The sequence below is a fragment of the Semicossyphus pulcher genome, unplaced genomic scaffold (assembly GCF_022749685.1).
Source record: "Semicossyphus pulcher isolate SPU_LCO1_2020_fin unplaced genomic scaffold, fSemPul1.0.p SCAF_19, whole genome shotgun sequence".
Classification (NCBI taxonomy): Eukaryota; Metazoa; Chordata; class Actinopteri; order Labriformes; family Labridae; genus Semicossyphus; species Semicossyphus pulcher.
This window is the reverse complement of record NW_027211692.1, coordinates 4,854,899-4,926,782: the sequence shown is the minus strand read 5'-3', so window position 1 is coordinate 4,926,782 and position 71,884 is coordinate 4,854,899. Positions and strand designations below refer to the sequence as shown.

Genomic DNA, 71,884 nt, shown 5'->3' with positions numbered 1-71,884 from the left:
ACGTCGGGAATAGAAGGCGCAGGGGTGCAACTTCTGGTCGGCGGCTGCTCTCTGGGACAAGACGGCCCCCACTCCTAAGTCGGAGGCGTCCACCTCGACCACGAATTGCCGTTCAGGGTCCGGCATTTGGAGGATGGGGGCCGAGGTGAATCGTGTCTTCAGGGCCTGAAAAGAGTCATTAGCGGCCCTGGACCAGAGAAAGGGCACCTTGGAGGATGTGAGAGCTGTGAGGGGGGCCGCCACCGAACTGTAGCCCCTGATGAACCTCCGGTAGAAGTTGGCGAAGCCCAGGAAACGTTGAAGCTGCTTGCGGGAATCAGGGGCGGGCCAAGTGGTGACGGCAGAAACCTTGGCTGAGTCCATTTCCACGGTCCCTCTCCCTACGATGTACCCCAGGAAGGAGACAGACGAGGCGTGAAACTCACACTTTTCGGCCTTGACGAAAAGGGAGTTTTCCAGGAGGCGTTGGAGGACTTTCTGGACGTGATGAACATGTTCCTCTCTGGAGCGGGAGAAGATCAGGATATCATCGAGGTAAACGAAGACGAACCTGTTGAGCATGTCCCTGAGCACGTCATTAACCAGGGCCTGGAAGACAGCAGGAGCGTTGGTGAGGCCGAAGGGCATCACCAGGTACTCGTAGTGACCGGTGGGGGTATTGAACGCCGTCTTCCACTCGTCCCCCTCACGGATCCGGACCAGGTGATAGGCATTGCGCAGGTCAAGCTTGGTGAAGATGGTGGCGCCCTCCAGGAGCTCGAAAGCCGAGGAGATGAGGGGCAGGGGGTACCGGTTCTTGATGGTAATGTCATTTAATCCACGATAGTCAATGCAGGGGCGGAGTGTTTTGTCTTTTTTCTCCACGAAAAAGAAACCGGCTCCAGCCGGAGACGAGGAGGGGCGGATGATGCCCGCCGCTAGACCGTCGCTGATATATGTCTCCATCGCCCCCCTCTCAGGAACGGACAGGGAATACAGGCGTCCTCTGGGCGGCGTGGCACCGGGCTGGAGGTTGATGGCGCAGTCGTAGGGCCGATGTGGGGGAAGGGAGGTTGCCTTGGCCTTACTGAAGACCTCCCTGAAGTCCAGATACTCAGCCGGGACCCCCAGCACATCGGTCGAAGAACTGGTCCCGGCAGAAGGTTGTGGTGCGGCGGCTTGCTTGAGGCAGACCTGGTGACAAGATGAACTCCACCCCAGGATCGCCCCTGTGGTCCAATCCAGGTGCGGATTGTGACGTCGGAGCCATGGGAACCCCAGGAGGAGAGGATGACGAGGAGAGTGCAGGATGTGAAACTGGAGTGTTTCATGGTGGTTCCCGGAAATTAACATCCGTATGGGTGCTGTCAGGTGGGTCACAGTTCCCAGAAGTCGACCATCCAGAGCGTTGGTGGAGACTGGAGCTGGCAGGGGAATCTGACCGACACCCAGCTGCTGAGCTAGATTAAAATCCATAATGTTGGCATCAGAGCCAGAGTCAATGAGGGTGGCGAGGGTCTGGGATCCCTCAGGCAGCAGCAGGCGGACCTGGCACAGGGATCGTGTGCTGGAGGAGGAGCTAGACGTATGACTCACCAGGAACTCCTTCCTTCCTGGTGAGTCCGTCCTTTTAGTGGACACCCGGAAATAAAGTGTCCCGCTTGGCCACAATACAGGCAGAGGTTCCCCTCGCGGCGTCTTTTCCTCTCTTCAGGAGTTAAACTGGCCCGGCCAACCTGCATGGGTTCAGGCTCCCCTGAAGGCCGGCTGCCAGAAAGCATCGATACCCCGGAAGCCGCTGGTGGCGGGGCGGGCTGGCGTCGTCCCGCTAGCCCCTGATGTTTCTCCCGCCGTCTCACTTGAATGCGACGATCGATGCGGGAAGCCAGCTCGATGATGCCGTCGAGAGTGGTGGGAAGATCATACGATATTAGTTCATCCTTGATGTAGTCAGCGAGCCCCATCAGGAATGCGTCGCACTGGGCAGCCTGGTTCCACTCACTGGAGCTAGCCTGGGTGCGGAAGTTGATGGAGTAATCGGCCACTGAATGCGACCCTTGGTTCAGACCCAGAAGCCCTCCAGATGCGTCCGGCCCTCGGGAAGCTTCTCCAAACACTTTACGAAGCTCAGCAGCGAAGGCTTGAAAAGAGGAGCAGGCTGGAGTGCGACGCTCCCACTCGGCTGTTCCCCACAGCCGAGCGCGCCCCGTCAGATGATTCACAGTGAACGCCACCCTGGCGTCCTCCGAAGCGAAGGTATGGGGCTGGAGAGCGAACAGGATCGAACAGTTCGTGAGGAACGGGCGGCAACCCTCCGCGTCCCCGGCGTAGCGTTCAGGAACCCCCACACGAGGCTCCGAAGCGAAGGCAGAGGTAGAGGCGGAGGCAGCCGGGGCTGGTGGAGGCTGGACGGGTTCCGGGGGCAGAGGGACAGCTTGGGCAAAAGCTGCGGCGAGCTGTTGGACCTGCGAGGCTAGCGAGGTAAACGCCTGCTCCTGCTTAGCCACCGCCAGTCGAACATCTGCAGAGTTAGAAAGTAGCAGCGCCTCGTGGTGCTGGAGCATCGCCTCTACCTTCTCCAGGCGATCCATCGCCGTGTGTGCTGGGTCCATGTCTGGCCAGATTGTACTGTAACGGGTATGGTGAGGACCCAAAAGCAGCACAGGCAGACGGGATATCAGTCGGTAATGACCTTTATTATTCACTGCAGTCTTTAACAGTTTATACAATGGCAGGGTGAAAAGTCTTGGCTCACAGTGATCTTCTGCGAGATCTGAGAAGGAGTGAGCCTGGTGTCGCTGCCTGAAGGCAAAGCCAACAACAGGTGGATTACCTAGCTGGCAGACAGGTCCAGTGGTGAGCTGTGTAGCCACAGAGCCGAGTAGGTGTGTAACCAGGAGGGAATAGGCGAAACTCGTGGTCGAAGACCGAAGGCTGAGGTAATATCCAGGGCAGAGACGAGGCAGGCAGGTCGGGGACAGACGAGGTCGGCAACAGGTGATCAGTCCGGGGAAAAACGCTGGAAAGTCAGGCATAATACAAGAACAATCTGGCACTGAAGCAGAGACTGGAGCAGGCTTAAATGCAGCCAGGGCTCTCACAGGTGTGGAGAGTTGGCCTGATGAGGAGGCGTGGCTGACAGGTAGAGTGGAGCAGAGACAGGTGTAGGGAGTTGGTCTGATGAGGAGGTGTGGCAGACTGGCAGAGTGGAGCAGACTGTGACAGTACTATATACTCCATACTACATACTATATACTACATGCTATATACTGCATACTGAGTTCGGAGGTAGTATGTAGTATGGAGGAGCTTTACAAATTCATTTTGCAGTATGCTACGCCAGGCAGAAGTAAACAATAACTGCCGCTTCTTTAGCTATAGCGCCCCCTTCAGCTGGAATGCTGCCACTGTGACGTTCCAGCGCTTTGCATTGTGGGATACAGTAGGTGAGGTAGACTGGTCCGATGCATTTACAGTTTTCTCCGAATCAGTTCGACATCCGGGTATTTTTGTCATACTGCACATTTTGCTTTTGTTTGCATACATACTAGATTTTGACCACATCAGTACGTACTGCTAGTATAGCATGGCATTTCAAACACAGCAACGCTCGTTAGGTTCATTGGTGACTCTAAAATAATTGCCTGTAGGTGTGAGTGTGACCGTGAAAGGTTGTCTGTCTCTATGTGTCAGCCCTGTGATTGACTGGCGACCAGTCCAGGTGTAACCCCGCCTCTCACCCAATGACAGCTGGGATGGGCTCCAGTCCCAATCATGGACATCCAATCATCAGTCAGTATTCAACTTCCTGGATTCTTCTCTCGTGAGGATTAAACAAACGAGATATAAAAGTTAAGAAGTTAGCATTAAAGGTGCTAATATGTGGATTTGTTTTACCTTTGCACAGACTGATTGTTTTCAGTCTTTGTTCTCGGCTAAGTGAACCAGCTCATCTAAATCCTGGCAACAAAGCAAATAACTTTTCCTTTAAAACATGTGTACGGTCCTTCAACTGATCACATTTACATCCCCAAAAGATGTTCCACCATAAATGTATCACCTTTAAGAACCACCTTTATAGATTGTAGTTATTAAGAGGATTGTGTCAAAATGAGTTGTATGTTTTCCCAACACACACACTTGAAGTTAGTGTCAAAGCAGAGTGAGCTGCAGTCACTGCTGCCTTCAGTATGGCTCTATAGAGCTTTATAAAACACAGTATGTAAAACCACTAAATGAAATATTCATTAAGAGAAACCTGTGTTAATGTCACTCTGCTAATCTGATATGATATTCTGACTAAATGAATAAAACCAGAGAAAGTGCAGCCCTGGATTACTGCATGTTCCTCTTGTCCTCAGCTGCCATGAGAGACTCCGGAAAACAAAGAGGCCTATGACAGACCACCTGCTCAGAGAGGATTGTGGGTATGAGCTACTGTACACTAAACAGCTGAACCAGGAGCGGAGTGAGGGTCCCAGAGGGGAGAGCGGGATGTGGGCTGGTCCAGATGAGGCGGTCTGGTGGAATCGGTCTGCAGAGGTCGAGGCTGTTTGTGGCGTATCTGCTCCCCAGATCCTGATGGACAGTGGTCAAGTCTGTGCTCAGTGCATAAATACTCCACGCTACATTAGCTGCCAAAGCCTTTCCATATGTTGTTTGCAGAAAGCCTCTATGGTGCTTAAACCCCAATCCCCATCTGGTTCTTTCCAGGTCAACTCGTCCAGGACTTCACACACGTTCCCTGACATGGACCTGCTTTCTGCTTCACCAGAGGGGAGAGTGCCAGGCCCTGTGTGCTGCTGCGGTTTACATACCCAAGCTAGCATGTCGCAAGCTCCACTCACACCAGCACGCTGTAAAAAGTGACCACACTCAGATCCTGTTAGGCATCACAATGACTGTATGCTACTGAAACAAAGTAAAAGCTTCTGTCAGTGTGGACTCACAGCTCCTGTTCGATCTGCTTTGAGCTCTCTTGTTACCGCCGACTGAGAGTGTAAACAACTTGAAACAAGGAAGAATCAGCAGATCTTTCCACTGGAGTCTCAGGAGAACACTTCATTCAAGTAAAGTGTTTACACAAGTAGATTTTAATTGGGAACAAGTTAAATAATGTCCCGCCAACAGACTGATTTTCTTTTTGTTTTGAGGAAACCAAAACACTAAACATTAGTCTAAAGGATCTGCTTTAATGTAAGTTTTGTGCAGTGAAAGTGGTCATGAAACTCACCCAGTTTGTCTGTGAGAGGAAATTAATCTACCAGCCCAAGATGGCTTGTTTCGCTCAACTATTCAAAGTCTTCTCACTTATAACAAAGCCAAACACAAAGCAGTGCCACAATTAGCATTTATCTGCATATAGCATTTATTTAGCTTTGCACGGGACGTTTTCAGGAGGGGCGCTGTTGTGGTTCCCTGAGCCAATCACAGCTTATAGGTGAGTGTGGGCGTGGTTCAAATTAGGAGCTGGGCCCCATTCAGACCAGCGAACATGGCCAAAGATGTCGGTGTTAGCTCGGCAGGGTGGGCGTGGTCTCGCACGAGAGAGTGAGAGTGAGCTTCTGGTGGCGAAGAGCCAAGGAGGAGGGGCCCAGTTTGAATGTGTTGTTGACAAAATGCAAGAAGAAATCCTACTTGTTACACCTTTAAGAAGTCAATGGATGTCATGATTTGGGAAAAGAGCATAGAGACAAAAAGATTTTTATACAAGACTGTTAACATGTTTATTTCTGTTGTTAAACATTAGGGGCTATGGGGATTGACTCACTTTAGGAACCAGCCTTTAGTGGCCACTCAAGGAATTGCAGCTTTTGTTACGAAACGTAATTTTTCTGCCCCAGAAATTGCCGCTTGTTCTCATGAAACTCAAACACTCAAAGTATATTGCTGTGTGAGGTCCTACCATGCTATTTGTGTCTCATCCAAATGACTTGATTGAATTTTCTGATTATTCTTTCACTTTGTTCCAAGTCTAATAAATCAGCTTCCTGCACTGAACCTTGACTGCACTGCTCAGCGTCACTTAATCATGGCTGCCATTCCAATGGTTTGATACTTTTAACACACAGATTCATCTTTTTTATTTGGTTGTTTGCTGTAACTGTTGTGATTAATGTCCCATGTCGTCTGGTATGTTGTGTTTCTGTTTTTCCCCCTACTGTAAATCAAATCTCCCCTCAGAGAACCATAAAGATTTTATACAGACAGTTTTTAATGTATTTGAAACTCTGGAAACTAAAAGTGAAATAAGCTCCAGCTGACCTAATTTGTCACTTGTAGCACAAATTGATTCTAGTAGCAGACCACTGAACCTAAATATTAGTAGGAAAACAATTTGTGCACGGCTGCAGAGGCTTTCTGTAAATCAGTGTTTTGTGCTTGTGTACTCCTGGGGCTCAGTGGGGGGAGAGAGGCCCCTTCCTGCTGCCCTTGTCCCAAGGCCAGTCAGCTGTGGCTGTGCTCTGCTCTGTGATTCAGGTAGAGGCCCAACAGGGAGCCGTGTGCAGAGGCCAACATGGCGAGGTCTGAGGCTGTGAGATGAGTGAGCCAGCAGGGAAATGGAGGTCATGGAGGAGGGCCTCCGTGCTTTACGAGCACAGCCTTGCTTACCTCCGCTCTGCCTGCCTGGCAGATAAATGATGATAGAGCAGGAAAATACGGTAGGCTGGCTAATATATGTTAGCCTGTCTACCAGAATAGTACAACAGCGTCGCTCCACCTCCTCAATGTGTGGTCCCTGAAACAACTGTCAACTGAAAAAAAGGAGCAGCAGGAGGAGGAGGAGGAAGCCTCCCAGCTGCAGCCAGCTTGAGATGTATGGTGCTCAAATCTGAGGATGGAGGGGCACGGAGGACAGCAAATACGAGGAAGTCAACATTTCTGGAAACAGCAACAAACACTGAGAAAACCTGAGAGAAGCATAAACACAGTGGCTGCACGGCGCTGTGAAAATACAGGAAAGAAAAGAAAATCAGAATCTCATTAGATGCTAAGTGGAAACACACATCCTCACTGTAAGCCAACACAGACTATTTTTCTCATCCAGGGCTTGAATCCTCTGCTGTTAAGCTTTAGTAACACATTCCAGTGCAGGTGGTCCGCTGAAATGAGAGGCTGCTTTGCTTTCAACAATGCCAGTGGTAATGACTGATCTAATCATAGGGCACGCTCACGAAACCCACCTGTTTTGCCAGCTTCGCTCTTACATAAAGTGAAGTGTTGCCAAGTGCTCGCAGTCTGGGCGGGTGGCACATGTTGGGGTGGCAGTAATGTGTTACACAGATCCCCATATAGTCCCAGCTATCTGGGTCTGATTCTGCTCTCTCATCTGCTGCCAAGAAGGAAAAAAGCTGCTCGAGCTCGGCCCGGCCGGATCCGCTCAATGGGGCACTGCACCTGAAAGCTTTTACAGGCCTGAGAGGGTCCAGATAAGATGAAACCTTCCCGTTGTCGCCAGCTCCCCCCACGCAGACCACCAGCCAAAACATTTTGTTTTTCATCAGCTCACATTTTCCAGTCCCCTCGTCTTCTTCCCCCAATTTTTAACTAAAAAAGTCGTAAGCAGCCAGGCAGCAAATCAGGCAGGCAGCCAGCAGATGTGGCAGGCCGGCAGTGCTCCGAGAGGATGTGCTTCACCAGTAAAGAATTTGGTCAGCTCCAACAGAACAGGACTTACTGGTCCCATTAATGACAAATATCACTCCTCCTCTACTTTGTCAGAGCTCGGACATTAAAGCCTGCTCTGCTGCAGCAGCTGCAAGACGGTGGTGTCATGGTTAGCTCAGAGGCCCAGCTGCACGGACATGGGCTCTTATAGTGTGCAAGGAATGAATGCATCAAATAAAAGATTATTGTACTTCTTATTTAATGCTGAATTCAGATGCAAAATAGACTTGAAGCAAATGAAACTAAAACATATCTGTAAAGGCAGGTCAAGGTGCGTAGGTAGAGCTTTCAGCTGTATCCCACTGCCTTCTTCAGCTCATGACAAAGGCCACATGCTAACCGGTGGTTGTGGTTAACCAGGTTATTCTCTTACTTTCAGTGGTAAATAAAAACAGCTGTGTTGGTTTAAAAATATTATATGTGTCTCAATCCACGGGCTGCAGCCTTTAAAGGAGGCGGTCCACGGAGGATGCTCCATTCATAGCCTGAGTAGACCGTTAAAGCCGAAATGAAATGAGACGGTCTGGTCTACCTTTGTGTCATGAAACGCTGCTCCTGTCGCCTAGCAACAGGTAGCTAGCAGGCTAACTAGCTAGCATAACAAACATTGCGTAAGTTAACCTTTTATTTTAAAGATAATTTTTTTCAAGGGCCCTTTCGTTTTCTTAAACGTGTAACACCGGCTATTCGATTGAGTTGAAGCCAAAAACTTGCACTGGCGTTTGTCGGCCACATTTGAAGGAGCCTTCAAATTGGGGCAGCCTTCAATGCGCTTCGATCAGCCTTCGAAGGCTGCAGCCCCTGGATTGGGACACAGTTTATGGCTTCAGATTATGAAGGAAAATGTTTCTAATGGATTTCTTGCAGATATGGATCCAGGGTCACAGGCCAGTGGAGGCAAGATAACAAATATTCAAACTTCCAAAAAGTTAAGAATTTTTTTCCATAATAAAAACAATAAGATAAAAATGTAACTCCTCAGAAACTTGTTAAGTTGCACGTCTGTGTTTTGTGCAGGAAAAGCAGACAGGCTGCTCTTTTACTACCTCACTGCTATAAAGCTCTTTTAACCTCCTAACCATCTCCTGACTGCCTCTCTTCACGTCTTCTCCTCCTGTTGCTGCTCATTTGATAACATTTAGGTCTTGTGTACGTGATCTTAAACCAACTCTTTCCATTGTAATTTACTTTTGGCCGTTTCATCAAAAACATCATTGTGAAATGTGTTTACTACCATGTCAATGTTTTTCTGAAACATCTTTGAACTTCATCTGCCAGTCCACTCTGCCCTCAGAAACCATGTTGTTTTATATCGCGTTTTTATTACATCTGTCTGCCTTCCAGCAGCCTTCTAAATATAGTCCTCCTCCTCCCCTCCAAAGGAGCTGAACACTAAGTCCTTACTAATTAGAGCCTTCTCCTCAGTCTGGGGCTGCCTCCAGTCAGAGCAGCTTTATGGGCTGCTTGCAGGGCAGCTCAGCTTCAGCCTCTTCTGCTGCAGCTCGCAGGCCCGAACATCAGGCAGGCTGTGGGAAACAGAGTTTTTACTGGCAGCCACTAATGATGCTCACTGTTTGTCTCCTCCTAAATCTAGTCTTTCTTCTTTACAACAGAGAAACTTGCATGCACGTCCTACTTCAACAAGCATTTAAGGATTTGGACACAAATGAGTAATGCACATGCATTTTAAGTATCTGTGTGCATTGCCTCTATGGTTTGCACTTGGCTTACTGACAACACAATGCTTTCCAGTGAGTCATAGAAAAACTAATTATGAGCAGGGGACATGAATCAGCTGTGATTTTATTCTGACTGCATGCCGCTCCTAGGGTAAATAATAACTGGCAGGTGTTTGCGCGGGAGCCTCCGACCTCGCCGGCCCTGGTTTTCATTTCACATTGTGAGTGATGGAATTTCTAAAAAGGCTATCTCAACCGGTTTATTCAATAATATATGAAGCGATGGCATCATCCCGACACCCTACACCTTTCACTCGCAGGTCCAGCCATTAGCTCGGTCATGAGTGGAGAGCTGGAGAGACGGGCAGAAAGGAGCAACACTGGGGAGGTGGAAGCGTCGATGAATAATTTAAAGTGAATCCAGTGTACTTTGAAAGAAACCTCGCTGTCAGTCCTGCAGCCTCGCTCAGTCACTCTCGGTGTGAGGAGCAGTGTGGACTGGAGAGAAGCGATCACCTCTGTTATAGGCTTTAAAGAGCCTCCTGACTTTGGATTTTCAGGTGAAGCTTTGTGGCACCGCAGGGAGTCTGAGGATGGCTCCTTATTTCTGCTTGCTCCTCTGCTGGCTGGCTCTTCCTCTGCAAGGTAAACGCTCACTCTGCTTCAGCCTTTAGCTTACTTTAACAACAAAGATGCTGAGGTGGAGACAAGTCGAGGCGAGTCGACTTCTTCTTGATCACAAACTGCTGTTATTATTATATCAAATTGCTGAGAGCAGCCAGAGGCAGGGCCATAAAATCTGATCCATCAAACAGGCCGAGGGCAGATAAATAGTGTGTTTAATTATGTGTTGTTCATCCTCAAGAGCTGACGAAGACCATTCCCAGCAAGCTGTGAGGTCTTGTAAAAGTTCCTGAAGACACTTACTAGTAAACATCTGTCAATACTGAGCGAGTAGAGGCTGTTTGTGTTGACGTGCAGAAAACAACCTTTCCTCTCAGCAACAGTAACCGACTCCGGCTGTCTCGTGTTACAGGTCTGGAGATACTTGATCCCGAGGAGGTGGAGTACATTCGCTCGCACACTACAGCCTCAGTAGGGGGCTCCGTCACCTTGGACTGCGGCTCCTCCATGCCCACCATCTTTATCTGGGGCTTCACCAAACCAGGGACTGATAACAACGTAGCTCTGGCTTATAACTACGGACAGGGCCCGAAGCTGCAGGCTCAGTCGAGCAGCCTGGGTCGCCTGCAGGTGCCTGTAAACTCCTCTGCTTTGGTCATAGAGGAGCTGCAGAGGGAGGCGGAGGGGATGTTTACCTGCCAGGCTCTGTATGACACCGACGACGGGGCCAGGATTACTTTCTACTTCACCCGGCTCGACGTGGACGACGAGTGATTCGAACTGCTGTTTTATGTTTACGTCAATATTACTTTAAAAGTTTGTTGCACTTATGTCTACTTTTACAATTCATGGCCACTGTGTGTGTCTGAGTGTGTTCAAACCATCTGGGCTCTCTCAAACTTATCTGTGGTGGTATGTAGTCATGCATAATGTTTTGGCCTTACTTTCCCGGAACCTGAGATATCTCATCTGAGATTTGTGCCGAAACCACAGAAACAATTAAGGTGAGGGAAAAGTGACCAATGGAAAAGTAGATTTTTAGGACCAGTGTGTGGGATTTTGTGGCATCAAGCTGAAGGTTTGCAGACTGCAAACATCCAATAACAGCTACCTTCAACTTCCCCTTCCAAGTGTGTATAGAACATTGTTGGTTGACGCAAGTTTCAGACCCGGGAAAACCTGCTAATAAATGCTGATTGTCTCTTTTCCTATTGCCAGTGGAGTATACTCCTTTCTGTCTCTTTTCTGTTGCGTCACCTTCTGACGTCACAAACGCGCCTGAAACAGGTAACAATAGTACAAGCGCACAAAGAACTCACATTATATTCAGTGGGAAGCAGCATGGAGGCTAGTGAAGAGGCCGTCTATTTATGAAGCTCGAGCATTCGATGTTCGAGTGCTGCATCAGGGGGAGACCCAGGTTTTGTGTTCCCATCAATGCCGATAGGAGCCGAGACGTTAATTACCCGGGATAGACTGCAGAGTCATTTGACCCGAGTCTGAATGCCGACTGTACCCTTTCCCACTAAGCAAAAAGCCAGGTGTTAGCGGGTTTTGTGACCAGTGGGAAAGGGGCTTTACAGTAGCCATGAAACCAGCATTAAATGCAGCTCAAACCACAGTTTGGTTTGTCCATTTTGGGCTACTGTAGAAACATGGTAATGCAATAAGACGGACTGCCATGAAAGAGGCACCATTACCTTTGTAGATGAAGAGCTCAGCTTTGGTAGAGAAAACACAAGGTTCTTATTTTCAGGTGAAAATACAGGAATGAAAACACACCTATTTATATTATGTTCAATGTCTACCTTACACACTGGTCCTTGCTGGAGATATAACACCAGTTTTACCTGTGCTGTCATCGGTGGATGAGCCAGCTTGTGCATAGAAACTTTTTAGCAAAAAGTCGGTGCTAGTAATCTGATAGATGGGGGTGTTTACAAGCCCAACAAAAAAAGCAGTTGAGCTGCATTATGGGAAGTGTAGTGGATCCATAATTTCTGCATCTTGGCTTATAGAAGGGGCTTTAAACCGAACTAAATTAGCTTCTGCTGCATTTAACCATTTCCTCTTTTTATTCCGTCCCCCAACATCACTGTAAGTCAAACACCAGTTTTGGATTTATATCTTCAGAAAAAAAAGTCCCGCTTACTCTCCTTCCAGCGTAACATCGAGGCTGTTTCTGGATAAACACATCGCTGTATATTGTTGTCTGTAAGTAAATAAAAACCCGCTCAGCTCAAATGTACTGAGGTATGGGCAGCCTTCTCAGAGACATGTATCTCAAAGCGTGGGAATAAAAAACCCAAACTGCTGGCTTAAATACCACAAGAGTTCTGTGGGAGATCATGTTTTTTGTCATTTGCCCGAACAGGCTCTTTAGCACCAGACGGGGCTGTTGGACACACTGAAACACTTTGATCAGCGAGAGACTGAGCTATTGTCTCCTGCGATCTTTGTAGCCATATAAACTTACGGAGCGTGACACCGTGTGGACCTCAGGTTGTGGTTTCCATTTCAAATACTTTTGTGTTGTGTTGGTTATTAAACCCATCTGGACGGCCAGTTCATTAGACCAGACTGTTTTTTGTTAAAATAAATATTCATTACTGTTTCTGCTTAATGCTAATCACCACCCTGCCGTGTTGTTCTTTCTTTAAGAGCATCAGACTGCGCTCGTTATTTAACTGTGTGTTGTCACTTTCAGCAGAGTGAGAGATGTGGCACATCCAGAGCTGGCCGACACATAACGCTCATTCCTGAATCGTTTCTGGGGAACATTTGAGCTCCTTTGAACTGACAGACACCTCGACAGAAACCCACGGACATAAAACAAGTGTTCTCTTAAACAATTCATGCACATAAAATAAACATATCATTGCTCATATCTGTGCACAGAACCTGGACTGGGTGGTGAATAATAATGAATATTTTTCAGCAAGTGTGGCTTTCTGAATTTTTTACTGACTCATGTGAAAACCATGAATGTATCCTGAAAGTGAGCTCATGTCAGCGGGTTCATTTCATGATCCCGAGCAGCTCCATGTCACTGAAATTGTGAAATCTGCTGACTGGGAGAAAATGGGAACTTTAAACGGATGCAGCCGGGAAACGGACAAGAAAGGATTTCCTCCTAATTATGTCCAACAGGTGCAGCTACATGTGTTAGATCAGCGTGTGAGTGTTGGGTGTGCAGCATCTTCATGCATCAAGACTCGAGCTGGATCCTTAAGAGGAACATATAGATTATTATAGTCTTATAACGCACATGAGCTCATCTTTTGCAAGGTCCCACTGGAATGCTGTTGGAGTTCATCCAACCACAACATGCTTCACTTGCGGTTTGTGACATCTCAAGGATGAAACCGCCCGGGGCTGAATCAACGAGTTAACAACACACTGCCCGATTCATAAGAATTGCATTCATTCAGGGTGCGCTGGAGAGGGGAGAGAGAGGAAGAATGGTGGGCGGAGGGGAGAGGGACCGGCGTTAACAGGTCGGCTCTGCAGCAAGGGGGCAGAAATTCCAAGGCGGACAATGAGCTTTCTTGTTCCCATGGGCTCCTTAATGAAGGGGTGTAGCTGCGTGGGTAGAGGGTGCAGGGCAGGGCTGAGGGAGAGTGCCGACTGATAGACGTGGGAGATGGAGAAGCAGCTCATTTAGAGACAACCCTGCCCTTATCTTCTCCTCATCAGCCCAGCCTGCATCTGTCAGCATCCCCTCTCCCTCCCAAGACCATTTCTCTTTCGTTTCCAGCTTCATTTCCTAACCATTGTTTCCCTCCTCTTCCCTCCTCATGGCAGAAAAGAGGGCAACGGGCTCTAAGACGAGCTTCTGCGTTGACATAAAACAAAAGAAGAAAGGAAACGTAAGAAGCCTGTGTAGAGAATTGCAAGATCTTCCAATCATCACGGTCTGAGATTCACTCGTTCTGATGGATTTGCTCCTCGGAAGCAAAATCAAATCATCTAAAACATTTGGAAGTTTCAAGGCTGGAAATCTCAAGGAAGCGATTCCTGGGAAAGTTTAAGTCAAGTCCGTTCTCCACTCTCAATCGACACTAAAAATAACAGCCGGAAGAGGCAGTGCCACGCCTCAGCAGCAGGCGAGTAAATCTGGGTGCCAGGAATATCCCGTATAGCATCAGTGGGAGGAGAGATGCCAGGCGAGCCGGGGCCTGAGGACTGGCAGCCGACTCTGGCAGAAACACAGGCAGACAGGCACCAAGCATGGAAAGCCTGCACCACAGTCATCCTCAGCGAAGCACGGCCAGCCCTGTCATCTGCCCGCTTGCAATCCCATCAACTCCAATCAGCCAGCACAGCACGGAGATTATTTTAAAACTGACGGAGGGTTTTAAGCCTTCCGAAAATGGGTTTGGCTGAAACCTGAGAGGAGCGTATTACATCGGTTTTATGAATGAGTTATCTGCTGTATTCTCACACATCCGGAGCATCACACTGCGACTCACTTCCACTGCTATTTCTGACATACCACCGTCCAATGTGTCCTCAGATCCAGCTGGCAATTCAACCCGCAGTTCCCAGAAATCCTGGATTGTAACGCAATTAAACTGGGACAGATGGCCATTTTTAACAACCACCCCAATTTGTGTGTTGCTCTAAGAGTTTTTTCACCCAAGTAGAATATATTTTACGACTTAACCCTTCTGGTACCAAACAATGGAGATAGTGTTATAAATTAAAGTTTAGATTTGACAGTACAATGGAGGTGATAGTTTGTAGAGCTTAAAAAACTCAAAACTTTTGTTCCTGCCCATAAAAAAACACCACTTTTCATCTTGATAATCCTACATTGTTTTCTGTAAAATAAATTAAACTATCTCCTTTATCAGGGTTAGGTCAAAAGAAATGTTTTTTTTACTAAAGGAGGAAACAGCCACCGTCAGTCAAAGCTGGTGTTCTCTGTAAGCGATAGAAGCAATAATATTTGAAATTGGCTGTGGAGAAAGTTGTACAAACAGCTCGTGGTTTCACCCGTTCTACATTCCTACAACACCCAGCATGCATTGCACCCCTCCTTCTGAAAGGAACGGCCCAGCGAGAGACGCTGGAGTGAGATAGTACCGTTTCGCTGCAGTCAGAGCGGTACAGAATCTGAAATACGACAAGAATATACCGGTGGATCGTCTAAAAAATCTTCAGGTCTGCAGTCGACATTTCAAACCTGACGATTTTGAACGAGACATGACATCAGAGGCGGGCGTCCTAGAATGAGGAAGTGTAGTTTAGTGAGCTTCCTGGCCTCTGCCAGAGGAAGCGTTTTACGTACTCTGGCGGAGGTTTTCCAGGGACCATTGGAGAAGCAGATAGCGTCCTCCAAAGGCACAGAGCAACATTGCATTTATTCCTACCCTAATGGCATTAGATCCCCATAATAGCATGATAGGACTGAGGTTGAAAATGGGTGAACTGGCCCTTTAATTAGGGGAACAGATCCTTGATATCGAGAATACCACATTTTTCTAAGAGGGCCGTTTGCTCAAATGTATGACTCTTCTTCCCGAGGCTGATTTGTACATGACTTCAGAATTTCACCTGGTCAGATAACCTTCATGAGTCTGACTAAATATTTAGACAGGATGGGGAAGTTTTCAGTAACTAGCAGAGCGGTTTCAACATGCTCACATTTTAAAATCCTGCTTTATTATAACTGCTCCTCTTGTCTAACAGATTGGGGCCAGTAGGTCAGCAGAGCTCTCAAAGCAACAGTGCGTTCTACGTAAAGTGATGAGCTATCAAGTATTCACTGAAGCAGAGCGCAGCAGCCTTAATCTGAACAGTGAAGGGAGTGTTCACCCCGTTCAGGGGTCACTGCAGTGGAACAGCCCATCACAGACCGCATCAAAGGCCTGCCAGAAATATCGATGGGTTTGGATCCAGGCCGGGAAATTCACTGTGGCAATCATTCACTGGGCGCTGCACACCAAGGAGGGGAGGAAAGACGTGGAAAATAGTTTGTTGTTTACTCTTCCATATCTTCTCTTTATATTATTACAAAACTTTACACAGACAATTGCTAATCTCCACACTCGGGTGGAACACAGAGGGACAACACAACAAAAAATAAAAAGTATTTCTCATCCAAAAGGCATAAATAATATAAAAGACAAACTTTTTCCTTTAAAACAGATACATTCATATGAAATAATATTTTACTACTACAAAAAATAAATAAGTCATCTAAAGAGTTTTTGATCTTTTGTGAGAGTCTTTCCTCCAGTGGGACACAGTGTCTGTCTCTGAGCAGTGTTTCCTGCTCCATCTGGCTTTGCTCTCTCTTCCCACGTCGCTCGTCTCAGATCAGTCCGTCAAACATTTCGTGTCCTCGTCACCGTAACTTGCAGTGTCTCTGAGCATCCCATCACGCCTTCCTCTGCGATATCTCCACCACTGTCTCTCGTCCAGTCTCTCTTCCTGGTTTGAACTCCTCCACTCTGCAGGAGAGTGCGTGCGTGTGTGTGTGTGTGTGTGTGGGCTGCGTTCAGACCTCCTGCGGGCCGGGCTGGATCAGCTCTCCTGCCAGGCTGCTGCTGGAGATCCACCCAGGCTTTTCGTCACAGTCTAAGTCTGGCAGGCCGAGACTCTCCCAGCACACCACAGGCCCCTCCGTGTCCACGCACTCCAGCTCCTCCTCGGCTGCACACACGGAGAGAGAGGAGAGTCTTTGGTTTGTACTTCATATTAAAAAAGACAGGAACAGATTCTGGAGAGGCCCACTGTGTAATTTGTGGCGACTCTGCATAGTTTGTCTGCATACAACATGATGATTGGTAATGATATAAAAACATACTCGCAAAGCATGACAAAGAAGAAGCAACAGAGTTTGATTTCACAACAGTGTTTAAGCAGGAGAGGAAACTGTTTTCACTTAGTCTCTGGGAATCTGTTCTGCAGCTCTAATGTCTTGAAACAATAGTTTGACTTTTTGGGAAATACGCTAATTTTCTTTTCTTGCCAAGTGTTCGATGAAAAGATTAAATAACAATAGGGTGAATATGATGCTATGGCCTGGAGGAGGTTAGCTTAGCTTAGCAAAGAGTTAGAGAAACTGCCTGGTTCTGTCCAACGATTGCAGCCTTTAAATATCACTAATTATTTTTTCCCTGCATATTTTTCGTCCAAAGTTCGTCCAAAGGTTTTTCTATTATCTACTAATGCTAAAGCACAGGCAGAAAAAAAACTGTTGGGCAAAGAAAAAGACAAGACAAGGAAACATTTTGTTGGTATTTAGAATAAAAATGTGTCTCACCAGTGTTGTCTGCTGGACAGTTTTCATTGTTCCCCACCAGACAGCAGGAATGCTGCGAGGGCGAGGACTCCCTGTGCTCGTCTGCTTGATACCCAGCGTCGGCCCCCTGGTCACCACAGTGCATCTGACTGTCCGGGCCGTGGCACTGCGACGAAACCTGCCCCAGAGGAACCATCTCCAGCCCGTCCTGCTGGCACGGCGCCACGCGGTGCATTAAGGGCAGAGTGCCGCTGGAGAAAGTGCCGTTGGTCTTGTTGTAACATCTGTTTAGAGACACACGAGACGGAAAGAAAGTTACACACTTGTTTATAAAGACGGCCGTATTCTGCTGATGCACACCCACTGACACTGACTGACTCTCAGTGCTGCTACACATACCGCTCTGGTTCTTCCTCTCTGCAGATATTTGTGGTTTATCCACCAGACACAGACACCCTTGTGTTAATACTCCCAACAGTGTGCATAACAATGACAGCTCTAACACAAGCGGAGCTCCCTCGCACAGCTGTAAAAACGGTTTTCAACAGTTGAACCGGAGATTAAAGGTCCGGTCTAAATGCTTTTAAATAACTGTGACACATTGTGGTTTTGTTCTCCGGTGAAGTTCCCAAACTCAGACAGTCGCACGCTGCGCGCTTCGGCACGTTTCCCTGAACTCAGCTTCCCTCTATCTCTGCACGATTGGAGGGTGACCACACCCCCTCTTTTCCCAGCAGCCGGAGGTAAATAAACACAGGGCTCATTAGGTCTGCTGGCTGGGTGCACACTGGGTAAACTGTGATGCTGGGGACCCTTAAGTACATAAACAGGACTAGCAGGAGGGGGGGGCGTGTGTGTGTGTGTGAACTCCTTTGCTCAGCTGTATATCATGAAATATGGGGCTCATCTTTTTCATATTTCTTCGATTTTTACAGGGAAAAAAATATATTTTTTTAACCAGTTTCAACAAGATTCCATGATGCGCCTGACACTTGTTGTGCTTCTCGCTGTGGAAGCACACATATGAATGCAGTCAAACAAAATGAGTCTTAGGTTATAATAGGACACATTGTTTAACTTTAAGAGAGTGTTTGGGTCATTGAGTTTATCTCTGATTACACCCTCCTCTAGTATTTAAAATAAAAACAATACCCAGATTTCTTCAAACACATTTTAAGAGGTGCACAATAAAACAAAAGACATCCAAGAACACAATGCTAAATTAGATTAACACCTTCGCTTACCTGTTATTGTTGCAGAGGTTCTGACAGCTCATACAATCAGACGACTCTGTTTGGGGGAGAGCTGTGTACATGCCTCCTCCCTGTCAAGAACACAAACACCACATTTAGCCAAAACAAACATGAACTGGTGCAAATTCAAACATCACAGTGGGATATCATGGACATAAAAAAAAAGGCGTCTCCAGTTTTGGACTACGTCTTGGAGTCTGCAGCACTCACGTTATGGTGGTGGTGTGGGTGCGAGTGCTCGCAGTCCCGGGTGCTGTGGGGCAGGGTGCCATCATGGCTGTGTGGGTGGCCGGGAGAAAACAGGCTGCCTGAGCCGTTGAGCATCGCCAGGCCGTTGGGGAGTTTGTGGTGGAGGTGATGGCAGCCTTGGGGTAACATGGGGCCGCTGTGCCCGTAGCCCCCGTGGACGCCCCCATTGATGCGGCTCGAGCCGGGCAGCGTGGTGTACTCGAGAACATGGCCGTTCATCTCCGCTGGCTGGTACAGGTAGCCGGGAGGGTCATACTCTACAGGAGAGAGAGGTGGGATAGTAAGGAGAGAGGGATGATCCAGTCTATTTAAAGGAATAATATTAGTTAGTTTGAAGCCTTTTTCTGTCTTTATCATATTTGTAGTAGTTTATTATTTCATCTTTGCAGGTATTTTAGTGTTCTATACAATAGTTATCCTAACTTTTAAACTTTTTTAATGTGGAAACGTTCAGAACTTTGTGTCTTGACGATATTAAACACGGCACGTTGAGAAGTTTGGCTTATTTTAAGCTAGACAGGATTTGTACAAAACTGTGTGAGCTTAACCTAAACCACAAGCAAGTTACAAACAAGTTAATGTATCAGCACTGACTTAAATTCACTCCGATGATGTTTAACACCAGTAAATCACAGAAAGTGAGCACCTGTGACTCAACGCGAGCTTCGTGCCAAAATCTTTAAGCTGCAAAACCTCAAATATTTACAGATCCTACAGGTCTGGTAAAGAGTCCATCCAACAATGGCAAACGCTTTGTGAGCACTGTGGGATCCATATCTGCTCTATGAACGGTTGGAATATTCTGCAGGAGCTGTATCGGCCAACTGTCTTTAAATATGAGACTTAAGTGGAGTTAACTCTTTGTGGGTGTGCAGGTGGTGCAAATTAAGTGGGGGCACTAATTTCACAGCGGAACAAGCAATGACGCTTCTTTACTAGCTTTGTGTTCGTCTCTAAACTCACTGTGCATGTTGTTCTGCTGCCGATTCCTCCACAGACACATGGCGATAAAAGCCAGCAGGATGAGCACCATCACTCCCAAAACGCAGCCCACAATCAGGTACAGCAGTCCTCCAGGTGGGCTGGTAGGCTCCTGTGGGTGGGGGCCTGGTGGGGTGATGGGGTGCTGGCTGGGTGACCCCGGGGACTGACGAGCTGCAGCAGAGAGGGAGGAGGGGACATGAGCTTTTTACCCGCCAGCAACAAGAAAGAAAAATAACACGGTGCCAAACTATAAAATGCAACCATTGTTGTTGGTCTCATAAAACTGTGTGCATTTATGTTGTGTAATTATGGCGATCATACCCGTTATTAAAGTTACAGCCTTCGCAGGAACATGCCCGGACTGCTGATGAAGGTGGAGCTTTGCTTTGTGTGACTCATTTCTTTGTGTTTCCTTACCTCTGGTCTCGCAGATCATGACGTTGCTGTATTCACTCTCTCCCCCGTCATTAAAGCACTGCATCTTGATATCGTAGGAGGTTTCAGGCTGGAGGTGTCCAATCATGTGCCACTGTCTTACACCTGAGGAGGAGGAGGTGGAGGAGGGGAAAGAAGGAAGGCAAAGGTGAGAAATCATTTCCTGGGCTGATGTTGACTCACATTGTGTAGAGTCACAATCAGTATATCCCTCCTTTCTCTCCTTCTCTTTATGTCTCACATTATGGAGGTCATGTTCTCTCATGCTCTCTCTTTCATTAACCCCCACCCTCTCTCTCTTTGCTTCAGCCCTCCCTCCACCCTTCTCTCTTACTCCGTCAGTCCCACGAGGGCCAGACAGTTGCCTTACTCTAGACGAGCTCCATATATGGCAGCTTCATGTTTGTCCTGGCTCGCCTCCAGTATTCACACACACACACACACACACACCAACGCTGCCTCACCACACACAATCACACTACTACGTGCTCTGAAATCACAGATGAGACGACAATCTCCGACAGGGAAATGCTACATTTCCAACAAATGAGGCTGAAACAAGCTGCTGTTGTTGTTGTGCTCTGTTTGATATGAAGTGTAATAAATCAGAGCATGTGTGTTACCTCCGGCCAAAGGTAGATGTTAACTTGTTTGAATGGGAACGATAAAAGAAAGCTGCTCCTGAGGCCTAATCTACTCAGAATCAATACAAAAGCGGAAGTCAGAGTGAAACACAAATAAGCGTGCACTTTTAAACTTTGACATAAGAAGATTATCTGAAGGGAAAGTGACTGCAGCAGGCAGGCAGAGCAGGGGACCTCAGCTGTTACTGAGCACAGATCTTAATGTGACTATAGCATGATAAAACTGGTTTGTTTAGAAGATGACATTGATTAGTTATTTGGTCAGATTATAAGTTACAAAAAGCACAAAAAGAAGGTAATGCAGAAAAACATGTTCATATACAACAAAGTATTTTATTGGCCCTCTAGGAAAGCCCCTTGTTGTAGGAGTTAGCAGATTAATATTATTATCTTGCTACAACATATATCTTATAATATTTCTTATCTTTGGTAGAATATATTTCTTTAATATAACTTTCAACATTATTGGTTGTTATTGTAACGTGTTCCAGCCTTAAATTGCTGGTGTTGTGCATTTGCCAAAAGTTGGTTGGTGGGTCGCCGGCCCTTTAAGACAAACGTGAGTCTAGCTTGTCGATCTCAGCTTCTTTACTTCGGGGAAGTTGTGAGTCTTTTCCAGATGTAAGTAGCAGAATTTCTGTTCACCGTTGGGCCTTATTTCATAAACTTACATTGATAACTCTTTAGTAAATCTGTCTTTGTTGTAGTTGATTTCTGAGAGGCGCATGTTTTGCTGAGTCATGATAGCTAGCTTAAATGCTCTCATGTTGGTATCATTGTGCTTCTTGTTTAGCCCACTTTCATGCATAGCCAATAAATCTGATGTACTTTGATATAAATGTGTTTTACTTTGTGATGTTACTAATTGCCTAGGCTACTAGCTATTGTGACGTGTATTTATTTATTCTGCTGCGAGCTATTTTACTCCACCATTGTTTTTTAATCTGTTTTTTTCTTGTGGCTACCAGCTTAGTCATTTTGAAAGGGTGTTCACCAGTGCCTACTGTTGTTATCTCCTGACTCACTGTACCCAGGTGCATCCCCTCCCTCCCTTGACAGTACTGTTATGTTCTTATGCATCTCTGGACTTTTCTGCTGCAAAACCAACTGCCCCTTGAGGGACACAATAAAGTTGAAGTCGCTGTCTGTGTTGTACTGTGGGGAATATTGTAGCCCTAGACAATAGTGTTATACTGTGTGTGTGTATTGGAGTGTAAATGGAGACTATGATTGTTCATGTGTGTTATTATTTGTATCTTTATCTGCTTAATAAAACATTGCAAACGGAAGCTCATCCTCTTTGATCGGAGTCACACTCCCATAGTGTTTGCCAGCTCTGTTCAGCACAACTGTAGAGGCCCTAAACCTCTGTTATATGCCCTGACCTTTTCCATAGATAGAGTAGAGAAAGAGTTTGGGGACTTGCAGGTATAAAAATATTGATGTCAGATAATTTGTCTTTTCTGGCAAAGGCTGGTGCACTTGTCTAAATCTGAAATTTTGGCTCACCTTATTGGCTGTAAAATATTTAGATGCTGAGGTTGCACACAAGTGTTTTTTCTAGTGACGGTACAAACTATACATTTAATTACAGTCATTGACCTGTTGTGAAATCACACTTAGGAGTAATTATGTAACAGAATGCGGCCTATTTCAGTCCTCCGTCTTTAAAGAGCACTAACTTGTACCCCGCCGTAAGGACATTTGTCGCTGCTGGTGCGGAGTTTGTGGAAATCTACACGTTCACATGTTAAAGAGCTGGGCGGAGTGAAAGGCCGACCCTCCTTCCCTTCCTGTACCAGGCTCCACTGTTAGCATTCCTCCCAGCAACCTGAGCCCCTCTCCTCCGCTCCGGCTCATGTTTCAGCTCTGGCAACCATTTATTAAAAACAGATTTCAGAAAGTCCTGCCGGCCGGGGACAGCACTCTCCATAAATCAAACAGCACAAATGCCCCTCTTCACCACGGCCCACTCTGGATGCTGAGTATCCATTACCCTCACACTGTCGACAAACAATCTGCTCCAGCTACGCGTCAGTCTGCAGCGGAAACACGGACACGGGAAGATTCATATTTGCATTTCCACTCACCTTCCACCACATCTCTTTTGTAGTCGCTGTCGTTGTCGCTGTCTGTGGGCCGGTAGTAAATGTAGAAGCCCTGGATGGGAGTGTTGTTGTTACTCGAGGGGCTATACTGCATGGGGATGGAAAAAAAGATTACGTTAGACTACTGCAATTTGGTGAGCAATTATTACACAAAGAGAGGAAATTCTCCAACAACTAATAGCCGAGCTTGTTATCAGCAGATGTACAGGACTGCGAGCAGGGCTGTGATTGCGCTGTCTGTCTGAAGTTGAGGAAATAATGAGACCGTCTGAGGTTAAGTAAATGTGGGGAACTATCTGCATCCATCTGCAGCCCAAACTGCGGTGAGGAGGAACAGCTTTGAAGAGAGCAGAATCAAACCGTAGACGGACAGAGCCTCTTAATCTCTTTTAGAGCTGTAATCAGCACAGCCGCTCAATTAAAGGACTGATTGAGTCTCAGAGAACCAGCAGCAGCTCAAGCGCAGGTGAGTCAGCTGGAAAAGACAACATCGCCCAAGTTACTCTGGCTGCTTTTATTCATTCACAGAAAGTTACAAAGTTTTTTTATTCTGTTTGTTTTTTTGAGAAAGTGAGCCTCTGCCTCACGTGAAGGAGTTCAAGTATGTGGGGTCTTCTTCATGAGTGAGGGTACAGTGGATCGTGAGATTGACAGACGGGTTGGTGCAGCATCAGCAGTAATGCGGGTGTTGTACCGGACTGTCGTGCTGAAGAAGGAGCTGAGCCAGAAGGCAAAGCTTTCGATTTACCAGTCGATCTACGTTCCAAACCTCACCTGTGGTCATGAGCTTTGGGTAGTGACCGGAAGAGAAACGGCCGCAGGGTGTCTAAGCTCAGCCTCAGAGATAAGGAGGGTAAGGAGCTCATCCGGAGGGGGCTCGGAGTAGAGCTGCTACTCCTTCGCATCTAAAGGAGCCAGTTGAGAGTGTTCGGGCATCTCATTAGGATGCCTCCTGGGCGCCTCCCTTTGGAGGTTTTCCGGGCACAACTGGGAGGAGATCCCGGGGCAGACATGGAGCTCGCTGGAGGGATTATATATCCAGTGTGGCCTGGGAACGACTCGGAATCCCCCAGGAGGAGCTGGAAAACGTTGCTGGGGAACGTCTGAGTCACCTTGCTTAGCCTGCTGCCACCGTGAACCAGCCCCCGATAAGCGGAAGATGGATGGATGGAGTATTTGCCTTTTATGCTTCTACTTTTCTCTTTTAGATATTTAGACCTGATATTTAAGACTAGGATTTGAGTCCCAAAGGTGAGGCGAAGCTTTAAAACATGGCCCTTCAATGTTTTTTCTTGTCAGCTCTTTCATGATTTGACCTTGTTATATCTCTACGATAAAAAAAGGACTTAAATATTTCATTTTAATACTTATTAACTGTAAGGACAAAGTCCATCAGGGCAATAAACTCACAAGCCGTGAGCTGGAAGTGAGTGCAGCCAGAATCTCTGTAATAATCCCTCATTGCACAAGAAATTTGTTTGCAAACAACAACTACAAATATGTTTAGACAAAGTTGATGAGAGCCAGTTTGTGTCCGCCTTCTTTTTCTCTTCCAAACACGTTTGAATAAAATCTGACTGCTTGTGTTTCCTGCCCCTTCAGACTACTGTTTTAACCATACTGCTTACTTTCCAGAACAGTGCAGTATAATGTAAATGACAGAAATGATACCAAAAATAAGGCCTAAGTAAGAAAAGGATATAAAAACTTGGTCCTCACAGTACTCACAGTCCAGCGCAGCATGATCTGAGTGTCACTGATGGCGTCTGTGGACGAGATGTGCGGTCCGACCACAGGGCGGTCTGCCATACGCGGGCTGGCCGGAGGGACCTGGTACAGCTTGGAGGAAATGCTGTGAGGACTCTCGCCGTACATGTTCATGGCTACAACACGGAACTTGTATGTGGAGCCTGAGAGAGAAATATAATGTTTCAGTCACGTGAGACTCTAATTTCCCGTATGAGGGGAAGGATGAAGAGACTTTTATCTGTGCAGATGAATCCTGCCGAGCTTCACTGGACTGAAGAGAAAAACTCACCAGGCTCCAGATTGCGAACTTCCACAGACAGTTTGAGAGGCGAGATATTGTCCGCAGCCACGACCCACTCTGCGCTGCCCCTGCGTCTGTACTCCACACGGAAAGCTGTGATCGGAGACCCGCCATTGGCTCTCGGGATCCAGGTGACATACACCGAACTTTCAGTCGCCATGGAGATTGTGGGGCGATCTGGGGCCTCGGGTACTGCACCAGGAAGAAAAAGGGAATAATCTTAAGTCACGCAAATGTAACTGTGCATCCATTAAAAGACAAAGAGAACTGGCTGCATCCCATCCCATGTGAGTATGGAAGAAGTTCACAGAGACAGAATACACATCAGAGTGCAGCGGCATGCCGTGAGTAATATGTACTTACTGCCTGGGCTCTTAGCCACAGAGTTAGAGAGGGCAGGAGAGGGTAAGAGAGAGAGAAAGAGGGTTAGTGAAAAGACCAATGTGGTTTTAGCAAAGTTGGCCTGCTTGTAATGCGAGTAAAGCATGCACACACACACACACGCACGGATACACACATATTCAGATCTGACCCTGAAGCTGTGTGCAATCTCACAATTTTCTGCTTACAGCATCTCTCATCCAAAGAGTCATTACAGGGTGTCAACTATCCTCTCACTGTTTGCACTCAAAGGCAGACAGAAGCAAAGCAGACCACATCTAAACATGAAGCTCTGAGAACTGTTCAGCACAGTCCGGTCATGAACTCAGCAAAGAATATCTACACGACGGAAAGCACCGTAACCTCCCCAGAAACATCCCACAGTCATCGTCTGCTCAGTCCAGCAGCTGCAGCAGACGCACACCGCTCGTGTCGGCACTTACCTCTGTCGTGTATGACGACACCAAAGTGTGTGGTGGGGGTTTTGTCCTCTGGAGCTTTGGGTGCCATCGAGATGACGGGAGGCTTGGACGGATTCTTGTTGGAGGTGGTGCTCTTCTCTGAGGGAGGAGAAACAAAAACAAGGTCCATAAGGTCTCCAGGGCTATCAGTTCCACCAAACGCACACGCAACAGCTCCGGATGTTGGCTCTGAAATCTAAAATTTCTTCCTGGCTTCCGGAGTTGTTCGGGTTTTATCAGGGAGGGTTTCAGGTTTCCATTTGCAGCTCTGCTCTTACACTTAGCTGTGCTGTTGCCTGGTTGAGAGTGTGATGTGAATGTGTGTCCAATTTAACACTTTTCAGGAACAGAACAGGCACAAGAAATTGATTCTTAAACTAAGTGATTCTTACAGTCAGTAAAAAGAGAAGAAAAATATTTTTATTACTTATATTTCTTAACAAAGCTGCTCTTTTACTACAGCCATGTCTTTGTTTCTGGGTATTTAAAGAGGGGGCATTATGCTGTTTCACATTTTAAGACTTGTATATATAATGTCACAATGTTGGATGTTCAGACTAAACGTGGGTGAAGTTTCAGATCTGAAGGTAAAAGTATGTTGGAGTAATCTCCAGGCTTCTCAGCACGGTCTGCAGGCTGCTGTGAACGCCAGCTTTCACACTGTTTTTTCTACAGGCTGCACTTCGTGACGTCACGAGCTGGCCAATCAGAAGAAAGCAGGCTTGTAGGGGCGGGGTTTCTTAAAGGGACAGAGCTGACAAGAGTCGTTTCAGGCAGAGGCTGTTTGAGGGCCTGCACAGAGCACCAGTGTGAGAAAAAAATAGTTTTTTTAACTGTAAATTATGCAAAGCTACTCCACAGGTATCATAGAGTGAAATATGAAGCTTGAAATTAGCATAACACCCCCCTTTAAAGTTTTAATTAACATGCATTTTGTAGTGAGAGGTTAATGAGAGAGGCGCAGTAGGAGGAGGAGGAAGACTTGGAGGGAGCTCCACTTTATTACTTTTAATTTATGTTACTGTTTCATTACTGCTTCCTTATTTAATTATTTTTTTCTATTTTATGTCTATATTAAATATTTTACCCTTTTTAATCAGAGCGTCCCAGCATAAGTATTTAACACGATTGTACTTGTATAACCGGAGTGACAATAAACATCCTGAATCTTGAATCTAGAGTTTAAAGGTCGATTAGAAGAAGCATCACACAGTGTGTTTAATTTTGTCTCCTGTAAAATGCATGTTTTAATGAATAAATACAGATCTGAGGAGTAGTGAAATATTTCTTATGCAGCTGCACGTCTGAACATAAGCGCCTGGTTTTGGACTAGCTGGTATTTTCTGGAAGAACCACCATTGGGATATAATCATATCTGTGGGTTTGGTCAGTATTTTACATATTTCTGACCAGGGAACATTTTTCAACTCTTCTGTGGTGAAGCTTTTTGCAATTTGTTTTGGGAACGTTTGTGGTTGTTTTTATTTTTATTCGTCTCAAAAACATGGAAACTTGCTCACAGTGCTTCACCAGGACTGAGATACTGATCAGTTTATGATTGTTGTTAGGATTATTACTGGCAAAGCTGGGTGTAGCCATTTAAAGGACTAATCAATCCTCAGATGGAGTATAAGGCTGTATACAAAACATGTTTCACTGAGTCATTTATCCTCAGGGCATCTCTTTTCATCTTTTTGCAATTATATGTAATGAATCTTTCTCTGCTGGCTGGCTTGTTTGACTTTATTGTGCTTCCTTTTCCGTCCTCATATAGATCAACTCTGAAGGTACAAACACAAACACCACCCTCTAAAGTTGCAGCACATTTTCTTACAGTCCGAACTGAAAATGAAAAGTGGGTTACATGTTTTCTGTTCTCAGGAGACTGCTATTGATTCATGTGTCTTCTCTGATAAATATCTTCCTGAATGTCAGTAAAAAATCTTACGTCCAGATGCTTTTTAGCTCAGAGAAGCCGACACTGAATCCTGACATTTATTGTTGATGTTTTAGGCAGCTGAAAAGTTTCCTCTTCCTATTGCAGCTTTGTTGGAAAAAAAAAAACGTATGGTTGTGTCTTCCAGTGGCAAATTACTCCCAGGAATATTGCGAAAGCCACTAAACAGACTAATACACAAAGGCATCAAAGATACACTGCTAATAGGAGAGAGATATGTGACGTTAAGAGAAAGAAAGGTGGTCTCACCCTTCCCGGTGCGGAAGGTGAGCATGGCCGGCTGTCCCTCGCCTGCTGAGCTGCGAGCCACCATCAGCACCTCGTAGAGACTGGAGGACTCCAACTCTGACAGCCGGAGGGTCTTCTCACTGCCAGGGACACGGACTGTGTGCCAGTTCCCCACCACTGTTCCCATTTCATCGACCTGACACACACACAGACACAGACGGCCACACACACAGACAAATACAAACACATGAGTAAACATGACAGACAGAAAAACAGAATCATCTGTGGGTCTCTTCCTGAGTCTGAATAACAACAGAGAACGGCCTCAGAAACAATCCCTGTGAGATTTCTGTCACAGTTTCCGACTCCAGCGAAACCAAGTCCAGCTGCCAACCAAGTCTTAACTAATATCGCTGCAGTTTTATAGTCAGGCTGAGCCTGTTACCGAGGCAAACACAGGAAAATGACCGAGCTTTCCGTCAGTAAAGACCCTGGCCCTACGTTTTATATTTAATGAGGAGAATATATTTGCCCATTCACAGCTGGTTTAGAAAAAACACTTCAGGGAAAGGTCGTGTGTGTTGCGGTAACACTAAAATCTCTCTTTAAAACGATTGCAAGAAAGTGGCAGCTTGTATTTCTCCCTCACCTTACGATATTTGACAAAGTAGGCGTTGATTGGACTCCCTCCATCCCGCCCCGCCTTCCACTCCAGGTCGTACACGTCGGGCTTGTGAGTCTGAGGCGGGCTGATGATGATCGGCGCCTCTGGGGTCGGGCGGTCGCTGCTCCGATCAGCCGGCAGATTGCTCACCTCGCCTTCGTCCTCAGGCAGGAAGCGCTCGTGGCCCTCGTCGTTCTGCATGGGGTGCAGAGATGGTGAGGCAGTGGAGCCTGGCTGTGGATCTGTCAGGCACATAAACAGAGATAATTAGAATGAGACCGGGTGTGTAACAGTCAGATCTCCAGCTTTAAAGTAATGATGACTGAACTGTCGAGAAAACGTGCAAACCTTTTTGGTTGCTTTCTTAACTTAACCATTTTAGACTATAGACAGTTAAGTATATTGTAACATTTTTGCATCACAAGTTATGGTTACTTTTCTGCACTTCCTGCATAAGATAACTGTTTGCATTAGTCTTCTTTCATTGCTGATTTCTATCATAGTTCATGTGAATATTAAGAGGAAGAATGTGGTTCTAAGTTATGCAGAGTTTTGCACATCTGGAGAAAGCACGCTGTAATAAATGCTGAAGCAATGGCAACAATGATCCTCAGTCAGCAGCTAACAGAGGTGGCCCGACGTGTCAACAAGGGACATCCAGTGCTGGAAAGTTTTACATTTGGAACAAGCCTTTAAATCTACATAAAATAACAAGAAAAACCTGGTCCTCTGCTGCACCACATAATCATGCTTTGTTTGTTTTTTTCATTAAATCTGAGCCCCAGCCAGAGCAGTCCACCTGGGCAAATCCTGCAGGCTGGGAGCCTTATTACGGCTGACACCAGTTTGGCAGAGCCTGGGTGGAATTTTTCACAGACATTTGGAGGACACTGAGCTCAGCCATCGAGAGCAGGGACCGTTCCACTCTGAGCCACACCGCTGAGGTCAAAGAGCAGCCTGATTCAATATTAAAACCTACAGTTAAGGAGGTTAGCAGTGAGGTTTGCCACAGGGGCAAGACAGAGTCCAGGTTCGTGCTGTTTTGTGTGCGGCACTGGTTCACTTAAACAAACAGGCCCGGAGCTGGTAACACTAGACCTGATCCTGGGACTGCGGCCAGCTGCCGCACATTCCACACGCCAACCATTAAAATACCGGAGCGAATCAGAGCCCGGCAATACATCCAGTCCTACACACTCTCCTGCTCGTTTTCTCCCTCTGCCTCTGCACTACTCTGAGTCATAACCTAACCACAGCAGAGGCTCCTCCTCCGCCACACTGACACAGGAGGAGGCAATTAAGGCCACGGCGTCCTCACCACCCTGATGAAGAGGAGTGATATTTCATGAGTAAGCACCTGGACGGAGTTCGCTGCCAGGTCCTTCCAAGAAAAAGGTCAGTCTATTACAGAAGAACACCTGGGAGTCAATGTGAAGGGGAATTATGTAGGATTAAAGCAAGGACGAGAGTCTCCGTTTGGAAAGACAAAAACACTTTCTCGATTCCTGACAGGATGTCACAATAGCTCCTCCTGATGCGGGGAGGAGATGTGAGATGTGTCATGGTCAACAAAAATGTTTTTATCACAGTTGTTAAATTTCGTGGCTGTACCGGGGCAGCTAACTTTGTCACTCAGGAGCAGTTTGTGTGGATGGTAATGACAGAGAGGAAACAGCCAATCACATGACAGGATGAGGACACCACACCTCCTCTGTGGTACATCCCACTTAAAGGATGAAAGCAGCGAGTTGTCATGGCGATGGGAACAACGATACCAAACAGATTGCTCTCTGTGATGAATTACAACAGCACACATCAATGACACTGTTTACTTTGATTGCAAAGGGCATGCGATAAGCTGCTGTGGCTGGTACTGAAAAAAACCCCACAAACCCACCTCAGAGTGTTTACCTCTGCGAGCATATCCTGCTTATCAGCTGCATATTCTGCTTTTACGTATCAACAGAGTCTGCAGAGAAAGATATTAAATCTCATCCTTCTTCCTGTGAGAGGGGAACAAATGTTTTGCAGTGAACTCGTCTGATCCTGCGTGATTTGTACTCCCCATGTTCCTCATATAGTCGTATTAATCATCCCGCAGATAGAAGGGGCGAGCGGAGGAATGGGGCCATGGCGTAGAGTGTCTGGGGAAGGAGAAATGGGGAGGCTTTGGGGGGAGCACAGTGGAGGAGGGGGAGGGCTGTGATGTGTTAATAAATAAAAGGCAGTTGTGTATGATGTTGACAGCTGGGTGGTCTGGTCCTCGTCATAACCCTCCACGGCTACTCCTTACATTCCAGTGTCCGGGGGCTTATCCCCGACGGCGTGCACAAAGCTCACTCTCACGCTCAAGCTCAGTTCAAGGCTCAGGAGGAGGGCGGCCTTGGCTAAGCCTCTCCTACCAGCCCTCAGATAAACACACACACTCACACATTCACACTCAAAGAGCAAGGACTCCCTGCAGATACTGTATGTGCAGGCACACAGAGATCCCGCCTGCTAGGATGCCTTAACCCTTTGCAACACCTGCAAGACTTTCTGTAACAATGTACAATCATGTGGCATTTCTCAAGCGTCTCCCTTTTGTACCCGTGCACCTTTGAGCTCTGCAAGTCCTGCAGTGTCAGTGTACACACTCGTGATGTCAGGTTAGTCATGACCTGATAGTGGTACACAGTGGAGACAAGGTTCTGGACTGGGTTGAGATCACTCCATAATAAAGTTAGTTTAGGGGAAGTGAAACCTACCTGAGTGTGTCGTAAGCATCCCATATGACTGTGCCGAGCCGATGCCGTTGTCCAGCAGACACTGGAACACGCCCACATCCTGTGATGTCACGTCTGTGACAACAAGTGAGGATCCAGAGATCTGAAAGCGATGTGATGGAGCGATGGCTTCAGCGTTGAACAGCCAGGTGATGTTTGGGGAGGGGTTTCCTTTAGCCGAGCAGGTAAAACGAGCAGAGGAGCCAGGAGAGACGAGCTGGTCGGTCAGCCCCTCTGTGATCGATACAGGCTCTGTGGAGGAGAGACCATCTATTTAAGATCTGCTGCATACAGTCCCCATGACCCCCAACTCCCTTTCCTGTCTTCTTCTTACCGAGAACATTCACAGTATAGTTCGCGCTGGTCACAGTGCCCTGCTCGGTCTCAGCAGCACAGGTGTAACTTCCTTCATCGCTGCTCGTCACCGTCACAAAGGCCAGGTTGTTGTGCAGTTGTCTGTGAAAAGACCCCAGTGTGACCTCTTTACCGTTCTTAAACCATCTGGCTGCAGGTGCAGGACTGCCGGACACGATGCACTCCAGCGTCAGCGGCTGGGACTGCAGCACCGACACATTCACAGGGGAGGTGGGGTAAACTATCCGCACGGGAGAGGGCGAGTCTGAATCTGAATAAGAGAACAAAGTAAGTAGGTGATAACAGAAAAAGATGCTGAGATATAAAGTGGGATAAGATGCAATGAGGCTTACGTTTCACTGATAGCTTGGTACCATGAGACTGCATGACAGTCTCCCCAGTCACAGGGTTGAGTGCACCACATTTGTACATGCCCTGGTGCTGGGCTGACACAGAGATGATCTGGAGGTTTCCAGACGGAAGAACTAAATAGTCATCTGAGACGAGAAGGAAGCAGCAGAGTCAGACAGAGCTCAGACAACCTCCACAGTACCAAGATAATGTATGTGCTACACCCTCAGGAAGTGAACAAGGGTAAAATGAATGTTGATTTGAAACAAACCTGTTGACACTTCTATCCGCTCCCCTCGCGCTCTGAGTCGGGGCAGGGCTGGAGGCACGCTGTGCGGTAGAGGACACTCTATAAGAACAGTGCTGCCTTCCTGCACTGATAAAGACCGCCGTCGGCCATCTTCATATTCTGATATTTCTGCAGCGACAGAAAAAAAAGAGTCCGTTAGTTAAACTCACTTTCTGCACGTTCAACATGAGCCTAGTATCACAGTCACAAACGAATGCGAGCAGCGCTACTTGAGTTGTTTGTGTTGGATCACTGAGTTTGTTTATTGTTGCAGTAAGTGATTCTATTCATGCCTCATACAGTTCCAGATCAGGGTCGACCCCTTAGTGTAGCGTCCAACAGCCAGCAGCACCCCAGCAGGATCATAACAAACTGCACAGGAAGGCCCAAGGCTCATTAAGGATACCGGTCAAGAGGCATTTGGAAGGACGCCCGAGTAAAAACTCCTACTGCTTCCTTCCCGTCGGCCACTGAGCAGCAGGCAGCCGAGGACAGGCATTCTTTCTAAGTGTTCAACACTCACAAAATGGCCTTCCTCCTCTCAAGGCAGCTTCCTCTCTTTATTTACCCCGCGGCTTTGAAGTGAGCTCAAGTATGCACAGAGGGGTAATTCTCTGTATCCGTACCTGCTATAGCCACACGTGCGAGGCGGCTGGCGGTGGCCGGCCCATGGTCTAAGCGTGCCAAACACTGATAGACACCAGCATGGCCGGGCTTCAGGGAGGAGATGGTGAGGGAGCCCTCATTGAGCTCCACGCCGGGCAGGGTGTCCCGGTCAAGGGGACGGCCTCTGAAGCGCCAGGAAACGACGGCGGAGGGAGGGCTCACTAAGCAGCGAAGACGAGCAACAGAGCCTGGACTCTGGACCAGGGAGGCCGGCTCGGAGCGGAAAGAGGGATACTGAGCTGGGGAGGAGACAGAATCAGAGACACAGGTTAAGAAGTTGGAATCAGCAGATTTTTAGTCAGCACAAATTTCAATCTTTTTCCCTCAATCTACAGATGTACAATAGAGTTGACACATATCTCCTGGACACAAAAAGCATGGCTTTGAGGAGTAAGAATTAGGGATGCCCGATATTATCGGCACGTTATTGGTATTTGCAGATACGTCATTTTTCTGCCGATATTTTCCAAAACAACGCTCTAATTCTGCCTGAATGCTCGATGCCCTAAAAAAAGAAAAGAAAACAAATAAATCTGGAATTTTGTACATAACCTAAGTTCAAGTAGTTTTCTTGCCCAGTGAATGTGTACATTTTAAAAAGCACTGTATTAGGTTATTTCTGCATCTGCCAGAAGGCCGTTAAAATAAGAGTAAGCGTGATATCAATTCCACTACAAGGGAGACGTTGGAAAATATCTGCAAATCAGATATCGGCAAAAAATCCAATATCGTGCCTCCCTAGTAAGAATACTTTTTAAAGAGTGAATATAAGAGAACTGTTAGTGGACAGTTCTTGGGTTCTGAAAGGCATTTGAGTACAAATCCACAGCAAATCACAATATTTATCTAATATCAGTAAAAACATGTGGCTAAAGATTTTGATTGTGAAGCTTGTTTGTTTCCTGTTTCAGTTTGGCTTTCAGGAGGCACCCACCCTTGTTTTGTCTGCTCGCAGCTTCTTTATTATTCTAGTTTCTTTACGGGACAGACCTTTCCAAACAACGATTCAAACTAAAATTAGCATTAAATTGCAAACTCGTACTTTTAAGTGAATTGTTTGGCTGCTACAGGGCAGGGAAGTCCACAAAAGGCTGAAAAACGCCTCCAAATCCTTCCGCTTTTAGAAGACACAGAGTAATATTAGTAAGTATAAGAAAAGTTCGGTATTTCTGGCTCTTTAGCTGCTATAATTACCACGTCTGCACCAAATAATCTGTCTGCGGTTTGGTGCTGGGCAGGTAGCAAACATTGGGTTTTGCTAAAAACAGCTTCAGTGCTGCTGATAGAAACTGATGAGTGAAAGCTGCTTGGAGCTGCAGAGTCGGTGCATCTACGGGACACCAGATTACACCATCGTTTACTCCATAATTATTACAATAGTAACATTTTGTGGTTTCTGAGCCCTTTCATTTGTGTTTAGCAGAGAGAAGGAGAACAACTTACATGAGCAGCTGATGAGCAGAGACTGGCTGAGACACAGCACAGTGGACAGGAGGACCCTTAGGCCACTGTCCATGGTGCACTTTGACCCCTGCCAGCAGCCGTGTTGCCCAACACGCACGCCCTCGTCTGATCGGCAAACCTGCAACACACAGAGGAGGAAAAACACGTCAAACCAGAGCTCTGAAGGGAAACATGACAGCATCCGAGAGAGCAAAGGAACCGGTGACACAGAAGTAAACGACAAAACAAGCTGCAGGAGGATTTCAGGGGTGGGGAGAAAATCTATAAGGTTCCAAATGAATCCTGTATGACAATCCTTCTAATCTTCACGACACATCCTCTTTACACACTCCTTGATCTCCACCTCCCACCCTCACCCTCTCCTCACCCACTTCAGTGTCTCCACGGAGGCTGGAATGTCCAGCCTCTTCGCCCCCCTGCTCCTCTCTCCCACTGGGCCGCTGGGATCTCCTGCTAATGGAGTGGCTGTGGAGAGACTGTCCCCTCACTCTTAATATCACTCTCTTGTCACACTGTGTTGCTTCCTCATAGGTTCACTGTAGCCTGAAGTGCAGGCCCAGACACACTGGAGGGCACGTAATTAGGAGCATTCCTCTATCCTTTTCAACCCGACCCCTCTGACTGCGGCACCTCCTCCTCCTTTCTCTAAGAGTAATCCGGGCAGGCTTTGATCCCAGGTTCCTGGTTGGTAACCAGGGTTTGAGCCTGCGGCCACTGGGACAATGGCCGTCCAGCTGTGATATTCACACTGGCGCATCGGTGGCTCGCAGACGTTAGCGGAAGGGCCGACCGGGGCAGAAGGGTGGGTCAAATTAAAAGGATGATGTCTGGGTGGGATCGGTGAAGCTGAACAGGTTTCTAACTCAACCTCAACATTGTTTCATCTCGACGCTGGAGCAGGTCAATCTGTTTAACCTCCTCTCAAGGCGAGAGAATGACAAGTTGGTCCCGGCCGCTAACCGGGCAGCAAAACAACGCTGACTTTTTGGATGAATCTGTTGATTGTATGACCGAACCATAAAGACACAGATGCTTTATCCATTTACACATTCTCGCTCTCCGCATCCTTCTCTCTCTTTCTCTCAGAGGGCATCCCGAGAGGAGGAGGAGGAGGAGGAGAGAAGAGGCAGGAAATAATAAACTCTCTCAGCTTCTGGCTCACGCCCCCTTCTCACCCTGAGGTCAAAGGTCAGGGAAGAGCAGAGAGAGAGGGTGAACCAGCGGGTGTCTGGTGGCCCTGGACCAGCCCACAGAGGTCACCTCTGGCTCTCTCAGTTTCAACTGCTAACTGAGACACACACACACACACGTTCACTCATTTACACACATGACCAAATATTCCTCATAAACCGGGTGCTTAAAAAGAAACATAAAAACCCTCACGCTGCTTTCTCAGTAGTTCCAACTTCATTCTGACCGACTTGCAACAACAACAATCTGCAGTTCTGACTTCAGGATTGAACACACAACATTATGCACGTGCACGCTTTGCATTTCAGGCTGCAGTTTAAGTGTGAGCATGCTCATTCAGGCAGATCAAACCCACATCGTGCAGGCTAGCGTTTCTCCATCCCACGAGTTGCAACAGGCCCTGCACACTGCCCCCATGTCATCAGTGGAAACTATCTTTCTCCCTCTGCCGGAATAATGATATATAATTACAGTAATAACAACGGCTCTATGAAAATGCACAGTCAAGCGCAGGCACATTGGCTCACGGTGTGATGAGAAAGCCGATTCTGTAACTCCCTCTCTGTATCCACCTCTCTTTTGCCTTCTTACGCTAACCAGTGACTTCCTCTCAGTGGGCGTAGCAGTCGGGCACCGCAGCCCGGACTGGGTGCCGTTGTGTAAACACACATACAGCTTCGTATCTGGCCCATCAATCTGCCACAACAAGGAAACACAGGGGCATCATTCCAGCTTCTTATCTGTTTGGCTTTCCTCTGACATCCGCCACCATGAAGCCGCCTCAGTGGAGACAGACACTGCAAGGATATCTTGTATCCCCCATCACATCACAGAGAGACGTCCTGATGCTGGCAGCGCTGGCTGCATGGAAAGGCAAGTCCTGCTTCCTCCGGAGCAGACGCTGAGACAAAAGCTGGAGTGGCCCTTTGACAAAAGGGGAAGTCCCTGTCAAATGAAGTCTGATCACCTTCTCCGCTGGTCTTGTGTTGATCTGCAGCCAGCCGTCTCCCTCACTCCTCTGCTCTCCTTCTCAAAACTCCAGACTATACCCCTAAAAGTGTGTTCCAGATTTCCTCTTCCTATCCCAAATCTGATCTTGTGTTACTCTCTGTTTTTGCACTTATGTCGTAGATGCGTGGCCAATCTCAAGGCGGGATGGACGGCTATAAATTGAAGAGACATCCTGCGTAGAAAACAGACGCTGCCGTTGAAAGCTGATATACAGACACAGGGACAGTTTATGAAAATAAATGAGCTTAGTGTCAGCGAGTTCAAGTGGAAAAGTTCCTGTTTTCTGGGTGTGGGGGTGACCCATGTATGTTTGGAAAATGTTTGACTGACACCTGGCTTAAGTGTGTAAAGCACAGCAGTCTTCTCAGACGCTGTGTTCCTACTTCATCTTTGTAACTCTGTTTTTTTGTTTGTATCTTTTGGATTTTATCTGTCAGGTTCCCTTCCAGAGGAATCCAGATTTACTGTGTTAAGGCAGCACTTTCATTTATCCATCTAGGGAGTGATACATAACTCAGACACAGGAATAGCACTATATATCCTCGAGTAGGACAAGAGGGATCCCTGGTGATGACACAGGAGAAAATAAACACACTGACAGGCCGCCCTCAGGGAAGGGAAAGGGGTTTGAGTTCTTGGGGGGGTTAGCACCTGCACTTCTTTTTGGCCTCCGCTCCGCAGGAACTACTTAAAGCCCCATCTGCCCGCATGTGGGGCTGGCCCATATCCCTGTCATATTGGGTAAACAGGGACAAAAGCAACGCGGCGGAGCATCAAAGACCTGGAGGGCAGAGGAGGAACAGGTCACAACTGGTGCTGCTGACTGAGGCCTCCCGCTTCACAAGGCTGCACAGCTGAATAAAAGCCAGCAGCAGACATCACGAAGCAGCTCCTACGCCGACTCGATATCATGAGCTCTGACTCAATACCACAGTGATACAAATCCAATAAATCAGAGAGGTTTATCTTCAAAAAGAGAGAATTGTAACAAATGTCTGGAAGCGATGAGGCTCAGAGTTAGAGATAAAGACGTTAAGGGTGAGCGAGCAGTGGAGTGTGAGAGAAAGAGCAAGTCTTTTCTGCTATGATGGTCTAATCTGACCTGTGCACTGAAGCTGATTCACATGCTATACCCCAAACCTGTCTGCACTCGCCCCACATCTCACAGACAGAGGATCTGCAGCACACACATTCCTCAGCTCCACACACACACACACAGAAAGAGAGAGCGACGGACACAGAGAAAGACACATACACACACACACAGGAGATGGGAGATAAATTCAAAACAAGAAGATGAGAGGCAACGAGGGGAAAAGCATGTGAGAGAAAATAGAAAGCGGAGCTCTCTGGGAGAAGAGAAAGAGGAGACGGGGGGAGAAAGAGGTGAAACATTCACTGGGAGGTGAAAAGTTGCCAAGCTGCGACTCATTTCTCCTCCCTCTTTATTTGGCTGGAAGATAGAGACGCGCAGATAATGGCTGAGCGCGCATCCACCACTGCCAAAACTGACTGATGATTCAGCCTGACTACATTCAGCTCGACCCAGAACTCTTGGGAAGAGCCTCCCGAGAGAGAAGAGACTCTAGGGGACCATTATGGGCTTCTTCTATTGGTCTCGGTGAGCCCACTGAGGCAGCCCGGGGCCACAGAGGAAACTAATGAGTGGAAACACTGGGCCTCTGGTATGGACTAACTCTGTCTGATTAAAGACTGAGAAGTTATTAAAAGTGGGACAGACTCAGAAAGAGGGGGAGCGAAAGAAAGCGAGGGAACGAATAAAAAGAATGAGAGACATGATTAGGAATCAAATCAGGGAATTAGGAAGGGAAAGAAGAGTTTTACACTGAGACGTAAGGACAAAACATGTTCAGGGAGTTTGGTCGATCAATAAGAGAAAATGGCTGCCCTCGTCTGAACCTGCAGAAAGCCACTGCCTCAATAAATCACTTAAACTAAGTGAGACTGCGAACGACAGATGAGAAACATCTTCAAGGACAGTCTGCGACTCACACACACACTGCGCTGTCTCTCTGCGTGTGCGTCAGCAGGAGGACTGAGCCTAAGCAATCCGGGAGGTGCAGGGTGACGGCGGGGCCAAGCGGGTCCCAGAACCCAGAGACGCCACAGCCCTGACGACACGGCCGTGCTGTGGGATCAGACGAGAGGAGGAATGAAAGGAGAGGCCCCCGGGGATCAGACAGTCACATCCCACAAAGCCCTGTTTACCAAGGACACACATCCCCCCCCCCTCCCTTCACCTCCTCCCCCCCAATATCTCCCTTCACCAAAGCCCGACCCTCCCAAAGTGCCAGGGCCGGGACCTGGGAGACAGCGCTAATTCTGCCCCCAGGCTGGTTGGCCGAGGACACAAACAGAGAGCTGAGAAGGGGAGAGGAGGAGGGAGGGAGAGAGATTGAGACAGAGGGGAGAGAGAGTGGGGACTGAATGGTACAGTATGTAAGACCCATCTTAATTGGAGATTGTTCTGCAATGTCTTGTTTTCCTGGGAATCTGCGAGGGGGAGGGACAGGAGGGAAGGGAGGTACGGCTGTTTCCCAAGGTCCTGAACAGCGGGATTAACCACAGGGGCGAAACTCAATAGCGGCCTCGGACACTGGAAACAGATCCCCGGGTATCGCCACCATACAAGGCCACCTCGAGACCTTTTGCAAAGCGCATGTAACTAACAACCCTTCCCCATTGTCGGAGCTCTCTGGGCCCTTCCGGCTGATTTCACAGGCCTTTCAGCCCACAGGGGAACGTCTGCTCAGACGTTAAAGGTAATTCTGATGGAAAGGAGGAATGCACAAGAGGGCCGTCTTGCCCTCAGGGTGCGTTATAACACTGATCTCCAACATGTGCCAAGAGTCTGATTCATCACGCCAGCCGAGAGGGGAGCTGGGATTGTGCAGCCGTGGCACCGAGGCAGAAGAGGCCACAGATTCACATTCCTCGATATCAGCTTTGATTAGAGGGGTGATGGGAAAACAGGTTGATGCAGCAGAGGAGAAGAAGTTTGCCACGTCTTGAAAAATGTCCACTTTCTCCGAGGGAGTCAAAGCCCTATCTGTGTTTTAAATGCTGCTGTGTGGGCTGTGAACTCTGGGCATGCAGTGATCCGATCCAGCTGTCCCCACCCCACGCTCCCCTCGGTTCAGCCTCTCATCCCTCCTCGGCTCTCCTGGATTCCATCACTGCCTGCGTCTCTACGGCAACAAGCGGTGAAGACGCAGACAACAGTTTCTGTTCAGTCTCCTCCTGATAGGTCCCTGGCTGCCGACCAAGAGTACTCTCAAACTGAAACATATATTAAATAATGTAATTTCAAACATGTACAACATAAACAGAAGGCCCGGGTGTCTGAACAGAGGCTGCAAAGAAACTCATTTTTTCAGTGTTTAAAACGAGAGAAGTATAACTCAGTTCGGTTGCATTAAGTGTGTTTGCTTTTGCCTTTGTTTGTCATTCGAGAGGCGTGAGAAAGAAAGTACACACTGAGTATTTTCATTTCTCATAATGATAGATTGACTTGTAACGGAGCGATGGCCGTGTATTACCAGGGGGCTGGATTTACAAGACAGGGAGCTTTGCTTCCACAGCCAGCCAGCAGAACAAAAACAAACACATGTAAAATGGTTAAAATATAATTAGTCTTCTTCACCAATTCCACAAATCTCTCGCAGAAACCCAAACAAACAAACCGGCTCCCTTGTACGAACAAGTTTGAGGACCCAAAGATAAATACACAGCCCCAAACAGAGTGTGTAAAAGCTTTATTTAGTTTGTCTAAATGTTTATCCGTCTCGCCTTGTAACACTCCACGCTTGTTGTGCGGCGATCGAGTGATCACAAAACAAACTCGGTGGTGATACATCAACACACAGAACATCTGAGTTTCCACTTCTGGCTCTCGGTCAAATCTTTAAAACCTCTGCGGCATATTTCGGGTCTAGGCTGCTCGCTGCTGCAGCGTTTGAGGTGAGAAAAGCTTCTGGCACATGACGTAGCGCTCTGATGGCGCCAAGACAAACACGACCTCATGACAACAGCAAAACATACAGGAACCATAGCGCATGCTAACTGCTAACAGCTAACAGCATACTGTGTGCAGGTTTGTGTGCATTTGCTACTGTGTGAGAGCACCACCAAGACATGACAGTGATTTATTTTACTTGATTAACCAGAGATGTGTTTGCTAAGTGTCTGCAACAATCTCATTCACTGAACAATGCAGAAGGCCGGACCGACCACATGTTTTATCCCTCTGACTCACATTCCTGCACTCACTTTGAATATCTCGTATAAATTAAGGGTTGCGATGCTTCCTAAGGGGCTTCATCTGGGAACAGGGAAGGCCCAAAATGGCACCCGCAACCACAGGCCCAGAGGCAGGCAAGCAGCAGAACCCGCACGGCCTCACACTCTGATCTGGGAGAAAAACAGCCCTTCAAACAAGTAGCCTGTTTGTCAGCCGGAGGGGAGTGCCAGCCACTAGTTTTGCCTTAATATAGTCTTGCTGATCCTTGTGCTGGCTTTTCAACAGCACACACATTCTGGTTCGCAGAAAACCCATGTCAGATGTGACTTATTGGTTCAACATTTGAAATAGAAAGCTGCGGTCGCTCACAGTTTCAAGAAGAAGAAAAAAGCCTAACTCTTGGGGCCCGCGCTGAGGCGACGCTCTAAGTCAGGCATATTTAGTAGGGTCAGTTTCAGGAAGGGAAAAAGAAATGAATCTTGCAAACAGGAAGACGCTGAGGATGCAAAAAAAAAAAAAATCCCCTTGAATGCTCTGAAATACTTTGCTCTGCGAGCTGTCAGCAAGGGTTCGGTTCAGAAGTTCACTCCCTGAAATCTTCCCCAGGGCTGAGGAATCATTAGAAAACTACAGCAGACAAGGCAGTGGAACAATGGGTCTCATCGCGGATTCGCCTGACAATTATGAGAAAAAATTGTTGTTTTTGGCGAGAGGAGAATATTGTGTAAAATGCCACGTCGGACCCTCCTGGGGAACTTAATGTTCTCTCTCATAAATGTGGTGTTCTGCATCATGTTAAGGGGGTATATTTTATAGCTACACGGGCCAAAAAGCACTCCCTCCGATGATTATGAGCACGTTATAAAAGGTTAAAAAAGACTCACAACTAGCAGCCTTTCAGAGTCTTTTGGTGTTTTAATCAAGTCTGCCGGCTATGTTTAAGATTTGATCCAGACCCCGTTGACGTGATTCTTTTCTCCAGTAAAAGTCACGGTCCCTATCAAAGTGTGCGGCACACAAACTGCTTTTAAACATCTGCTGTTTGAGTATTTTCATTAACGGTACCGCCGGCACAGTGTGCTTCTCCTCAAAGCGCTGTGTGTGGTATCGGTTTACATTCCCTTATCATATTGAGAACACAGACATATATATTTAGCCGAGGCCTGGATTTCCATTACATTAGCAGAAAACAAACCATCTTCAGAGAAGAAGCAGACCTCCTCGCCCCGCGTATCTCCAGCCTGCACGCTTTGGTCCCGCTGCATTTCGGTGGCTGGCTGAACATCTGTTTCTGCTGCTCCAAAAACTGTTTGTTTGTCTTAACAATTACGCCCTGATGTTTCTCATTTCATTTCTTAAATCTCTCGAAAGTCATTATCCAGTTTCAGGTCCTTCAAGGTTCTGGATTTTTGGAAACTCAATCCGACCATCTGTTGAAAGCTGCCGTACACGCCGGGCTACAGTCGGCTCACCTCTGACATTTCCGAGGAGTTGTAGCGGAGGAAGCATGCGGCCTATCTGTAACCTGCTGGAGTAACATGCTTGCATAGTAAAGCGAGTCAGCGCCGGGCTGTTTGGATCATCTGTCAGAGGAGGGGGGACGCGGAAGGAGCGGGGAGGGGGTCCCACTGGGGAAACATGTGCGTTGTGTAGTTAAAATAATGACAGTGTGAGCTCAGAGCAGATAAGAAGTGCTGCTAATGACAGCTTCATGTAAACACAAGTGACACCTTCAGCTACTGCCTTCACGGCTACTTCAACATGGCTTCAATTTATCCAACTCCTCTCACAGCTTCCCCTAGAATAAATTAAGGAGGGAAGCGCAGGGTGGAAAGTGAAAGTCTTTTTGTGTTGGCGCTGCAGCTGCAGGATGCACTCACCAACCCAGCAGTCACAAGAACTCAAACTCAGTCTCTGACCTGCCCATCTTTCCCATCGACCCCCTGCTCGTGGCTGCTGGGTGTTGTCAATCAGCACCCCCGGGCTCCTTGAACATGGGGGCTCTTTGGCATGCTGCCCGAAACTCCCCTCTGTCCATCTAATGAGGCCTGAGCTCTGGGTCTGTCCTTGACAAATGGAAGCTGAAGCCTGCAGAGTTAAGGGCAGAATAAAAACGCTGCAGTATGACTCAATCCCTGAGCAATGAGAGCGAGAGGAGAGCTGTGAGTGTCAGGAGGTCAAAACAAGCCAGGTTTTAGTTTGGGAATAGATTCGAGGAGGGTCAAACGTCAACCAAACAACAGTCCACTAAATTCTACTTTATTAATCTAAGACGCTGAAATGGATTAGCCAGCAGAGATTTAAGACTTAATTTCATCTGTCAAAATATTGAGATGACGATGACAAATAAGGTGGCGGCTACAATTTATTTTCTGCTTTATACATTTTTCCTCGCCAAAGGTTGATCGCTGGAGCAATAAAACGATAGATCACAGAGGTATCAAGCACACCACATTTTGATTTAGGTTTTTTAATTCACTTCTATTCGCTTTGGGCCCAGTCTGAGGTTTGCTGCCAGATTGCGGGGCCTAGATAACGGGACGGTGTGGGAAAAATATATTAAAGCTGCAGACACACCCTCTCACCTACAAGAGACATCAATTCAACCACTGAAATCCTGTCACAGCCTTCAGTCTGCTCTGTAAATAAACTAAAAAAGGGAGAAGTGCCAACAAAAGTAATGTTTTTAAATTGCAGATTTTGTTTGCGCAAGAGTCCAAAACGTTGCGCATTTTGATTTTAATCAAAGACACGGAGGAAATATCTGTAGGACCTAAAAGTTTCTTCATTTTGAGGCTGAAATTAAAGGATTTTCACGCCGACACGACCTCACTTCCTGGTTTTACCTTTACTATGACCTCATCAATGCCATGTTCCATCAGCTGCTACTATTCAGCAATCATTTGTCACTGTTGGAGCGTACGTGGTCGTGCGATTATTATACTGCATCAGAAAAATCAAGAGAGCCATTATGAGAGCAGGGCTGCTATCATTACACATGCTTACATTCAAATTGCCCACTTAACATAGTTCTCCTACAGCAACATGTGTTTATCATTAGCCTGCACCCTAATGGCTCTAACATTATTCGAGCTCGCTTAATGGCATAGTTGTGCTTTGTTCGGGTCCGGCTGATAAGAGCCGGGCCACTAATGGTTTATTAATTTCCTTACGAGACCCAAAAACAGGCTGTGAGAAGAAACTAAGTGACTGTGAGGCTCTGCTGTTGTCTGATTCATTCACACAGATAAGCACCCACATGGGCAGTCACTAAAAATACTCTGCAGGCCCTTTTTGGTAACGTAGCTTGGATTCCTTTGGTCTATTTTGTTGTTCAAAAGAGTAATGTTTTTATTCATACATGTTGCCATACTTAAATATTTCCAGCAGGAAAAGGACGACAGCTGGCTGACCAGAATGTAACGTAAAGCACTATTTTTCTGTGGGAATTCATAGAGAGAATAAAGTTAAAATGTGGCCGGTAGAAGGAAAGTCAACACAGAAAATAAATACGCCACGTAGCCTAACTGAAATAAAACATGTAGAACAGACTCAGCGTCAGTACCTGAGGAAGGATTTCTCCTTTAAAGCGAACGCCGTCAGTGTCCGGACCTGAACACAAAGAGCAAATCTCTCTCTGCTTGTGTCAAAAGCTCGCCCAATATTGGGAGCACTGAAAGGACCTGAAAGGCATCGGAAGTGTCTTCTTGTCCCCCGCCGACGCAACAATGCACGAGCAACTGTTTGAACTTGAAAGTGTTTTATCTGAGAGCAGCCATGTGTGTCCCTCTGACTGGATGTCATGCATTGGAGACGGATTGGAGACTTTGTTCTTGATAACTTTTAAGTGTTCAGTTTTCTGAGGGTTGCCCCTATGTAACAAAAGTCGCTGCGAGGCTCTGATGATAGGGGTGAAGAGCAGACGGAGGAAATTACTTGAGGAACTTGTCTCTGCAGCGGCATCATTACTATCACTTTTGAGAGACTCCAGCAAAACTCTCACTGAGAGTATTTACAATCCTGAACATTTGTAATACCTCTTACATATCTAGTTGTGCAGTGTAACACTTTTAGCAAAACAGTACAAAATTTAAATAAAATACAACTGCAATAATGTGGATTTATGTTTAAAATCCCCCCAATAAAGTCTGACACAGAAACCAGAGAGATTTTGATTTGTCATCCTCAAAGTTCCTGAAGTGCAGCGGTGCAGATCACAACACAGCAAGACCTGAGTAAGATAAGCTCATGCACACACTTGCACACTCGCTCTTGATCTGTTAGTGAGAACTTTTATTTACAAATCAAACATTTCCTCCTTTCTTTAGATCTCACACAGAAAGAAGAGAAGCAAAAATGTTTGAAATATATGAATAAAACAAAAGCTGTTTAGGATCTTGATCTGACTGTGTTTCCACATCTGCGACTTTACTCTTTAGAGTTTGTAAAGTTTCCCCTCGGCCTCTTCTGTCGTGTTTTTATCACATGCATAAGTAAACTTTGGACTTTTTTAAAATCAGTAGAAAGCACGTTCCCAATCACTACAATCACACCTTCATTCAAGCAGGCACAGTTGCTTTTTGTGCTTTTCACGGTAATCTGTGCACTTGCCAAATTCAAGAGCTAACATGGATTTACCAAACCAACATTTATGACAGCCCTCAGGGGATTTATCTAAAACAATAAGGGCTCTCTGTTTTTGGAGCGAGAGAGGGGAAAACACAGTTTCAAATATTAGTTTAAGCTACCATGTTTCTGCACAGTGGTAACTGTGGCAGAAAGTTGGCCCCTAAAGCGGATCCATAATAAAAGTACAACTTTAGCACAAAGTAATGTTTCACGTTTGCCCCCGTCCATTTTCACCTTTTATGACTGTGACACCAGTGTGCCAAAGGAGGGACATATTTGCCTTTTCTAAAAATGTTCTTTCATCTTAAAAGTAGAAATGCAGGCCGCAGGCCATCTGTTTCCAACTGGGATGTTCAGTGTGCTGCCTTCAAGAGCTGTTTACCAAACAAATATTTATGCCTTTTTGTGTGTCTCCTTCACCTCAGAAACAACAGAGCTGAGCTGTGGCAGAATGCATGAAGATAACAGATAACAGCAGAATAATAATGGTGCTAATCTGAAGGCTTTGGGCTGCGTTTTAGACAAATACAGAGCATGGTGTCAAACAAAAATGCTGCTAAGTCTTATGTGTGGGTTTCCTTTTCTGTCTGCAAATAATCCAGCTATGATCTTAGCTAGATGTAGCCACAAGTCAGCAAACTAAATCCCATTTTATTCTGAAACTTCATACAAACTTATCCAATGGAAAAATCAAAGTGTTGTCACTGTATTCAGGTACTCATGGATGTTAGGGGTGAAATGTAACGTATGACAATGACTATTTATACTCAGAGTATCTAATCTGCATGCGAATATAATTCAAGCCAATAATGTGGAAAGTTAATTCATGTATATACACACATAATATTAATGTGTGTACACGGGCGCCCCCGTTTAGCAGCCCTCCACACAGACGGAGTGTAGTCTGCTCTCCTGCCGCTGCTCTCCACTTTCACCACAACACAAAGTTAAGAAAACACGCTAATGTTGTATAAAGGAAACTGATTCAACCGGCAACGCGGAGCTCTCGGCTTCTTTGAACGTCACTTTTTCTTTTATTATTTCCACAGAAGCCCAGCTGGCCTGGTGCTCACACCGAAGCCTCCCAAACCCCGCTCCCAGCCAACCAGCCAGCCAGCCGGGACTCCCCTCTGCCTCCCCTCCGTCACTCCTTACCTCTACTGCAGGAGGGCAAAAGCTGCGAGCCGTCGGGTGAATCAGCAGCAAAACGCATTCTTCTGGAAGCAAATCCGTACGGGGCCCTCCATTAGACCCGGGCTCAAAGTGCGAGGCGACGGGAGGAACATGAAACAGCCGGAGGTGAAGGGGGAAAGAGAGTTTTCAGACCCGACCAGCAGCGCAGACTTCGGGGCCAAGGTGCGACAACTCCCCCTGGTCTGAACTCGAGCGGAGGTGGTGGAAGTTTTCTCCCGGGAAGTTTTCAGTCCGCGTGTTTGTAGACAAGCGTTACGTCCCGGCTCGGTGCTCTCACACACTCTTTCTGTGTCAGTCTACCCCGTTATTGTAACTTCTCGCTCTCCGTCTGTGCGCGCTGCCTCCTCCACACACGCATCTTTGAAGCCAGTGTCGAATTGCTCAGCAAATCATGGCAGCGGCGGAGCTGGTCGTCAAACCAGGAATGTCCCAGCCCCACAGCTCAATACGGCTCCTGGAGAGGGGAGGGAGAGAGAGGGGAGGAGGGGGGTGTTACCCGTATAGACTGTGCATTAACAAGTTTTACAATCTAACGAGGGAAAAAAAACTTCCTCCTTTATCCACTGCGCAGACTCACCTGTGGGACGAATCAGGATGTAAAGGTAAGCCCACCTGAACACGCTCTTCTCTTTGTTTAATGCTAACCTGATAATACACATTTAAATCACAGGTAGGAGTCCAATGATGCTTAGTCAATCAATGCTTTTTATATCCAAAATAGTGTTTTTGCTCGTTATCTTTTAAGTTTTAGTTTTATATTAAATGACTAGATTGCACTAAATCAGGGGGGACATGCCAGAGCTCGCACCTTTTGTTACTAAAACAAACATAAAAACCTTCTACTATCCCCACATAGCAGTTTTTTGTTTCAATCTTACTGCACACTCTATTTACAAGGACTATCTGTCTTTAACAAGAGCGTCATAAAAACAGTCCACAGAAGTTTCTATTAAAATACTTCAGACAAGATAAGAAAGAAGCTTCATGAGCAGTGAGTAAACCTTCCTCTCTGTAGGACGGTGATGGTTTCATCTGCTGCTCAAACAGCCACAACACCAACACTGCCTCAAAGCCATAAAGCCAGTTCCTGTTTTTTCCTCTTAAATATTCTGTGCCTGTAGATGAAACCAGCCATCAGTGGGTCCATTGAATAGAATAAAGTTATGTGGGAGGGGGGTGTTTGAACAGCTAATAGCTATGGGTCATTTCTGGCCTCAGACCTGTTGGCTGGACGGTCTGAATGTTGGTTGGCTGCAGCTATTTCCTCATCATCACAGAGAGGAGGGGCAGAGGCTGCTAACAGTCATCTGTTGTGCGTATGGCCGTGAGTAAACAGCCTAATCATCTTTGAGGCAGTAATTATGTGCTCCAGCGTTGGCCGGGTGGTGGCGGCGGCGGCGGCGGCGGGCCCACCCTGCTTCAGACAGCAGGTGCAGCTCAGCATCTGACAGCTGACTGCTATGGAAGGTGTGATCCAATCCTCCCGAGGCTGGCTCGACCCAGAGCCGGCCTTCAGGCGGTCAGGGCCAAAAGCAACAAACCAGCAAACCTCTGACACAGGAGGAGAGGGGAAAACAACATGGAGGAGGTGGTGGAGACGGGACCGATGAAGGACGGATGCCTCAACTCTGTTTTCCCTCAGAGGAGTTGGACAGAGCTGCTGTCTCTTCTTTTTCTTTGTCTTGAGGGGCCAGTTTTCTATCATCGTGGAGAAATGATGTTCTTTCTTCTTTGTTTTTCCTCTTTATACTGTCAAGGCACTTATCAGCACCACATTTATAAAGTAACAAAGGGTTTTACCCATATGATAACTCTTTTATTATTGCTTGTAGATTCATAATACGCCATTGTTACACTCAACTTTTAGATTTCTGGGTCATCATCTAGTTAAAAACTTCATGATTTTTTAATTCCTCATGCAAAAAGACCCTTCAATGAACAGCTGGACCTCTTTCTCCAGACCTAAATGCATCCAGATAGAAATAAATTCATTATGAGTTGATTATATTTACTTTTAGAATGATTACATTTCTTGGTCTAGCAGTCCTTGAAAAACAATTTAAGTGCAGAGTTGATGGATTATCGTGGTGGAGGAAACTTTTATAAATGATTTACTAACATGTGAAGCTGCAGGCCTGATAGCGCAGGAGGATATTGACCATCAGTGTTAATGTGCAATAAAAAAAACACATTAACCACTAATAACGACAACCAGCTAAAATGTATAATCTCTTGTGTGTCTCATTAGACACAACAGCCCACTTTTCCTTCCTCATCTTTAATACAAGTGATGCATGTTCTTCATGTGATTGCCATTTCTGTGTCAGGGTCAGGAGCTGGTTGGAGATGGAGACGGAGGCTCCGGGTTCAGAGGGGGGTGAGCGGGGTGATTGGACACAGTCGCATGTGAAAGGCCAGAGAGCGGCGAGTCCACAGGGAGCAGGGTCCACACACAAAGGGCCAGGGGGCGGGGGGCTGGGTGGGGGCCGTAGGAGCGGCCGAGGAGGAGAGGCCACGCTGGGAACCAAAGCTGACAGCACAGACACTTCTCATCCACTGAGGGTCGGGCTGTCTCTGGCCCCCTGGGGTATGTACTCACTTATCTGTGCGGAGCTGCCAGCGCTGCACTGTTGAGCTGCAGCAGCTTCAGCGAGCCGCTCGCTGAGAGCAGAGGCAGCAGCAACACAAAGCAGCAGTGACCTCTGGCCCACTTTGAACCGATATCAAGCTTTGAGAGACGTTGTCATATCAACATTGATCAAATATCAATACATTACAACACTTTAAGCAAACACAAGATTACTTATTGATGACCGTGCAGAGGCTGAACAACAAGTTACACGTAACAAGCCTTCCTCTCCTCATGTGACGCCCTGATTAAAGGAAAATGGCAGGAGAGCTGCTAACAAGTCCTTTGTGCTCCAGATCTGTATGGATTGTTTTCGGGTTGGTACCTCCAGCTTGCCGTCCTTTGCTCTGAGGATAATAAGCCTCTGACCACTGTCAACAGAGTGTTTATGACCTGCAAAGCAGCCCCGGGTTGTGTTGACTCTGTCAGCAGGGGCCTGAGGGCCGCCTGACTCCCAGTGCTATTAAAAGCCACTTTCAGATAACAGGAGTACCATCCCTCTGTTTGAGCAAGGGACGGTTTGTGGATTCACAAAATACCAAAGCCTAATTGTTAGGCGTGAGACTGGAACACCCTGTTGCTGAATATACTTAAAAGTAGATGTTAATGCGTAACAGCTTGATTGAGCACTTTTTTTCCACATGCATGGAGCAGGACTGTTTTTCTAAGGCGCTCGGTCGAGGACATTTATTTGCTACTTTTTATAAGACAAGGAAAACTTTGTGCCGGCGAAGAAATATATACGAGAGTGAGAAAAATCACAATATTTTACAACATAGACTAAATGGATTTCCCCTTGGAGGGCTGTATATCACACGGCCTAGACAGGTGTGCAATGAGAGAGTGTGGGTGTGTGTGTATGTGTCTGTATGTCCGAGTACGCGCCTGTGGCTGTGTGTGTGTGTTCATGGATGTGTAAAAGAAAGGGAGAATGAGAAATTTGAAGGCACCCCTCTCCATCTGGTTTCTGCATCACTGTGGTGGGATCACATTATCCATCGTGGGCGCTCTGGGAATTTCATCAGTCTGTAACATCTCACTTATTCACACGTCCTCCTGGGCTTCACCATGTACAACGATCCTGAGCGTCCCTCCTGACACTGCAGTGACCCTGTGCATCCTCCGACCGTCTTTAAAGCCTCCTCCTGTCTCGTATCCGGCCGCTGTGAGAGCTGCACGGGGCATAAAACTGTCTCAGCTCCAGCTCTTACACTGTCACTGTTGTGCCTGAGTTGTCTACAGCTCAACAAAATATATTCATTCACATGGACACAGCTCTGCCTACAGGGAGACAACTAAACCAACCAGGAGAGAGAAAAGTCAAGTTAGACGTTTTCATATTGGATAAATAAAGAAAATTAAGAAGGTAAAAAAAGAAACGCTGCAAAGTTAAACAGATGACATTATAGGTGAACATATAAAGATATAAAAGTGGGATTTCCTCTCATATAAAATATTCAGACACGTGGCAGAGCTCTGATCCACTGTGAGTTTGCTCCCCTCGTTCCCTCCGTGTACTCCGGCTTCCTCCAACAGTACAAAGACATGCTCGTTAATTGGTGACTCTAAAATGACCCGTAGGTGTGAGTGTGAGCGGGAAAGGTTGTCTGTCTCTAGAGCCGCTTTCCCACTGGTCAAAAAACCCGCTAACACACGGCTTTTTAGCTCAGTGGGAAAGGTTACAGTCAGCATTCAGACCCGAACTCTGCAGTAGACGCGGGTAATTATCGCCTCGGTTCCGATCGGCAAAGATGGGAACACAACATCCGTGTCGACCTGCTAATCTCCGCCCCCTTTCCGGCGTGATGCTATGCTCCGTCTGTAACTTCTGCAACTCCTCGTCACCTCGGCTACAAATTCCGCTCGTCTCCGTCTGAGCAGCGCTCGAACATCGTTCCAAATTTGTTGGCGCCGTGGTTGATACACAGACTGAATGAGTAATAGATACAATAAAGACCTAACCACCATAACATCTTCATTGTTTACTAACCCTGTCTCCAATGCGTTTGTGACGTCAGACGGTGACGCAGCAGAAAAGACGCCGACAGGAGTATACTTCACTGGCAATGGGAACAGAGACAATCAACATTTTTAGCAGGTCTTCCCGGGTCTGAAAAACTTGCGTCAACGCGTTAATTTTGGTGGGAAAGAGGTTTATGTGTCAGCCCTGTGATTGACTGGTGATCAGTCCAGGGTGTAACCCCGCCTCTCACCTAATGACAGCTGGGATGGGCTCCAGTCCCCCTGCAACCCTGAACAGGATAAGCAGTATAGACAGTGGATGGATAATATGAGATTTTTTTAAAAGTTAGTTTTCCATTTATTTCTCGAAGAATGAAAATCTATGACCAGTCCATTTTCTGAACGATCCTCATGATGTGAAGCCATACTCTGCGTCTCCGCGCTCCTGCTCTGTATCACTTCCTTCCGAGCTATGTTAAAAAGCTGATCCCCAAATCATACGGACGTGTTGTTCCGGCCTCATCCCTAACAAGAGAATCAGCCCTGACGTGAGGCTGTCATGATAAAGCATTGGGGAGGAGGTTGTAGTGGGTATCAGGGGAGCAGTGGAGCAGGAAGAGGCTGAAGTGAAATATCATTCCTGTTTAACACTGATGTTTCCTCTGGTCCCACAGGCTCATGGTGACCTTGTGATTTATGGAGCAGAGCTGGAGGAGCAGATCAGAATACAGCTGCCCCCTCGCTGCGCACAACCATGTGTATACCAGACTCATGCTCAGCCTTAACTCTAGTCATGGTCTGCATTCAGATCAATGCAGCTTTGGACTGAATGTTTTCCAGCTGTTAAACCTAAAACAAATGTATCAGCATATTTTTTTGTCTCGTATGTTTGCGTCTGTGAATCCGGGATTATGTGCGTAAAAATGTGCCGCTTGTTGCAGCTAAGTGGCTTTCACAGCTCTTTCTGAATGGCATTAAGTGATGTAGAAAATGAGCTAGATGAAGAGGATTAGGACCCGAGACTGCTAGTGCTTATCATCTCCCGTAGCACTGGAGTGTAGCCATGGAAACAGGAAGTGAGAGGCAAGCTTCCAAGATGGCCACCAGCTTGTGAATGGGTGCATTCCTCAGCGGCAGGGTGTCTGCTGGAGGGAGGAGGGGCGGGCGAGTGTGTTTACTCCGAAAAGGGACTATATAAATACTAACTGCTGCTGTTTTAAGGACTTCCTGTCACTAGGTATTCCATAAAACAGTAGTTAAATAAACAATCAGTTTCCCATTGGGGCTGCCCCGTCTGTACTGAAGTGAGGCTGCTGTGGGTTCAACCCAGGACCCCGGTGTGTGGATTTTAAAGCCCCAGACTGGAGTCATGGAGCTGTTACAGGTCACCACACTCTCTTTCACTCGCACCCCGTCTGGTCATATAACCTCCACACACACTAACCGAGCCTGAATTCCACATTCAGCATGTTTTTTTCTCTGCCAACTAACTTCTGCACTGACTTTTCAATGAGCTCCTTCTTTGTATTGTTGTGCGAGCTGTGCATGTGGTGCTACTCTTACTGCCATTAGAGTGAAAACATGATCTGAGAGGGATGTCATTCAGAGCGTGAGAGTCAGAGGAATATATAAGTGGAGATGATGACATGAAGTGTTTGGATGTTGATGCAGTTTTGTTTATTTGGCTGTAGAGATCAGCGTGTTCAATTTAAAATGATACGACTTCTGTTAAACGGCAGATTTCTGCTTTAATTTAACATGTTTACATCCATTTTAAACTCAAGAATTGAAGTAATTTTTATACGTATATTTCCTCTGAATCTGTAAAAAACAGGTAGAAGCTGCAAAAAGAAATCCATTGAAAGAAGTTTGAGAAAAAAACTTCTTTTTGTGCCTTTCAGAAGGCAAACACTAGAAAAAGGAAATTATACACCAAATAGACTTACTACTTCATTTATCTCACTTGAAAACACTTCTATCACTTACATTGAATTGGTTTTAAAAGGGTATAATTTAGGCCAATGTGGACTGGGGAAAAATTAACAGGAACATTTAAAGTTATAATCTCGAAGATCTCAGTTTCGTTCTCTTTGGCGCCACCTGTGGTGATAAACGGTAATTGTGGGAGCACATTTCCCAGATATTCATTGCATGTGTGACGTCCACGGTTGGCTCCGGTTGTAACTCTTGATTTTCCTCACTGACGGTCGCTTTCCTTTTCAGACTGTTTGCTTCATCTGAGCGTCGAGTTTGTTTCTTTTTCTTTGGATTTTCACTTCTTGTTGAAGTTGTATCTGTAGTCATCCATCTTTTCTTTGTTTGTTCAGCCATAGTAGATTACTGTTTACTCGCAACACTTGCAGAGAGCGGAAAAGCAGCCGCTTAGCTCCGCCTACCCTCTCTGGCAGACCAACCACTGCTGGCTGATGGAAAACGCGTCACTAACTGGGCGCAGCTTGTGATTTATTCTGCGAAAGTCGCCAAAGGCACCCAGTCTGTAATACTGCAAATGCAAAGGCTTTCATCAGTGGGCCATCCGCTCAATCACCGTTGTGTTACCTTAATCGGCGACAGATAGAGACTTAACAGACTTCTAATCTTGGAGATTATTAAATAAATACCGTATTTAGATATCACTAAAAATATGGACTTATCCTTAAAAGTTATTTTGAGAACAGGTCATTAAAAAGTATAATAAAAGTATTTATTTAGTCAGCCACAATACAGGTTAAACATATAGTTTAAACTTCATTGTGTTCATCAGTGCAAAGATGTAAAAAAAAAAAAAAAACTCATTTGCACTTTAAATCTGTGAATGAGCTCAGCTCTTTGGAATGCACCAAATATCTGAGGTCAGGGACATGGACAGTGGTGTCTGGTAATGCTCATCTACTACACACACACACACACACACACACACACACAGTCCTATAGATATAGATGTCAAAACGCAAATGCACAAACATCTACCAGCTGGCACTGACAAGAAGGACACCACCCGTCAGTCTGTTTTAGACAAGGCCATGAAGCTGTCAGCAGGCATTCCTGAACGCAGCTTCTGCAGAGCACATTTGTCAACGTGGAGGAGAGCACATGCCCAAAATGTTTGGATGTTTAAACTTATCTCTTTGTGGCCTTTGGAGGTTATTGGCATTCACACAGGTGCTAAAATAATCCACAAACAGAGCTCTTTGGCATCAGGGGCCTCGAGTGGTACAAAGTGATCCTCTGGAGGAGATTGCACCACACCATCATGTGTGTTTGTTTTCAGGGATTTGAGCGAGGATGCAGAGATTAAAGTTTGACAGACAGAATCTAACTGACGACAGGATATCAGGGTGTGATAGAGTGTCTGCTGCCCTCATCTTTTTTTCCAGACAGCGCCCTCATCTCGAGAGAAGTATCACATTTGTTTGTGCATTGCACTGGTCAAACACACCATCCCGGCAGATATCGTCTATCTCTCTTCCGCTTTCTCAGATGTGAAACCTTGAAGCCCCCAGCTGGGTCCAGGCGCACAATCACTGCAGAATATCAGCAGATAATCACCATGGAGCCGCAGGAAAATGTCACAACAGTAAACAAAGAGGGCACGTGTGCATGTTTGTGTGTGCTGATGTACTGTTCATGTCTATCTACATTATCCTATGTTTGTTTTTATATGCAGCCATATAGTTAAATGTTTTGTCTCTCCGTCCACATCGCTACCATGAGGGTTATCTAATCGGTGACAAGAGACCAGGGATTTGTGGGGTTCAACCAACCCCCAGAGGAGTGACTCTCTCCCGGAACAGGATGGGCTGCTGGGAAATCTTGGGCAGATGTGAGCTGAAGACACTGATGTCTTCATAACGATCTCTGTTTTTTTTCTCCCGTAAGTCATGCTATCTCACCCGGCCCTGCCCGTCTCCCCCTCATGCCGGAGAGACAAGCTAGATCCGTGAACAATCCACTCCATCCCGCAGGCTGCACTCCCCTCTCTGCTCCATAAATCGCAGCTCCCCGGGGACAGCTGGAAAGACAGTACAAGTGGGAGCCCAATAGAGCTGTCTGAAAGGGCTCCTGTTTCAAATTAGGCTTGCTGGACAAAAGTCCCCTGAACCCCAAAGTTGATTTCATACCTCCTTCCTGTATCGCATGTTGTCCGGCGGTGTGACTGGACACTGCGAAGTGAGAATCAGTGCGTTAGGGCTGATGAGGCCGGTGTCACTCTGCCTGTGGTCTCCTGATCAGAGCACTGAAAGGCAGTTTACAGCCCTGTTAAAGGCGAATAAAAAGCTCTGCCTAAAGAGGCACATATTTCATGGCCTGTGTGCTCGCACAGTTAATGTCCCAGCTCAGCAGGAGCTTGCTGGACTTCCTCCCTCGTTCTGCCTCTGTGCCCTGATGGACTGAGGTCACTTCAGAGGTTTAGACTCAAAATGAAGTGAAGGGAAGTGAAAAGGAGGAATGGAAGGTGGTGAATCCACACATGAAATAATGTGGGCCTATAATCTAATTGAAGCATGGAACATCCTTTCTATTGCTGCAGACAAACGTTTGCAAATCACATGAATTGATTGTGATACAGTCTCCTGTTATATTATCCGAAAGTCTTTTGGGCCAGTCGGTTTTAGTGCATGGTCTGAAGCGCTCAGGAGTCACATCTTTTTACTTAATTGCAAGTTATCAATTTCTTCACTTATTTCAATCATCCTTCCACATTTAGAATTTTCTTCTGTGTACAACCAAAGTAAATTAAGGAAGAAAAAAGATTCATGTTTGAAAAATACAGATTAGGCCTTTAAGACTAACACATTTAAGGAAGCAGTTTGCAAACTTGTGTGAAGTGAAGGTCTGTGCAGATTTATAGACAGAGTCAGCGAACATGAGAAAGAGGACGAGAGGATATATTTTGTTTTGTTTTGAGTGAAAGGACATCTGAGCTGCCGGGACAAATTGATTAAGAGAGAAAGACCGAGCAGGTGAAATCTGCAGAGTGGATTGATGGCACAACAGGGAGCAGACGGGCAGCTCAGGTTCGTCTCTGTGATACTGGACTGTTTGTGGTCAGGGTGAGAATCAGCAGAGTGCCAACTGAAAGACATTTGATGCTCCAGGTACAGTGACGTACCAGCCTCCTGACTGTTTTCACAGTGACTGATCTCACCCCAGGTGCACAGCAGAGGTGGCTAAAACTAAACGGACATCTAAAGAATCATTTTCTCCAATGTGACTATCAAAATGTGCTTTATAGAATGCTTATAGCTCTGTCGGTAGAGCAGGCCACTATAAACAGAGACTACAGCCCGCAGGTTCGACTCCCACCCTCGACCGTTTGCTGCATGTCATCCCCCAAACTCTCTCCCATTTATTTCCTGTCTCTCCTCAACTGTCTGATTTTCCCCAAATTAAAAATGAGTCCCTCCGTCATCATCACTCAGCTGCAACAACCATCCTTTTTCTACCTCCCTCCTCACAACTATTGAATACAGTAAGATCATCTATTTAGATCAATTCAATACTCGTGTGTTCAGTTTGTTCTGCACAATACAAACTTTTAATAACTGCACTAACTCTGCTTACTGATTACACTGTGGTTGCACACATATATTTACTCTAATGAGAGACTCTTGCTACTGTACGGTCTGTTTGTAATCAGAGAGCTGTCAAGTCAGGAGAATTTAGGAGATAATGAGATAACTACTAGTCCTCTTGACCCGCAGTGCAATGGTTTGATTGCAGAGGACAGTGATTATGCTGCGTGTTTGTTTAGAGAAATGATTTTGCCTTTTGGAAAATGTTTATGCATTTAAAACATGAAGGTCAGGGGATAATGAATGAGTTTTCCTTTTGGGGTGAAGAATTCACCAGTCCAACAGTCCCACCAACAATAACCCCATCTGATACATACTGAAGCGATCATTGTAGTTTATAGATGCAGAGAAGACACACACACAGGCATTGTAGAGGAGGACACACAAAGGTCACTTGTCAACTTGAGCATTTTGGTTTTTAGGAATTCTCTGGGACTGCACATTGATGGAGTTAATCTCTCCTGTTTTAATCTGGCTCATGGATATTAAGAGCAGGCTCTCCGTCCCAGGTCCCGTCACCTCTGACCCCCTCTGTAATCCGCCTCTCCCATCAGCTCATTAAGCCCGGGGAGTTCACACCTCTCGCCATGTTGGGCCCAGCTGTGTCTCCCCTCGGCCCGGGCCGGCCTGGGGTGTCAGGAAAGGCTGCCGGCTTCACAGGCGCGCAACAGGCCCGGGTCTCTGATCTCTGCTGAGAACGCTATAAATCACAGAGTGGAGGTGAAGGGCCTAAGTGCTCATTAAAGAAGGCAATAATAATGTGCAGAGAATGAAAGGCTCTCTCTACCTGTCAGCCGGAGCTGCTTAATGAGAGGAGCCTGTTGCACTTGACTAATGACTGATGATTAGGAAAAGGGTAGATGGAGTGTTAACAAACATTTAACTGCAGAGCAACAGCCATTAACGTTTCACAGCGACAACAGGCCCCACAGTGCTTCTTTTGACTGCATGCCTATTCTGATACATTCATAGAAATAATTTAATAATTTACTTAACAGATTTTAACAACAGCAGCTCAGCTGTTTTAAAAGGATTTTGGCCTACTTGACTTTGACTTAGGGTAGATTTTTTGTGTGCAATATTTTTATATGATATTTAAAAAATAATCTCATGTGTTACCTAATTAATTATGGATCTCAGCTGTATCGTATCACGTTGATGTCTGTATGTATTTAAGATGGTGACTTACAAATGCCTTTATAAGTCTAAAGAAGAGCACTATGTGCTACATAAAACCCTCTACCGGAGCTTCCTGCTGTGCGGATCTTTATATAGTTTTTTGATATACTTGATTGTTTTGGATCCAGCACCCACTGGGGGATGTGTGTGTCTGTATTTTATTTTTTACTTTGACTGAAACAAATCAGTCTCATCAGAGAAGGTGTTTACTGTAAAATATGAATCATAATATATAGCCTATAACGAAACAAACAAATGAAAACGTAGATATGTTACGTAATCACGTTCCAGTGACGTGACTGATGATGACCGTCCTAATCAGCTGATTAAGGATCGTGTTACTTTTGGGCATGAGGATGCTAATATCTAACGTGGTGGGGACATCCTGTTGCTACAAACAGAGGTAATGAGGAAGATGAAGATGAGGACTGTCTGGACGAGCTGCATTAATGCTGTAAGTTCGCTTTGTGTGCTGAAAGTTAGCGTCTTCTGTCACGTTCTGTGTGCTCCAGCTAGGCGGCTGCTAGCTTGGAAGAGTTGTGTGTTGCTGTTTCCATAGTAACGGAAGACGTATCTGCCTCACCGTATCGTTTTTGCTCACAGCTGATTTGATTTACATCCACAGAAGCTTTTTTGTGGTGCATTTGGATGGTGAATGTGTGTGTTGCTGTTGTTGTGTGCTGTTTGTATGCATTTGATTTGCTCAGTAGTAATGTGCGCAATTAACCGAGCTTTACTGTACGTTAAGTAACGTGCATTTAAAATATAAACCTGGGATTTAAGTAAGATTATTTGTTATTGTTGCGTTAACAAATCCCTGGCACAAGCTATAAAGAATCCAGCCCCCCATTAATCCCCCAATCATAACTCCCTGGCACTGCTACTGCTTTTAATACACATTTTCACAGCTTAAAGACAAGAAAATGAATTGAACAAATAATAATGAATAATTAAATCAATTAGTAATTTGTACAGTTATCCAAAGTAGAAAGCAAACCTTAGGTGAACTACAAAAAGGAGTGTTGATAGGGATGTTTCTTTTTTAAATATCACATCTACATCAGAGTAAAAGTGAACATAGGAGGAACACACACACACACATACACGCGCACACACACACACACACACACACACACACACACAATCAATCAGACATGTTCATATTCATGACCTGGACTGGCCAGCTGCAGGAAAGCTAATATTGGGCTTGGTGGTTTGGGTGGCGCGGTGTGGATTAGGAAGTAGTTTATGTGTGAAAGAGCTCTCTTCAGCGTGTTATCAAGCAGCAGTCTGAACCCCCCGCTGCAGGACGTTCCTCAGAGTCCAACAAAAGAGCGCTTTCACCGTGCAGCCAGGTGGGACGCAACACAACTGTGGTCAGTCTGTGTAGTCCTGACTCACTGCATGACAAACACTCACAAATATTCAGGACCACATTTCCCATCTGGGTCATTTGCATAAATGTTCTGGAATAGGATGTCTTTCTCTCTGTGAGATGAGCAAGATTTATATATCAAGCAAAATGTACTACACAACACATCTAAAGATCTTTGTGGGGATTTGAGTTTATACTGAGATATAAGAGAAATAAGATTAAAGTTTAAAGTCTTTCCCTGATGTTTTAAAAAAGAAGTAAAATTCAGTTGATGTTAAAGTTTAGTCTCTTTAGTTTAGGCTCGTGTAACCTCAGCAAAGCTACACATCAGCTCACATCATCATCCAGCTTTTGAGTCGTTCTCTTGTTTTGTGAAAACATTATCTGAGTTTGAGAGCTGTTTTCTATCTTGAAAATGAAATACAATGAGAGAGAGGAAAGGGGGGAAGAAAAGAGAAGTGCAGGCCTGACTGGATTAGGAGCGGGCCTGTTTTCCCTCTCCATGTCAAGGCACTCCTGCGCCAGGATAGATAGATAGTGACGGCCTGCCAGTTGGTTTTCATTACGTCCTTTGCACTTCAGACCTACGCAAAAAAAACAGCATCCCTCCCTTCCTCCTGCCCCCTCTCCACTGAACACACTTTCCCCTCTGAAGGGAAGGTACAAAATTGTTCCTGAAAGTGAAAAAAAATTGCCAGAGGGGACTTTTTCCAATGTATTTTTCTAATATCCTCTTCAGACTTGAAGTCTCCCCCTGCATGCCTTTTTTCTTTTAAGTAAAACCCTGTCATCTACCCTGTGGGGGCTTCGCTGGAATGCTGCTTCAATATAAGATCTGTACCTTTGCATTCTCTGTAATGCATGCCTATGTGAGTCCAAATGGGTCTCCACACGGGGGGAGAGAGGAAGGCAGAGGGGGGGAGGCAGCCGGGGATATGGGAACAAGGTGGAACTGTGCTTTGTTTGTTGCCCGCTGCACATACCGAAGCAAAATTGAACAGCAATAAAATAAGGCACAGATGTGCATTACTGGCTCAGACTTCAATTGTCCGCGACCCGGGTGGAGGCCCGGTCACATTGTATTAAAAGGTAGATGGTCTGACTCTCTTTTCCCCCCGCTCCCCCTCCTGAAGGCCTGTTATCTCTCCAACATGCTGTGCTGCCTGGATGCCAGCATAGCGCTCCGATAACCACAACCAGAACATCTCCCCTCATAGGTCTCCTCACCCTGTTCGGCTCGAGTCACGCCATGCTTTACCTACGGGAGCCCCGAGCTTCAAAGAGAGCAAGCTGCACACGCATCAGAGCCGCAGAGGGCTGATTCTGAGTGGATAAGACATCTCCTGTCTGTTCTTGGAGAAGCTTTGCCCTTTGACCCTTTGGCTTTAACTTTGACAAACTGAACTGTTCATTATTTCAATCAATCAGAAATTCCTTCCTGTGCGCGCCTTCTGCTTGAAGTCACTCAGCGTTAGCTGCTTGTCTCTGCTCGGCTTGCAACTGCAGGAAAATGAAAACCATGCAACATAATGTGGAAGAAACACAGAGACGTTTTGATCCAAGTTAGTTGAGCAGCAAATATGCTACGCAGAGAAATAACACAAAACAAACTTCTAATCTTAAATCAACCTTAAACACATAGGCCCGGCTCCAGGGGCCTCTGGGACGTGGCTGTATGGTTCTGATGAACACACCTACTGTAGTCATGAGAATCTCTGCCAAACTCTGCTGCTGCTCTTCATTTTTGATGGCAGTTGTCCAGACTCAGGCTGAAAGGTTTTTAGTTTGCGCAGCCTTATTGTCAATAAAACCTTTGCCATCAGGATAGTCTTACATCTGTTTTATTTCTGAATAAGAAAATGCAATGCTTTAAATTAACCCATAAATCTCGAGAGACGTTCATTTGAAGAGTCCCTGTTGGCTTTCCAAACGTCCTGATTTGTGCTGTGTGTGAAGCACACACACGTTCACATGCACACAGTATGACCCCCTGCCAGAACTGTAAACGTAAACCCCAGTTTGATGAAACCAGAAACTGAATCTGTTCTTTTATTAGAAATCAGGAGTAAGAAATGAAAAGTGTCTTGTGGAGATTTATGAGACGTGGCCTGATTTAACCTTCAGCTGATGATTAAAGTTACTTCTTGACTTTGTCCAAGTCAATATATCAAAAAAAGATTGTTAGAGTTTCTCTTTTCATTGATTTATTGTCAGTGTCTCCATATTTGTTTTTCTTTATATTGATCTTATGTGTTTGTTGTTGTTGTGAATAAAAACACATGGCAGGAAGAGAAAGGCAGAAGACGGTCCAAATGGCCCGTTTACTCTGCAGCTTTAGCCAAGCCGAGGAGGGACAGTATGGGAACTGTTTTCAGCTCCAGAGCCTGCAGATTTTTCCAGATAGCATATCTGCCTCCTTAACTCTGCCAGAAAGGGTTTGTATTGGACCCAGACCCTCCAGCAAGCATCAGTCTGTTGATGCAAAGCAGAGCAATTACAATTCCTGACCAGATTGCAGAACCCATTGCCTCCCCGAGCTGAGGCTTCAGTACGTTAGATTCTGCATCACAAGACCACTATGTACACGCCGTGCTCTTATCTGCTGCAGCGGAGGAGCGAAAGATAGGGATAAAGAGCTGCAGAGCTACCGAGACGGGAAACAGGATCGCTCAAATGACACACAGACGAGTAATCCCTACACTAATCACACTAATTAGTTCACTCAGAGGGGGATAGGTTGGAATATTAGGCCTGAGGCTTCTTTTTCCTTTTATCTTGCGCAGTTAGCTCTCAGTGGAAAAAATTCAAGCAAACCTGAACCAGATTGACTACAAGTGATACTGAAACAATATTTGAGGGTGAGGAAGTCCAACTCTCTGTTACCCTTTATTTTACATCAGACTAAGAGTTTGTAACGTGAACATGCGCCACATCTCATTTCTAAATAATAATAAGTATTAGTAACTTTAACTCTTCATTTTCTGTTCCAATAACTGTGAGCAGAAGTTTACTAGAAGCAAAGTAGTACAAGTACTAGAAGTAGAAGTTGATGCCTTATAGTACGATACGTCAAAAATATACTAAAGAAATAAGAAATTAAAGAAATTAGTTGCAGTTTGGTCTTAAATTAAAACGATTTCTTGTTGAGCTTAATAAAAAGAAACAGTTCTGCTATTATAGATGTGTCAATTCTGAAAGTTGCATAAGCCCAAATCCAGATCCTGTTGATGGAGGTAGAGTAACTGTGTTCTTCCAGGTGACAATAGGACGTGAAGGATACACGTATACACGTGCATAGTTTAAGTAAGATTAGTCAGATTCTATCAGGAACAGTGGCTTCATGCGCATTGTGTGATCTATTCTCAAGAAGGAGTAAAGCTGTGACCCATGACAAGATGTTAAGTTTGTCAATAGCATCTTAAAGTGGATTCACACACGGTCAGTTAACAACCATAATGAATTTCCGAGGCAAACATAGTTTAGGGGGAAGCATTTATGTTCATCCCCGATGTAAGGAAGCAGAAGTGAACAGTGCTAAGTGTGCGTCTGTCTTTGAGAGTCACCCAAGCGAGCGGTGTTTGTTGTGAGCCTGTGGGCCCCAGCGTCAGCAGGTTGTGTGTGAGAGCTGCTGGTGCTGTGAGACCGTCCCGCGGTGTGAGAGCGAGGATCTGGAATCATCCGAACCCCCTGCTGCAGCTCCAACATCTGCTGGCCTGCCGTAACCAATCAGAGGGAAGAGCTTGGAGCCGTGACAAATCGGGCTGCTCGGTGATCTTTTCAGGGGATCCTGGTGGAGGGGTTGGAACAAAAGCCAACCCCCACCACCCCGAAACCCTCCCGCTGCATCCACCCTCTCCATCCTCCCCACAGCCCTCTGGCTTTGATATCTTAGACCCCTGCGTGGAGGAATAGCCTCCCCTGTTCATACCCCCACACACACCCCACCTCCATACAAATAATCCCATGGATCATGACAGAAAAATGACGCTGGTTTTAGTATCCTGAGCTTGGTTGACATACATCTACATTGGTCTTTGAAAGGATGTTTGTATCCTTTCTTTCGTTACCTTTCACAGGATAAATTGGGAGATTCCCATGCTGGAATTCAAGGTCCTCTCCCTGTGAGACGGTTCTCATCCGCAACCTCAACACTCACACTGTCTATCTCGTTACTCATCTCTTATCTGGACTTTCTGGCTCTGAGCTGAGATAAACTCTGACAGCCTGAGGATGCACAGGCGTCATGGAAGCAGACAGACATAGCAACAGCAGTTTTCCAATATGAGATAATCAGCCCACAGAAATGTAACTAATGCATAATAAATCAGAGTCTGTAAGATCTCAAGTTGTTTTGGAGGCCAGTGTTACTTTTTATTTGCGAAAGCAGACACACAGACTGTGAGACTGAACCAGACGGCTCTGTAAGAATAGTCCAGACAGTGAATCCTCTGGCCGGCCCATCTCAGCAGGCTAATGACATGGCTCTCTCTGAACATCTGAGGAATTGGCAGACAGGCAAAGGAGGGATTGGGTTCACTGAGTGAAGTGCAGAAGGTAATTATGGGATGGAGTAATGGAGAGACAGACGGAAGGGACAGGGGGCACATGGAAGTATGTGGCAAAGGGCCCGTTGACACAATGGGTACCCGCACAGGGATGACACGCACTCCATCCAGATGATAGGCCGTGACCAGCTTGAATTACGCTGTGCTGAAATATGTCCGCACGTTCCCCTCTGGAGGTTCACATGATCCTGTTGTTTCTCAGGAAAACTTCAAACAATCAAAAGTTGAGTTGATGCTGCCAAAAGCTGCCACATTCGAGCACATAAATCATACTCAATAGATATATGATACCGAGGGTTTTCTCCTGGTGATGCCCACAGAGCACCTGTGAGGTGCCAGTTTCGGAGCGTGGGGTGGTGATTCTTTTATGGAGAAGAAGGGAGGAGTGAGAACTCTTACAGATCTGTTCCTTATTTGATCTTTGTAAACTGAGAAGAAACCAGAAATCTTCCCCTCTCCATCAGGTCATCAGGTAAGATGCTGTACCTGTATGATACTGATCAAACCAACATAAGTAAATAAACTACAAGTGACCGAGAACGTAGGATGTCTGGGTAACTGTACTCGGTTTGATCTCTGAAAGAATCCCCGTAGAGATGATTTTGTCATCAAAGAGAGCTGCGGCCCGTATGGCTCTGGTTTTAGAGCAGATGTGCCCGGGTATCGGGATCACCTGGGGTAGTCCTGGCCTCCTGGCAGGACCAGCTGCCCTCCAGGAACAGGTGCCTAATGGCTATAAAATCAGGTTCGGCCAGTTCATCGTTACCACTTGAATTCGCGCATTAGTCAATCCTCTCCCTTTCATCCTCCAGGCTGTCGGATCGTATTTATCTAATTGGTGTTACTGGTGAAGAGGCACTGACCTGTCGCCCTTCACCCCTTCGACTAGCCTCCTTCCCTCCTCCTCCTCGAGGACCTGCCCTGGCCCTCTCACCGGCCATTAGACCTCATGTCTCCAGCTCCATACATGCACTTTACTTTTATGCACCTCTGCACATTGAACTCTGCTTAACCCCTGGTGGTGGTGAGCCCCTGACAGATCGGATGTGGCTGACCGTCTCACTACTGAGAGACTGAAGGGGGCCACGGATCTGGCATTTACGGATACGTGCTGAATAAAAATACAATATAACACAAAAACAACTAGAAAGTCCAGTTTGTTAAATGCTATCACACCGCTGCATTTAATTCTGCTTTGAGGCAGACTTTTACAGCTGTACAGCAGGACTAACATGCTCATATGTCTCAGCACTTGGGAGGCAAACAGCGGAATTAACACACACTGCACAGTTGGAGCTATAAGGGATCCAGCCTGGTATGTGCATTCAATTTGCCAGCCCACTGCCAAATGACGTTGGACACGGCTCCTGCAAAAAGTTGAGCTAGGATTAGCCCCATCAGTGAACTCTGTGCATTACTCACATTTTGTTCCCAACACGATCTTTAGGTGGAAACACTATTTTTTACCTGTTATCCAGAAACAGGTCACAAGTTCAAAGCTATTTCTGACTCTGCCGGGTTTTTCAGGGACAGGAGATCTACAAACATGAGTCCACCATGTCTTCACGTGCTATAAGAGGTGCCCTGTTCATGCACAACTTTATTTTTAAACCTTACCTACTACGCAAACTCGAAGGACTCAATGCAAACCAACAGTTAACCAGTGAATTGTGCCAGAGAATCTAAACAGTCTACGCACTTTAAAATATCAGTGTACAACTCTGTTCGATGGATGTCAAATAATGTGCAGACTTTCTTCTGCATCGTTGGCTTTCTGTTGTACGGTATGAAATGTGATGTCACACTACTTACGTGACATGGATGTTACTATCCAGTAAAAAACCCTGCAAAGTAGGCGGGTCTTTTAGGTACAGGTTTCTAGGTAACTGTACAAAAGTGCTCTGTGGAAAATGGGGCTTTACTCACTAAGTACTCGCTAAGTACTCACTAGTTTACAAAAGATGGTGATAAGATGAAAAATTCATAATTCACACCCATACAAGTTGGACTATGCATCCACCTCTTTAACCTTCCATAGGCAAGGATTTATCCAGTAGAGAAGAGTAGAAGTACACATGTGTTTTCAGTTGTCTAGTTGTTACTGGAAAACTGCAAAGTAAAGGTTTGGGTTGGGACAGCTCTGTGATCGAATCACAGAGTAACATACGAGTGCTGAGGTCACAGATGGGACTCAGCCAGGATTCACTTCTTCTTTTTTTTACCAGAGCACTCTGCGGCGACATCGAAATGGTTAAGAGGCTACATATTTTGACTTGGCATTAACGTCTGTCTAAACACAGCTTTGCCCTGCAGTGATTGCCCATATATGAGCCACAGCGCTCCGACTCGTCTGGCCATAGCGAATTATATCAAATTGTAGTGAGATTTAGAAAATGATTAAGTCCAGAGTACAGACAGGAAGTGAGGAAGTCTGACAGGAAGAGCGGCCTGATTTTGCTGCAGCGGTACTGAGAGGGAGTTTTGAAATGTTAATGCAGAGGGGACAGAGCACGAGGGGGGAGGAGTCGGGTCGACTGCCTGAGAAACGAACACAGGCTCACTCAAAGAGTTTCAGTCAGGAAGGCACAGTGGCTGGTGGGTAATTTATAGCACAGAAAGGCTTGTAGGGTGAAAAACATTATTTTAGCGGCCCCCACATCCTAATAGAAGCCAGATGTGGAGGGATTAACAAAGACCATTCCCCCCTTCTCTTTCTCCCTCACTCTGCCTCTCCTTCTCTTACCCCCCCACCCCTTTTCCCCTCCCTCCCCCCTATAGCTGGAGTCCCTACTGTCTCATTTTCTTCCACTCTCTCTTTCATACTCAATCTCAGGCTTTCCTTACGCCACTCCTGCATATTTTTCCTAGCGAGTGTGAGATGCACTGGGAATACGAGAGCAGTCAACACTCTGGTTTTTGAGGTGAGACTTAGGAAAGCGTCACTGAGCCTTTCCAAACAGATCCCCTGTTTATCCCCGCTGCCTGCTCATGTGCACAGCAAACGGGAGCTTTGTGGTCGCTGATGTCACTTTACTCCAGGGGTTGGACGGGGTTGCCAGGCCACACGTCAGGCAGCAACAAAACAGCCTGGCATCACTTTACCCAAAGCTATCAGAGCATAATTTGCTTCCCTTTCAGTGAGCTCTCCAAGCCTCTAGGAAGGTAAGATTAAACAGCAGAGAGATACTGTTGTAACGTGGCGCCAGAATCTTCAAAAGCTCTTCATAGTTTTGAGCTCGTGGCAGCATCACAAAAGCCAAAGTGCCATTACCTGGCCGGGCTTTGAAGACCAACCAAGCCGCTGCACAGCAGACAAGCCGAAACCCATATCCAGCCTGTAAGCCAACTGCTGCACCAAGAGACGGTTAGATGAGAAAGTAGGACAGATGTTTCAAGTCTGTTTGAGCGCATTAATCACTAAAATGTGTTGAGCGAGAGTGCTGCCAATGAAAAGGGGCTGCGTTCCTTCCAGCAGAGCAGTATCAGTTCCAAAGTCAACACATTATGTAAATTGAATAAGATTATTTTCGCTCTTCCCTCAACACTTACATCATCACCTGGGAATAAAAGCTCGATGTTGCAACACGCGTGAAGCCTCAGAAGACCTCTGGTGCTGGGGTGAAGGGCGCCAAGTCAGGGCAGGTGCTTCTGGGAAACTTTGCAGTGAATTTTCATTTTGACTTGCGTGATTAATTGGAGAACACATTGTTTTTTAAAGTTTTTTAAAGTACAGTACTTCAGCTTGTGTTTGTTGCATAGTGTAGTACATGGTTTGTTTGCATGGTTTGTGTGTATATTTATCTACTTTAGTGGTACTTCTGTCTGTGTGTGTGAGAGCGAGAGAGTGTGTGTGTGTGTTTGTGTGTGTGAAAGCAGCAGGGGCAGGAGCTCAGAGAATGACAGCGTGTCTGTGGCGGGCAGAAACTCGAACTCTCTGATCTCGCTCTCGGAGACTCCTGCCTCCCAGCTGTCACTGTGCCTCTGGCATCCTACTCGGCCTCTTGCCCCCCGCCCGCTCCCTTTGAAGACGGCTACCCAGGAAATTGAAAGCTGTTTTCAAAGAAAGACAAGAGAGAGGAGAGGAGAAGAGCACAGACACTGTTTAAAAAAATGGAGTGTGTGAAAAGAGGGTGATGGAGAGGTTTTAGGTTAAAAAGGGTAAGAGATGTTCTTCAGTGAAGTGAATCTGTCTTTACTGTGTGCGCTATGGTTACACTGATGAATCATTTTGTTAATCAGAGCGATACTCACCGGGCGTTTCATCGTCCTTCCTAATCACAATGTGCATGTGACACTTTATTTCTTATATTTAGCTTCTCTTACTTGTTTTTAAAACTAGAAATGTGTCCTTGGGTTTAACTAAACTTAACTTTAACTTAACTTAAACCACCTAAATCACAATAATCTGTCAGTACTGTAAACTTAAGACGGTAAACCCGACATAAATGTGAAAGAGAAGTCCCGACGTGTAACAAACGATGAAGCAGGATAAACTAATGAGTGTTCCAGCCTGCTTCTACAGAAGTGCTTGTGGTGTGTGACCACATGTCCTCAGTGTTTCTACAACAGATGAATGTGGGCCCTCTGACCTGACATCCTGCTCGCTCCGAAGCCTTCAGGACTCCCAGCGAGGAAATCTCCCTTACAGTATAGAGTCGACTTCAAACTTTCCCTCCTCTCGTCTCGGAGACAATGCAGGAGTGTGCCAGAGCGCCGGGGTTCCAGGAGTTCTGCTGAGGTTTACACTGGAATAACATTTTGATGATCCATGTCTCAGAGGACAGGAGCCAGGCAGAGGGCAGATGGTTGTGTGGTTTGGCCCAACAGCGGACAGCTCGTAAGACAGGCAAACAAACAAGTGATGGACAGGTGGGCGTCACACGGTGCGGAGCGGCCAGACTGGCAGTCAGATGGAAAGCAGCAGCAGAGGATTCCGAGTGGCATCTTGGCACGAACGCTCAGACCGATGTTTGAGTCTGCAGCCAACAATAATGTCTGCCTCATTAGATCTGGACCACGAGACTGACCAGTTGTTCCAGAGAGGAGAGAGCCTGTGAAGCCTGGTCGGGACTGTAAAGTTTATAAAAGCAACAGATGGGTTAACACACTGTTAAATAACAAGGAGAGAGCTTTGGTTACTTTTTATGGTAATGACGAACTCAGAGTGGTATTCTTTCAACCTCATTTACTACGATTACTTCTACTACTACCTTTTAAATAAGAATAACAATCAACTATGTACTTAATAGCTTCTTGTGAGTTACTTAAACTCTCATTAGTGATTGTTAATATACTTTAAGGTTCTGGAACCTTTTCTTATTGGTGCATTTGTCTTGTTATTTTGAGCCAAAACATGCAAGCTGTTTTAACTTAAAAAAGAAACTTCAACTGACTCATAATAGGACGAACAATGTCTGTTTATGTACCTTGAAAACACCTGTTCTCTTTCTTGAGGCGTTTTGATCTCCTGCAAGAAGTCCTTTATGCTTTATGGCACGTCTGTCTGACAGAAAGCCCTGATGAATAACTTCCTCTATTGCGGTTCTTAGCTCGGTACTCAAATTACGGACAATGAGTCTGAATCTCTGAGTCTGAAGAGGTTTAAGGGCCCGATCAGACAGAACGTGTTTTAGCAGTTCGCTGCACCTTTTTTGTCATTGTTTTCAATGAGAGGGACGCTTTTTGCACTGCCTTTGCGTTGCAGAGCGTTGAGGAAACGCTCCGAGCGCCTTGAGTAAAAAAAACGTAAACTCAAAGCAGAAAAGCGTCCGACGTCATTGGCGTTCTTTCTCATTGTCCAATCGGATGAAAGGAGAGGCGGGCCTTCTGTCAGTTTACAATATAACGGTTAGGTTAATGGCAGCTATGATTCGGTGGTTGCCTTAACAACAGTAGTTTTTTAATTGTAGGCTTCAACAAAAAAGGCAGTGCAGTGCGCCTCGCGTTTTACATCCTCTGTCTGATCGGGCCCTAACTCTACCTTAAATATCAACAGTAAAGGTTGCATGTCATACAGCTGCATATTTGACACATTTTACCATTTCCTCTTTTTATGATGAAGACTAATCGCTATGCAACAATACGTATAAACTATGAAATCTCTTGTAGAAGAGACGGATGTAGAAATGTTTTCACTTACAGAAGCCACATCAGACTAGGCTCCAACAGAACCAGAAAACATGCTGCGTTTCAGGCTATCAATGGAAAGTTTCTCTTGCCACGTTGTCGCTATAAGTTTACTTCACATGTATATAACCCCCGACTGAAGTTCAGATGTCATTGTTAGAAGGTAGGTATCAAAAGGTAGAAAAAGTAAACAAGAAAAGTGGATAAACCAAAACATAAAATCTCCATTTGAACTCTTACAGTGCACTGAATATCAAAGACAACAGAGTGAAAGTATCTGAGGGTGGATTTTGTTTAATAAATCAACACCCCACATAAGTTTGAAACTTCTCTCCTCTCATTCTTGACTGTGACATGTTTTTCTCTCTGTCCCCGATACGTTCTCTCGACTACTTTATTATGTCTGCCTGGATTTCTCTCTAATGTTCAACAGTCCATTCGCGAGCAGACAGGAGAGCAGCCCTGCACCACAGCGCTCCCCTTCTACAGTTACACTATAGCGCCAGCTGGACCAAAATATTTGCAGGAGTAAACCATTACATGGCTAAATATGAGTAAGGGAAAACATGAAACCATGTAATTATGGAGTAATACAGCCGGAGGGGCCGGAGAGTTAATTCACCCGACTTTAAATGTTAACAGTCGCACGAGTGCAGGTCTCCTCTCCATTCACGCTGCAGACGTCCACGGCGCCTGTGAATGGGATCAGCTTTTTTCTGCATTAACACTCAGACGTATCACCGTTTCTCGTAACAGTAGCAGCGTGAGTCAGAAAATGAAAGCCCTGCTGTGTGATTTTCCCGTGTTAATGGAAGATATTAGATGATATTCATGATTGTGCTCGCGGATTAAACTCAGCGTCAGTGTGTAACTCTGTACCTCTGCCTCCCACAGGAGGTCAGGAGTTCACATCAGACTCTTATCACCTTCTGAGGTGTCTTCTTCCTCAAGCTGCCTCTGTATCCACGGCAACGGGTCTACAAAGGTGAACTTGAGACACGCTTATTCGCACATTATTTGAGGAAAGAGGATAGTGTTCACCCACTCGACAAAGGGACATGTGCGAACACATCCAGGCTGCTGCACTGCGATGAACTGGAGACCACAGAGGCAAACAGAAACATGGATCAAACAGATCCTCAGATATTTAAGAAACGCAGCGTAAGCATTTTACTGAGGGAGTCAAATGTGCTGAGAAGGCTTCAAACTGTAATCTCAAGCAGTTTTTGACTTTTAGAACTGATATTAAAATAGGTTTAAAGGAGAAGTTCAATAGTGTAACACTCATTCACTGTCTTAGTGACGGTTAGAGGAGATGATCAAAACCCCTCTGCATGTACAAATAGAACTAGCAGACAGTTAGCTTAGCTTAGCTTAGCATAAAGACAGCGAGCTTGGCTTCTTCGCAAGGTTACACAAAGAAGGCAAACTGGCCAGTATTCCTTCAACTTTTTATGTTTCAGTTTGCACGGCTGTCGTTATATTGTTAGTGAAAGTTTAGTTGGAGCCTCGTCACAACTAAATTAATGTCAAAAAAATTGTTGACATTTTAAAATGCATCATTATAAGGTTAGAAGGGCGGCGCAGTAAAATACAGATAATTGAATGAATGACTAGTAGAAGTTTTTTTCTCATTAGGCCGTTGTTGTGTTAATTATAATCCTCTATCTTATTATGTGTA

General features: G+C 46.1%; 1 protein-coding gene across 2 annotated transcripts; it reads right to left on the bottom strand.

The window, feature by feature from the left end:
• Positions 1-15,889: 15,889 nt before the first annotated feature.
• cdon (cell adhesion associated, oncogene regulated) lies at positions 15,890-47,137 on the bottom strand. Of its 2 annotated transcripts, none has more exons than XM_069668404.1 (19): positions 46,753-47,137; positions 34,485-34,623; positions 33,002-33,280; positions 32,358-32,504; positions 32,089-32,232; positions 31,716-32,006; positions 31,364-31,633; positions 28,602-28,858; positions 27,974-28,148; positions 25,750-25,866; positions 24,914-25,117; positions 24,595-24,785; positions 22,858-22,963; positions 20,106-20,228; positions 19,668-19,859; positions 18,666-18,961; positions 18,447-18,526; positions 17,224-17,486; positions 15,890-16,610 (listed from the first exon to the last, which is right to left on the bottom strand). In XM_069668404.1, exons 2-19 carry the CDS (start codon positions 34,555-34,557, stop codon positions 16,456-16,458), a joined length of 3,363 nt encoding a protein of 1,120 aa, XP_069524505.1. In that variant the 5' UTR covers positions 34,558-34,623; positions 46,753-47,137; the 3' UTR covers positions 15,890-16,455. The 2 variants fall into 2 exon arrangements, with proteins under 2 accessions (XP_069524505.1, XP_069524506.1); XM_069668405.1 differs by having other exon boundaries at positions 24,604-24,785.
• Between the last annotated feature and the right edge of the window lie 24,747 nt (positions 47,138-71,884).

Coding starts and splice junctions, on each gene's coding strand:
- cdon (XM_069668404.1), bottom strand. CDS start 34,557: ATGGACAGTGGCCTAAGGGTCCTCCTGTCCACTGTGCTGTGTCTCAGC. Junction 18,527..18,665: donor ACCCACACCACCACCATAAC/GTGAGTGCTGCA, acceptor TGTTCTTGACAG/GGAGGAGGCATGTACACAGC. Junction 17,487..18,446: donor AACCTCTGCAACAATAACAG/GTAAGCGAAGGT, acceptor GTCTCTAAACAG/ATGTTACAACAAGACCAACG.